The following is a 72,089-nucleotide window of genomic DNA, read 5'->3' on the forward strand; positions in this document are numbered from 1 at the left end:
TTTTCCTTCCTCTGGTGAATTGACTTAGATGCCAGGCTTGGCACTAAGAGGAGGATGTGACACTGAATAGGGCCAGGTTCTTTCTAGAGGTTGAGATGGTCAAATACAGAGTAGAACCCTCAACCACCAGGACGAGCTATTGGCATGCATCACAGAAAACATACAGGGTGATGGGGAGAGTTGAAAGGGCGCAGGTGGCAGGATGGGGAGAAGGGAAATCTGTGTTTTCAAGTGCTCATGGGGGTCCTGTACTGGAGTTAGAGATGGGGTTCTCCCAGGGCAGACAGAACCCAGGCATGGCTTCATGAGCAGACGGCGCCTTTGGCAAAGAAAACGACTCTCCTTTCCCTGGATGGGTGGAGCTCCACGCAGTGCGAGGGTCTTGGCCAGCAGAAGAGGGCTCAGCCATGCAGCACCCGCAGCGAGCTGCCCAGGCAGCCCTATGCAGAGGCCTCTGGTGACACTCCTGGAAAAATGCCACTGGAGGAGAGACTTGAAGGGTGGTGGCACAGGCTGAATTCTGTCCCTCCCTCATCCCGTATTCATATGTTGAAGCCCTAATCCCAGAACCTTAGAATGTCACTGTGTTTGGAGATAGGGTCTTTAAAGAGGTGATGAAGTTGAAATGATGCTGTTAGGGTGAGCCCTAATCTAATGTGTCTGGTGTTTTTATATAAGAAGAGAACATTTGGACACACAGGGAGATACTGGGGGCCACGCACGCACAGAAGGAAGACCACGTGAGGACATAGCAAGAAGGTGTCCGTCCGCAAGCCAAGGGCAGAGACCTCATCAGAAACCAAGCCTGCTGACACTCTGCTCCTGCATTTCCAGCCTCCAGCACTGGGAGAAGATACATTTCTATCAATCAAGCCACCCGGTCTGTGGTATTTTGGAAGGGGACATCTAAGTTCCAGGCAAAAAGAACTAGGTAGGAAGGCCCTGAAGAAAGGGAGTACTCTGTATGTTGAAAGACCAGAAATATGGCTGGGGCTGGATACTAGTCAGCCAGGCAGAGGTGGGGCCTGAAGTAGGAGAAGGCAGCAGCCTCATGAAAGGCGTGGCAGGCCCAGCACCAGGTGCAACTCAGGAGGCAGAAGCTCACAGCCTGAAGAATCCGAGGCCGTCTTCCTGCGTGGGTCTGGGGCAGGAGGTCTGGGGACCTGGGTGGGGAGGCTGGTGTGGGGCCCAGCAATGCTGCTTCCCCAGGGAGTGATGTGATGGGCGCCCTTACCTCACAGACCTCATTTTATAGACCCAAAAGCAGGGCCCTGATTGAAAACAGCACACACCCTGGACATCTTTCTGCATGCAGAATTTTTTATTCTTTCTCTGGATTTATTCCTTAAAATAAGTCCCAAGAGGAAGATTCCAAGGGTTGGAGCCTTTCGTTTCTGTGCGTCTTTCAGAATCAGTGTGACCGCATTGCACTCTCTTACTTAAACGTCACTCTTTCTCAGTAGCCCCTCAGCAGATGTGAGGGCCCTCTTTGCTCCCGTCTGTTGGAAGTGAGGGGCAGCATCCTGGAGCTAGAACCAAAGTCTCCTCACGTCCATTCAGAATTGTCACCTTGTTCCAGAGCCTCCGGCAGGGCTCACACATGTGGCTGCCAAATGTGAACTCCCCCCACCACACCCCAGAAGCAGAAGCTGGGAGGGTGTGCAGCTTCCTGCATCTTCCATGAGCCCTCGGGCCTCTGCTCTCTTCTACCCTCTTCAGCCCTAAGAGGGAAGGCACCAACACTGCCTGCCCAGTGTCTTTCAACTGTCCAGACCCTAGAGGGCGAGATAATGAAGAAGAACAGCAAAGACTGTTGCCTGGAGGCCTGGGTCTGAGTCCTGGCTCCCCCTACGCCGTTTCTGGCCTTGGCCCTAGTACCCGGGTTTTCCAGAGAAGGATCCCGATGACCTCTTTCTCCTAGGTTCATTGTGAGGATGGGGTGAGGTAGAAGTGTAGCCTTGATCCATCAAGGAGCTCTTGCTGCAGTAACAGAAATTCTCCTCATGGAGCTAAAGAAAGGGGAATGAGGTGGGTGGGAATTATTATAAGGCTACAGGGCTCTGGAGGCATCTATAAATAAGAACTAGTTTATAGGGGCTAGGAAAGCCCTGAGGGCCGGGGGCAGTTGCTCACGCCTGTAATCCCAGGACTTTGGAAGGCCAAGGCTGGAGGATCCCTTGAGCCCGGGAGTTTGAGACCAGCCTGGGCAACATAATGAGACCCCATCTCTAAAAATAAAATACAAAAAAATCAGCCAGGTATAGTGGTGCATACCTGTAGTTTCAGCTACTCAGGAGGCTGAGGTGGGATGATCACTTGAGCCTAGGAGTCAGAGGCTGCAGCGAGCTATGATCGTGCCACTGCATTCCAGCCTGGGCAACTGAGTGACACTGTCTCAAAAAAAAAAAAAAAAGAGGCCAGGCGCTATGACTTACACCTGTAATCCCAGCACTTTGGGAGGCCGAGGTGGGCAGCTCACCTGAGGTCAGGTGTTCAAGACCAGCCTTGCCAACATGGTGAAACCCTGTCTCTACTAAAATTACAAAAACAATTAGCCAGGTGTAGTGGCAGGAGCCTGTAATCCTAGCTACTCGGGAGGCTGAGGCAGGAGAATAGCTTGAACCTGGGAGGTGGAGGTGGCCATGAGGCAAGATCACGCCACTGCACTCCAGCCTGGGTGACAAGAGCGAGACTCCGTCGAAAGAAGAAGAAGAAGAAGAAGGAGGAGGAGGAGGAGGAGGAGGAGGAAGGAGGAAGGAGGAAGGAGGAGGAGGAAGGAAGAAGGAAGAAGGAAGAAGAAGAACAAGAAGAAGCCAGGCACAGTGGCTCACGCCTATAATCCCAGCATTTTGGGAGGCTGAGGTGGGCACATCACAAGGTCAGGAGTTTGAGACCAGCCTGGCCAATCTGGTGAAACCTGGTCTCTACTAAAAATAAAAAAATTAGCCAGATATGGTGGCACATGCCTGTAGTCCCAGCTATTTGGGAGGCTGAGGCAGGGGAATCGCTTGAACCTGGGAGGTGGAGGTTGCGGTAAGCCGAGATCGTGCCACTGCACTCCAGCCTGGGTGACAGAGTGAGACTCCATCTCAAAGACAAAAAGGAAAAGGAAAGAAAAGAAAAGGAAAGAAAATAAAAGAAAAGAAAAAAAGAAAAGAAAAGAAAAGAAAAAGAAAAAATAGAAAAGTCCTAAAATGGGTATATCTCTCGGGGTGCAGAGACTTGGGGAGAGAGCCTCCTTTTAGGCAATCTCTGCCCCGCTCGCCTCCCTCTGGCTCTCTTTTGAGTGGCTTCTCCCATCACACCCCAGCCTAGGCAGGGCCCAAGATGGCCACATTCTCTAACAACTAGCTGGCTCTTTCTCTTTGCCAGCCTTTCTGCTTCAAGCCCCATGGTCCTCTGCTGAATTCCCTCCTGATTCTCAGTGTCTCCTAATTCAAGTTCCTAGGAGAGAGGCGACTCTGCCCAACTCAGCACATCAGTGATAGCCACCCTCCAGCCAGGTGCCCAATCTGAGGCTGTCACTGGTCACTGAGGGGGCTGAGGGAGGCTGGAGACTGGGTGAGGTGGCCTATGTTGGCTTCTGAGAAGGAGGGGATTACTATAAAATGCTATATGCAGGCTATTTTGTTTTGTTTATTGTAGTTTTCTAACCCTGTGATCCTTTTCTCTGAAATAGGCTATCGTCTACTGACCATGAGTTGGTCTTTCTCTCTCATGCCACAAAATTCTTGAGGTGGTGACCAAGCTTTAGACATCATCACTACTCGCCCCAAGGACCCTCCTGTTCACTCTCTGAAGAGCTCTACCTCCCTGACATCCCCCTTTTTGTTGCTTAAAAATGGTGAATTGCTTTGCGTTTCCACCTCTGGCCTCTGAGGAGTAAGACACCCCAGTTCCCACCATTGTCCCACTCAACAAGGCTCTTCTTCCTGTGTGGCCCTGCCTGGAGCTAGAACCAGGATTACTAGAGAAGCCTTCGGCCCACCTCCCCTCTGCTCTGATCCTCACCTCTCTCTGTCTGGAGACCTGTTGTATGTGATCAGTTGGCCCAAACCCAACCCGCTGGACATAAGAACAACCAGACATCCAGTGTTCAGCTGCCGACTTTCCAGCCTCATCACTGGGAGAAAACATGTTCTTGTTTGACGTCATTGAATTCCAATTTATCTGCTGTGATGGCTTTGTAAGGGGTCAGTTTCTCCAGGCTGAATGAACTACATTTCCCAGAATACACTTCCCTATAGATTTCAGGTGAGGGTAGGCCAGAAAGGAGCATCTCGTGGGAGACATGGAGGTCAGAGGGGAGGTAGCAGCCCCTTTTGTGGCTGCCACATGCCTTCATGGATCTGCTGACTCACCTCGTATCTGCTGACTCACCTCATTGGTGTGAGGCTACAACTGAGCCTGCAAGGCCCCACCTCCCCCTGGTTCCTCTTCCAGCCTCTTGGACTTTGATGAAGGGTCCTCTCTCCTGTAGGACACCCACAACCCCGAGATCAGAGACAACAGGAGTTGACAGGGGTTTCAGTCTGTCCTTCTGGGCTCCAGCTCACACCGTGCATCTGACTTCCTCCTGCTCTTCCCACTTTACTTCCATCTTCCCTTCCCAACTACTGCCTTGTGGACTTCAAGTCCCAGCATCAGGCATGAGGAGCAGGGCCTGACAGAGCCCACCTAACCAGCTCTCTTTTGTGTGAGGTCACACTGATGTAGCAGACACAAATGTCCTGGTGGGTTCTGCTTCCCTGATTAAACTTGACTAATATATCTGCCAGCGTCACTATTCACAATAGCAAAGACTTGGAACCAACCCAAATGTCCATCAATGATAGACTGGATTAAGAAAATGTGGCACATATACACCATGGAATACTATGCATCCATAAAAAAGGATGAGTTCATGTCGTTTGTAGGGACATGGATGAAGCTGGAAACCATCATTCTCAGCAAACTATCGCAAGCACAAAAAACCAAACACCGCATGTTCTCACTCATAGGTGGGAATTGAACAATGAGAACACTTGGACACAGGAAAGGGAACATCACACACTGGGGCCTGTTGTGGGGTTGGGGGAGGGTGAAAGGGATAGCATTAGGAGATATACCTAACGTAAATGATGAGCTAATGGGTGAAGCACACCAACATGGCACATGTATACATATGTAACACACCTGCATGTTGTGCACATGTACCCTAGAACTTAAAGTATAATAAAACAATTAAAAATACATATATATATATATATATATATTTATATCTGCCGGCATCTATCTCCTCCTGCACCTGACCCAGGGGCTGAACTTTACTGAAATTATCCGGTTTCCCTTCATTCCATCAACTGGGTGGGTTTGCTTTAAATTTAGAGGAATTTTAACTTCAGCAAAATGGCTCCTTTCAAAGCCATTGATAAATATACTACCTAAAATTATCAGCTCAACATGTCTGTGGAAATGCAGAAAAGCAGCAAAAAAAAATCTGCTATGAGCTGACAGTGTGGGAGAAGCATTACAAATTTGCAATGTATTTAGAAAATGTGCATGCACCAATAAGTGTATCCCTTTTGAGAGAATGCTAAAAGTAAGTGGCTACCCCAGGTGGCAATGAGTGATAATATCTTATGCGTGCTTTCATGCAAAGGCCTCGCTGCCCGGCAGAGAGAAAAGCAGGGCAAGGAATCGCCTCCTCATTTTACAGCCGAGGAAACTGAGGCTTGGAGAGACTTGGTGATGTGCCTAGCTTGTAAGTCAGAGGTTGCAAGCTCAGGGGCTTGAGAAGTCAACAGAGGCCTCAGTTCTGTCTGATTTGGCACACGCTATTTTTTACTTGTTTTTGCTTTTTATTTGCTTCCAACATTTAAAAATCAGCAAAACTGACCCCCAGTCCCCCAATTCCCCCACAAAAAAAAGTCACATTTGTTATTTGGCAGCAAATATTGGAAGTGAGTAGAGGCTGCCCCCTTTAGATAGAATAAGGGATCCCCAGTCTCTATGGTCTAATCCCCCTTTTGTGGATTCTAAAAATATTCCTACTGGCTCCTGTTTCCATCTGTGTCTGAGCTCCTTTAACATCCGTAGACTTGAGACTCAACACCAGATTCCTCTGCTCCCATTCTGTGGCTCTTCCAGTGGGTCATGACATAGTCTTGCAGACATCAAACATAAATGTTTTCAGTCATTTGACAAATATTTACTGAGTACCCTTTGTGTATAGCTTGAAGGGAGAAGTGAAGAATAAGCCAGATGTGTGTATAGATTAACAAAATAGGTATTTGAGTGCGTGTGCATGCCTGTGTACATGTGTGCATGAACACATAGGAACAGTCTCATCGGGTGGAGTGAGCAGCCACTGAGATACATGCATGAGCTAGCGATAAGCTGCAGAATGCCATGTGGGACAGGCACGTGTCCATCTACATATTTCTGAAAGTTTATTGCATTTTCTGTTCACTCCTCTTTGAAAGGGTAGCTCATGTCCGTTATTGGGAAAATAACTGCTTCGATTCAAGACTTGGCTGCCTGGTTTCTTGCTCTCCAGCAGCAACGAGGCATGGAAGCAAACCACTCAGGCTCCAGGAATGATGAACTCTGAGGACAACAGCCAGGCAGCAGGCTGGCTAGGAGGTGGGACCAACTCTCCCGGTTTTCCCAGGACTGAAGTGGGACTTTCAATATTAAAACTTAGAATGTCCAAGGGAAGCTAGAACGAGTTGGTCACCTTACCTGGAAAGCGTCTCTTGACAAAGGAGAAACCGAGATCAGAGGCTGCAGGGTGAAATGGGAGCTGAAAAGTTCTGCTGTTGGTTTCGAAGTTTTTTAATGGGGCAAAAGGAACAAATCTGATGACCTCCCTCATCCACAGCACCACCGTCACGAAAGAGCCCTGTCAGCCATCCGAGTCCCCACCCTACCATGAACTGGCTGGGTGGCCTGGAGTAAGACTTCTCCTTCCCTTGCCTCCCTTTGCCTCAGCTTTCCCCTCTGTAAAGGGGGGACTTTGGATTTGGAGATCACAGAGCTCCCCTCCAACTGTAACGATCTGTGCAAACCACACAATGTTAAACCTTCTTTTAGGGCAATTTTGCTTTGTTCATAACCACATGTTACTTACCTCACAGTGTGCTAACAGCTAATATTTACTATGTATTCCACCCATGCTGGGCATGCTATTTTAGGTATTTTAAATGCATCGACTCATTTAATCCTCACAACAATCCCGATTTACAGACGAGGAAACTGAGGCACGGGAAGGTAAAATAGCTTGTCCAGAGTCACAGAGCTGGTAAGTGTTGAAGCTGGGATTTAGACCCAAGCAGTCCAGCTGTCTGTCTGTGCTCTTAGCCACCTCTCTTAAAGTCAGTCTCCTTTGCCTGTTCAGGACTTTGTACGCTCATAGTTGAGGTACTGACACACAGCATGTTGTAGCACAATGTCGTGATGAAGGGTTCAGGCTCTGGAGTCAAAGACCTGGAATTATACGGGGTCTGCTACTTTCTATCTGGGAATATCACTAAACTTAACCCTCTCATCTGTAAAATTAGGCTAATTGTCCCAGCTCATGGGGTCAGTGAGAGATTACTTGCAAGACTCTTAGCACATCCCTCCTCATTGTACACCCAACAAGAATGTATCCATGTGCCTAACTGAAGAACATGTACTGGAATGTTTGTGCTCGTAGGGGCACCGTTTGTAACAGCACAAAACTGGAATTTGCCTACATGCCCATCAACAGCGAACAGATAAATAGCCTGTGGTCCATTCACACAATGGGATCCTATCCAGTCATGAGGGTGAAAGAAATGCAACCATACACAGCCACCTGGATGAAGCTCGCCAGCTTTATGCTGAGTGAAAGAAGCCAAATGTGGAGGAGAACAGCCTGTGTGATTCCACTGACACCAAGCTCAAAACTAATCTGAGCTGTTAGAAGTCAGGAGAGCGGTTCCTCTGAAGGGTTGAAGTAGTAACTGCAAAGAGGCAAGTGTGGCTTGGTGGGTGCTTTGAAGATCTGTTTCTGTTTCATTATAAGAAACAGTTACAAAGGTTGCATAGATGTGCTCATCTTGTGAAAATTCATTGAGCTGCACCCTAATGATGTGTGTTTTTTGTTTTATTTTGTTTTTTCGAGATAGTCTGACCCTGTCACCCAGGCTGGAGTGCAGTAGCATGATCACAGCTCACTGCAGCCTCAAACTCCTGGGCTTAAATGATTCCCCACATCATCCTCACGAGTAGTTGAGACTACAGGCATGCTCCACTATTCCCGGCTAATTTTTGTATTTTTTGTAGAGGCGGGGTTTTGCCACGTTGCCCAGGTTGGTCTTGAACCCTTGACTTCAAGCAGTCCACCCATCTTGGCCTCCCACAGTGCTGGGATTACAGGCATGAGCCACTGCTCCTGGCTTGATATGTGATGTTGATATGCTATGTGGAGTATGTTATACTCCAATAAAAACTGTTTAAGCAGATGCCCAATAATTATTGTTGCTATTAACAAATGACCAAGAATTCTGAAGGAGTAGGAACTTGCTGTGAAAAGAGGATGGTCTTTGGGACCAGCTAGTCCAAGACCCTGCCCCGTTCTATTTTTTCCTGGCTGTGTGTCCTTGAACATGTTGCTTAACCTCTCTGAGCTTCCACCTTATCATCTGTAAGAATACTATGCACTTCCTGAGGGTGCTCTGAGGACAAAATAACAAAATACATACAAATGCAGCATAATATCTGGAACATGATGTACCTCCAATAAGAGCCCATTCCCTTCTCCTTTCCTTGCCTTTCAGAGTACCTGACACAGTGCAGGGTATACAGTAGGTACATAATATTTGCTTGATGAATAACTGAGTAAATCTTAATAGTCACTTGGCTGCTCTCTGAGCGGCTGAGCCTTGTAAATCAATACATAAACAAATGAGTAAATAAGTAAAATTCCCCTTTTCACTCAGATGTGGATGATGCTGACTACTCAGAGGTCAGGATGTGGCTCTCATGGGTCCTGGGGCTCACTCTCATTGAAAGCCTGGGGTTATCTCTAAGAATATATTTCCTGATGGACACAGTGGCTCATGCCTATAACCCCAGCACTTTGGGAAGCCGAGGTAGGCGGATCACTTGAGGTCAGAAGTTTGAGACCAGCCTGGCCAACATGGCAAAACCCTATCTCTGCTAAAAATACAAAAATTAGCTGGGTGTGGTGGCTCATTCCTGTAATTCCAGCTACTCAGGAGGCTGAGGCAGGAGAATCGCTTTAACCCAGGAGGCAGAGGTTGCAGTGAGCTGAGATCATGTTACTGTACTCCAGCCTGGGTGACAGAGCGAGACTCCATCTCCCCCTACCCCCGCCAAAAATGTATTATATGTATTTCCTCTATCAGTTTACAGGCTTGATTGTTTCTGGCAATCAGACCTGGAGAGATTGTCTGTGGCTGTACAAAAGTGAATATATTCCACCCAATCCCCTTCCTCTCCTGGTCAGATAAGCCTGGCTTTTCCCCTGCAGTCTGGACAACCATCCACCATTATTCTGTGGGTAGAGGCCCAGCCTGTGGGATGGGCGGCAGCTGGAAGGACGCTCCCTCCGGAAAGTAATCTGGTGACATGCAGAGCTCTGGTGGAAGAGGGTGAAGTGTCTGAGTCCTGGTCAAACAGTGACAGCCCTTCCCCCACAGGGGCATTGGTCCTTCCCAAGTAACCCCACCTGTTAGCATCTTTGCCTCTTCCTGGTGGAATTAAGTAGCTACCATACTTCCATTTCACAGTGGGAGAAACTGAGACTAAGTGTCTATGACACCCAGTCACTGGTCGGAGTGCTGATGATAGAGACCCTGCACCTGTCCTCTTGGAGCTGGTAGTTCATGGGTGTATTTTAGTTCCTACATTAGCTCAGGTGCATTCACAGAAAATAAGTAATGGTGCTTTAGCAAGACAGGTTTATTTCTTTCTCACTGACAGCCTACGTTGGTTGGCTATCTGAGGGGCAGATGACTTTGTTCCACAAGTCATCCAGGGGCTCAGGTTTCTTACACCCTGCTCTGCCAGGTCCCAGCATCCTGTCAACCACATAACCAAAGCTGAAAATACGACAGTGTAGGGCAGGCAGTATACTTCAAGAGCTTGACCCGAGGGCTGCACACAAGTCAATTCTGCTCACATCCCATTGGTCTGATCTTAGTCACATGGTCACATTTAGTTGCAAGGGAACCTGGGAAATGTAGGCTTTAGCTGGGTGGCTGTCTGTGCAGATAAAACTTGGGGGTTTTATTACTAACAGGGAGACAGAAAGGATGGATCTAGAGGGGCACTTTTTCCCACATGGGGAGAGACAACAATAAATACAATTTTTTTTTTTTTTTGAGACAGAGTTTCATTCTTGTTGCCCAGGCTGGAGTGCAATGGCACCATCTCATCTGATTGCAACCTCCGCCTCCTGGGTTCAAGTGATTCTCCTGCCTCAGCCTCCCAAGTAGCTGGGATTACAGGCATGCGCCACCACGCCCTGCTAATTTTGTATTTTTAGTAGAGGCAAGGTTTCTCCATTTTGGTCAGGTTGGTCTTGAACTTCCAACCTCAGGTGATCTGCCCGCCTTGGCCTTCCAAAGTGCTGGGATTACAGACATGAACCACTGTGCCCTGTCCATACTTTTACACCATAAGTCAGGTGGGCAGGGAGTCCTCTTAAGATGACATTTGAGCAGAGAGCAAATGCATTAAGGTAGATCTTCCCTTGCTGCCTAAGGAAAGAGGGTTCTGGGCAGAGGGAGCAGCAAATGAGAGGCCCTGGATGGGTGGGAGGAATGAGCTTGGTGCGTTTGAGCAAAGCAACTTAGAGAACAATTACGAAGAGCCTGGCAAATCACAGGAAGGAGGTTGTATTAGACCATTTTCATGCTGCTGATAGACATACTTGAGACTGGGTAATTTATAAGGAAAAAGAGGTTTAATAGACTCACAGTTCCACGTGACTGGAGAGACCTCACAATCATGGCAGAAGGCAAAAGGTGTGTTTTACATGGCAGCAGACAGGAGAGAAATGGTGTAGGGAAACTCCCCCTTATAAAACCAGCAGATCTCATGAGACTTATTTACTACCATGAGAACAACACAGGGAAGACCCGCCCCCATGATTCAATTACCTCTCTCCTGGTCCCTCCCATGACACGTGGGAATTGTGGGAACTACAGTTCAAGATGAGATTTGGGCAGGGACAGAGCCAAACCACATCGGGGGTTCTACAAGGCTGTTCATGCTTTCCTCTTGGGCATTCCAGGGTCCTTACCATGGACTCTCCTTTGCAAGGTGAATTGTGTGTGGGTTGGGGGTGGGGCAGATATTAGGTGCAGAAGCCAGGTAGGAGGCTGCACACTTGTCCAGGTGAGAGATGAGGCCTTTGTCTAGGATGAAAACACAGAGGGGTGCAAGCAATGAGATGTATCTTATCCATGAAGAGAAGGAATGGTATACATCGTTAGGAAAATAGATTGGGGTCGAAATTTGGGGTAACCTTACATGGCTTGCTAAAAACCAAACCAACCCTCCAGGATTTTACTTTGTAGGCAGCAGGGCGCCTTGGAAGGGTTTGGTGCAGAGGCATGGGCTACCCTTTAGAAGAGCTCATAAACTTATGTGGGGGAGTGATTTTATTAAAGACGAACAAGAAAAGGTTGAGGGGGTATCCTGTCAAGTTGGAAAAGAAGAAGTGCCAAGATCCTGCTTTTAGGGCTGATGGAAAGTCTAGATCTGCTCACAGTCAGGCACCGAGAGTGCAGAGCCTCTGGCCAAGAGGGATAAAGTGGAAAGAGTTCTTAAAGACGTGAGTCCACACACACATTGCTCCCAAAGAGCCCCATATTGCCAGATGCAGCAGCAGGAAGCCATTATGAGAGCTTGCACAATCTACTCTAGCTGAGAATGTTTCCCAATATAATTTACAAAATTTCAGTTGGAAATGCATTAGCAGTTGAGCAGTGAGGAACTTCAACGGGGTAAATAGGAAAACTAAATTAAAACCCCAGCTTCGAACACGATCGAACGGTGTGTGCAGCTCCTGCAGTCTTCTCTAACCTTTTCAAGTCCAAAGAGCCCTTTTGTTTTCCCCAGTTTATGGGTTGGCTTTCATTTGATTTAGTTTCAGAAAGTTTTTATGGAATCCACTCAAGTGACTGCTGATGAGCTTGCATGCAAAACCATCCGTTCACACATTCATCAGAAAAGGATCTCAGAAGGGAAGAGAGGCAGACATCAGAAAACACACAGAGAACATAAAGTAGAGAGCTCCAGGACAAGAGTAAGACAGACAAGGATGGAGACAGAAAGACATACAGAGAGAGAGAGAGAGAGAGAGAGAGAGAGAGAGAGAGAAATTCAGAGGGAAAGACATTGAGGGAGAGAATAAGAATAACACAACACAATTTCTTTCTCTAGGCTGCTTTGAAAAGTAATAGCTTATACCCAAGAGACTGTTCCCTTTAAGTTGCACATGTTCTTTCCTGGTCATATGTCAACTGGCCCATGCATTGGAAAGTTTTACAGGTGTCTGAAAGGCTGATCACCCCTTCTTCTTGGGCATTTGGGGGGCCCTTACCATGGAATCTCCTCTTTCAAACAGTGCCTTCTTAGGCTCCTGTCCCTTCTCCAAAAGACTTTCCTCCTTCCTTTCTAGCAATTCCATGTTTTTCTTTTAGCTCCACCTCCTAGAGCAGCCTTCAAGTTCTGTTTGACATCATAGGGTTAATCATTTCCCTTTAGGAATTGTAAACATAAGTGACACTCTGGACGAAGTCTAGACTGGGTCCTCAGTCCTCTTGGGAGAATGAGATGTGTCTGTTCCATGGGCACCATGACCATGAAGCCTGTGAGAGGGTGCCAGGCCATCCCCAGCTGAAGAATCTGCACTGATTTCCCCTATCCATCCTAGGGCCCTCCGTTTCAGAGGAAGAATCCTGTTGAGAATCATTCGGAGCACCCGTTGTATATTTGTCAGGTGCTAGCGTCTGGGACAAAGTCTGTACCTTCACCGAGAGGACATTCCAGGAGGCAGGTTACAATAAACAAGCATACCAATACATACCACAGTTCCCAGTAGAGATCAATGCTCTGCAAAAAGTAATAATAATAAAGTAGTAAAATGACAGTGCATGGTTGGCGGGAGAGGTGGTTTCTCTAGGCGGGGTGGGCAGGGATTGTCACTCCGAGAAGGAACATTTGAGTAAGGACTAAAATAATGTGAGTGGGCGAGGGCAAGTAGATACGCCAAGATGAGAATAAGCTAGACATTGTCAAGGAAGAGAAAGAAATGCCTTTCTATTCCTTAGTTGATTTGGAGACCTAGAAAATTTGTGGGAAATAGCTAGTTTGGTGTCCTCACTTGCAGCATATGCTGCTACAGAGGACATGAAATGGTTAAAGAGCAACCTCCCTCTACCCCACACCCATGCAAATGTCAGCAGCCAAGGGGGACACTTGATAATGGAGCAGAGAGAGTCCAAGAATCCATGCCCTGAACCACCATCGAGCTTTCCAGCCTAAGTTGCTAGTTCCATCCACAGCCTAAGTGCAGTGAAGCCCTCTTGCCGTCCACCCTTGTAGCTTAGACTAACTCCCAGACACAGCTGAGTCAGGAAAAGGCAGGTCTAGATGTACAGCACCAACCAAACAGCCCAAACTAGGGCTGTAGGCATTCTGTAGGATGCAACGAAGGGAGAGAGAAAACAAACCCTAACTCTTAAGATCTAAAGAAGAGAGATGGATAGAACTTTAAATATGCAGTTGATTATTCTCAATACTTAACTCTGAGCAGTTGCACACAGGAGAACTGAGAATTCTGTGCAACCGGTGTTACATGCAGGTGGACTTCTTCCACCCAGACCGGGCTGTAACACAAAAGCATATTGATGCTGCAGACCTCGGTTTATGAAACAAGAAAGAAATGCACACAGAACAGAGAATTTCTGCAGTCACACATGGATAATTTCCAGGAAAGAGAGATTAACAGTAAACTTCACTGTGTATGTTTGTGTGTGATTTTATGTATAATTTATAGCTATACATATAAAGTTGTCTGTATACAGAAGAGCGCTCTGACAGGGCTCCTTCTCATCTTAGAGTTCCATCCATCATTTATGGGAAGAGGTAAAGCCAAGCAGAAAATAAATGGAAAGAAACAGTGATTTAAAACCTGATCTTCTCTTTGATTACATTAAAATTTTAAACTTCTGTATGGCCAAAAATAAAGACAGAGAGAGAGAGAAAGTCCTAAACAAAGTCAGAAGCCAAGCAGCAATGTGGGAAACAGCATCACATAATAGACAAAGGGCTAATTTTTATTATTTACAAAGAGCTCTTACAAATCAATAAGGAAAAGACAAACAGCCCAATAGATAAATGAGCAAAGTACAGGAACAGGCAGATAGCAGAGAAAAGCAACACATTTGGCCAGTGACACAGGAAAAGAAGTCCAATCTTATCCGCAATGAAAATAATGAAAATTAAAACATTATCTTTTTAAAGCAGATGGGCAAAGTTTTAAAATTTGGTCTAATTTGGAACCCCCAGAAGCAGACCCTGAGATGTTTCAGTAGAAGTGGTTGGTTTAGGAGGAATCCCAGGAAATCCAGGAGCAGGTGGGAAGGGGAGAGGGAAGAGGAAGAAATGAATCAAGTTACTTTTGTCACTAGAGCTTAATTCCACAGAGGAACTGGGGAGGGGAAGGGAACTCTCAGAGTTATGGGATCTGAGGGAGAGACAGCTGAGGTACTTATACACCAGCTCCCATCACACACTCGTCAAAGGCTGCTGGGGGAGGGCTGCTCATTAACTCCCCAGCCCTTTTGGCCTGCAATGAGCCCTGGGCAGCCAGCAAAACTCAAGACAAAGACCTGCAGGTGCTTAAAAGGAAAGTGAGCATTTATTACGTGTGCTTGTGTAAGGCTCAAAGAGAACACTGGTCAGGAATGGGAGTCTGAGAGGCAAGAGGGGGAATTTTGTTTCTCACTCTATACCCTTCTGAATTATTTGAATTTTCTCCCATGTGTTACTTTTATAGTTTAAAGATTCTAGCAAAAATAATAAACCAACCAACAAACAAACTAATTCATTACTATCCTTGGGATATTATTAATAACATCTGGTTTCTTTGGCCCACCCTGACCTGACTCTTCTCCCCACAAGTGTGCCCTTCTCTTAAACGCAGTCAGTCTTCTCCTCCCCTTTTTGTCAGGCTTCTCCTTTACCTGGAATGCCTCTTCTTTGCTCTGTTACCTTTTCAAACTCTACATATCCTGCAAGCCCTATCTCAACTACCACCTCCTCCTAGAAGCCTTCCTGGGCTACTCTGGCTCCCAAGCAGCTCCTTCCTCTCCAAACACTTATATTAACTGTGGTTGTACCAAACACAGTGGTCTAGAATCTCAGTTTTCTTTATTTTCCTTCCTGTCTTCCAGGTTTGTGACTTGTTTTTCCAGGTAGGCAGAAAATACCTTCAGACAGGGGTTGTGACTTACAGGAGAGGTCATGAAACAGACACACAAGTCACAGGGAGGAAGCAACCTTAATTCCTGTTGAAGACCTAGCCATGAGCTTTTGGATACTGTGCCCTGGGAGAGTGAGTAAAAAGAGGGAAGGAAGGGAGAGAGGGAGGGAAAAGGAGGGAGGGAGGGAGGAAGAAAGGCACACACACACACACATATATGTTGGAAATATTTACCTATATCATTAAAGAAGTGATTCTACCTTTTGCAGATATCAAACTGAAGTGAACTAACACCTTATGACAAGGACTTGGAAGTACACGTATGTAGCAGATGGCATCCAGGGGCTGAGGGCAGATATGTTAGAACACTGTCTATTTGGGTGAGGGGCAAAGAGCTCATAATTGCACTTGCCATTTGCCATCCTGAGATCAGCTGGAGTAGGTACCATTTGGAATGCTTTCCCAACCTTGAAACAATTGTACACCTCCTCTGTGTGTACACCCTTCTCTGGTTTTACAACTGGTTCCACAAGTCACAGGTGAGTTCATGGCAGATTCAGCACTAGAACCAGGTCCCCTGGCCTGGTGCACACGCCTTCATTCATTCTTCACCTGAGACCCTCAGTAATGCATGACACAGCAACGAAAAAAGAATTTTTCCAGCTCTGCCTAGTGGGGTTGAGGCGGTGGTACCAAGCCGTGCTTCCATGTGGGAATTCCTTTCCAACATTTCTCGGGAAATTTATGTTTTTCCAACTCCTGAGGATAATTAGTCAAGGAAGTGAGAAAATGAGAAAAAGTATTCTAATTTTCCCGCGAGCATGACAGCTTAGCAATCAATATGCAGGCATTACTTGTTGGAAGCAATCTAGTGATGTCAAGCAGAAAGCCAGAACCAGAGACACTGGCACATGAAGCCTAAGCTGAAGACATTTCCAGGAACCAGGACCAGAGTACACAGGAGTGAATCAGTCATCGCCTACTCAGGCTTGTTTGCAGTTGTGTGTTTGTGGTCCTGTAGGCTGCTAATGTGAGCCATTCTTGCAAAGAAAATAAAATATTAATGTATTTATATGTATAGTATACTTTATTCAAGTCCTGTGGGTGGAGTTCCAAGAAATTATAAGGTTGGAAGCAAAGTAAGTTCTGTGGCAACTTCTTGAATCTGTGTAGTGTTTTCAACCTTGCTAGGAGAACTGAATGTCACATTATTCAAATATTACCCAGTAATGTTCACTGGCACTTTCCAGGATTTAAATATTTGCTAGAGGCAAATATTTTTTAATAAATTCTTTGTAAAGCTCTCAGTAGATTCTATTCAACTTACTATTTCTTATATATCCATCAATGTTTTTAGGTATTCGTGATAATTACTAAAGAAAAGAGTATGAAGAATGTTCAAAGTATTTTAAGCATAACTTATGATTTGAGGAATTCCAAGTTCTTGTCCCCAGATCTCAAAGGTTAATATCTGTTGGGCATTTGGAAACATGAGTGCTGTCAGAGAGGATATTGGTTTCTCAATTACAAGAGCTTTGCTGTTCAATACGTAGATGGTGAGGTCTTCTGAGGCCGCTCATAAGCCCCAGAAATAGCACGTAAACCAGTCATCACACGTGTCCTGTTATTTACCAGCAGGTGAGTGAGTAGCCACCAGGGGCTGGTGACGGGTGCTGCAGCTTATAGAGGATTGCAATGATGGCGATGCCAAGGAGGAGGAGGAGGACGTCTGCGTGCATGCGTGCATGCGTGTGTACGCTTTTGCTAGATCCTCAGTGTTCATTTGAACACGGGCTTCTCTGGGCTGTAAATTTTCCATCTGTAAAATTAAGAAGTTAGAGAAGCCAATGATTTTTTTTTCAAACATTACTTTCAATGAAACCTGACCCTAGGAAAAAAACCCCAAAGTGGGCCATAAAATAACAATAATATTAGCTATGTGCCTACACGGTCCCAACCACTGTATGCTTATTAACTTCACTAAGCTTCACAACAGCCCCATGTCCATGTTACAGATGGGAAAGCTGATGAGACTGCAGAGGGGTTTAAGGAACTTGCCCAGAGCTACACATGAACAGCCTGGTTCTGGAGCCAGGTTCGGGTGGGCAGCAGAGAGTCACACTCTGCCTGTTCAACCTCCATCCCCTTGGTCCCCACAGCACCCATGTGCTCTCCAGAACACGGCTAGAAAAGTCACTGCCCTAAACAATCTCCGAGGTCTTTTTCAGGTTAGGTCTAACCGAAAAACATTTTAAATACCACTGTCCATTTTGAAGTTTCTGGAAATCTGTAAATTTGTGCATTTATAGCACCTCACATCAGCGTCACTTAACCCCTGTACGACAGAAAAGGCATGGATTCTCTTAGCCTGGTATTTACAACAAGAAGCAGAGAGATCAGCCTGGGGTCATACGTTGGTTAAATGGTAGGGACAGTTCTAGAAATCAGGTCTCCTGAGTCCTGGCTCTGGGGTTGTTTTTTTTTTTTTTTTCCCCAAGGCGTATGAAAGCACTTTGTCAAGTGTGAACACTGTACAAATATTCAGTATTACTTTTTCGCACCTCTCTCCCCAGACTTAGACAAAGTAGGTGTTCAAGAAGAATCTGTTGAATTGAATAGCCGATTATGCCTGCTTTATGATTATAGAATGCAAGTCAGAAAAGAACAATGGGGAATCTCATGAAATATGATTCTGTTTACCTTTCCATTGTCGATCCTAATCATTTATTTCTTTCAAGTATGCCCTCTGCTATCCTTAGACTAACACACACACAAAAGGGAGCAGGCATTTTCTGATTACCCTTCAGCTGACCATGAGGGTTAGTGGCCCAGAAGCACAATGCATAATGCAGTAACCAGGCTGGGATTCCAACTATGCCATAGGGCAGCAGAGGAAGCCCTGCACTCATGCACCAATATCATCACCTTATGGTGCCATGCCGTGTCTCTCGAGAGCACCTGGTGCTTCTTGGTTGAGAGCCTTCAAGATCTGCAAATGCTTTGACGCAGAAAGTCCAATTCAAGGAATTTATTCTAACAAGATTTGCAACCCAAAGATTTGGTTACAGAGCTGTTCACTGCAACATTGTTTACAAAAGCAAAAGATTGGGACCAGCCTAAACATTTGCAACAGGGAGCTGTCTCAGTATTTTATGTTAATTCTAGTCCATGGACTACTATTTAGCATTTGGAAACAAGAGTGCTGTCAGAGAGGATGTTGAATTTAGAAAAATTACATTGGAATTTTTCATGTGTAGAAAATCCTAAAATTGCATGAGATAACATTCACAATATACTTTTAAGACAAAAAAAAGCAGGTAATATAATAACAAGTGCTACATGGGCTCAGATGTATTATGTATACATTTGTATCTATTTTATGTATAAAACTTTATATATTGTGATACACACACACACACACATATATATATTTCCAACCTCATTATATGTCTGTTTTATATGTAAACATGCAATGGGGTTGGAAATATATATATTAAAATTTAATAGTCGTGGCAGGGCATGGTGGCTCATGCCTGTAATTGCTGCACTTTGGAAGGCCAAGGTGGGACGATCGCTTGAGCCCATGAGTTCGACACCAGCCTGGGCAACATAGTGAGACCCCCGTCTCTATATAAAAATTTGAAAATTAGCCTGGACTAGTGACATGCACCTGTAGTCTCAGCTACTCAGCGGGCTGAAGTGGGAGGATGGCTTGAGCCCAGGAAGTCAAGAGCCATGATGATATCACTGTTCCTCTAGCCTGGTTGACAGAGTGAGACTGTATCTCAAAGAAAAAATAATTAACAGTAGTTATTTCTCCATCAGTGAGATTATGGATGGTTTATTGTTTATCATTTTGGTTATCCCTAGTTTTATAAGTAAGTATATTTGCTTGCATAATGAAAAACAATAAAATTGTGCTAAAGTGATGCTATGCAAGGATACTTAATAGCACTAAGGAATGTTTATGTTATGGTGTTAATAATAATACTAAAAAGTATAAATAGTATTTATTGAGTGCTATTACATGCAGCCACTCTGCTAAGTCCTTTACCAACTGGTTTCACTCAGCAATCACAAAAATCATGTAAGAAAGGCATTATTACTTGCCCTATTTTATAGGTAGGAAATCTGAGGTTAAGAAGGGGTGAAATTGAAATCACTGCATGTCATATTTTCTCTTGTTAAATGCAGTAGCAGGTAACCACACACACACACACACACACCTGTGCTTGTGCGCACATAGCCAGTTGTTTTCTTCCGTGTATGGTGAGATAATGAATTGTTTTTATTTCTTCATTTTAACTATCTCTATTTCTTTTTTTATTTTGCTTTAAGTTCTGGGATACATGTGCAGAGCATGCAAGTTTGTTACATAGGTATACATGTGCCATGGTGGTTTGCTGCACCTGTCAACCCGTCATCTAGTTTTTAAGCCCCACATGCATTAGGTATTTGTCCTAATGCTCTCCCTCCCCTCATGCCACTCACCGATAGGCCCCAGTGTGTGATGTTCCCCTCCCTGTGTCCATGTGTTCTCATTATTCAACTCCCACTTATGAGTGAGAATATTCAGCATTTGGTTTTCTGTTCCTGTGTTAGTTTGCTGAGAATGATGGCTTCCAGCTTCATCCATGTCCCTGCAAAGGACATGAACTCATTCTTTTTTTATGACTGTCTTCTTTTTCCTTCCTTTTTGAGGCAGGGTCTCACTCTGTCACCAAGGCTGGAGTGCAGTAGTACAATCTTGGGTCACTGCTGCCTTGACCTCCCAGGCTCAAATGACCCTCCCACCTCAACCCACCGAGTAGACTATAGGTGGGTGCCTCCATGCTTGGCCTACTTATCTGTATTTCTTATTTTATTTTTTTCCTTCAGAGACAGGGTTTCATTCTGTCACCCAGGCTGAACTGCAGTGGTGCAATAATAGTTCACTGCAGTCTCAAACTCCCAAGCTCAAGCAATCCTCCCACCTCAGCCTCCTGAGTAGCTGGGACTACAGGTGAGCAACAGTATGCCCAGCTAATTACACAAAAAAGTTTTTTTAGAAATGGGGTCTCACTATGTTGCCCAGGCTAATCACAAACTCCTGGCCACAAGCGATCCTCCCTCCTAAAGCGTTGGTATTACAGGAGTGAGCTACTGCAACCAGCCTATATTTCTTATTTTTCTAAAATTAGGTGATACATTTACTTTTTATGAGAAAAAGGCAAAGATATTTTTTCAGCCTGGAAAAGAAAGCTTACCACAGGGAATCTATACCCTATGTATACCTACTGAAAAAAAAGGGTGAGTGTATTCCAGACAGAGAAACTCAAAAGGAGCTAGAATGCTGTGTCCTAAAACAGATTCTTTCTCATTCCCCTCGGACTCCCTCTCCCAGAGCAGTGCTCTGCTTCCAGGAGGGCACGTTTCTTCAGGGCGGAATTAAGCTGGGGGAGCCCTGGCTGCCCTCTGGAAGTGACTGGCCTGAGCGAGAAACCTCACCCAGGGTACCTCTTATTGTTTCTTATCAGTGCTTGAAGATTCTCTTTAGCCCAGTGGGCCTTCAAAGCCTTCAAAGTAGACAGACTTGTGTGCAAATCCCAATTCTGCCAATGGTGAGATGATGTGACAGAAAGACAAACGTAAAGACTTTGGTATTGGGGAAAAGGACCAGGGCTTGGGAAGGTCCTGCTAGAGGCTGAACAAGAAGAGGTGCAAAAAATAATAATAATAGCAACAACAATAATAATATCATCTAAGACTCTTTTTGAACCTTAGATTATGGAAGTGCCAAATGTGGTGAGGTTATGGGTATCATCAGAGGCTGGATTATGGGGGCAACTTCAAGGATTTTTGTAATATTACTTGTGAGACCACAGCCAAGTCACTTCACATCTCCAAGTCCCCTTTTGCCTATCTGTAAAATGTACCCTATATTCTTACCCTATGTCATAGGATCTGGAGCTAGTATAACTAAGTAATGCATGTAAGGAGCCCAGCATGGTGCCCTGCACATAGTAGGTGCTCAATAAAACGTAGGCATTTATACTATTATGACCGTGATTCATTATCACTATCATTATGACATTATGATATATTCATGATAATATTATTATTGTTATTATTTTCTGCACCTCCCCTCTTCCAGTCCTGACTCTAGCTTGACCTTCCCAAGCCCTGGTCTTTTTCCTATCCTAATACCAAAGTCTTCTCTTTTTCCTTTTTCCCCCAGGAAAACCTTCCAGACAATAATCAGATTCTCATAGCCAAATTCAACCAATGACATTAACTACTATGAATATAGTGACTCAATAGTGGTTCCACACTCACTTTGAACAGAAATCTTCAACACCTTAACCTAAAAAAGCACAAGTTTAGGCTTCATAATTTGCTAATTTTACAGACTGATGGGAACCCAGTTTCCGAGAGAGGGAGGGTCCCAGAAGGGAGTGGAAACCGCCAGTCTCACTCACATTTCCTGGCCTTTAGCCCCACCCAACCCTTCCCTTTAAGGCTCTAGATTTGTAAAGCTCATTATCATGTTTTATGAACTTTTACTGGCAGTGCGTTATGACAGATGCATGTGGAAATCCTTGAAGTTGCCCCAATAACCCAGCCTCTGATGATGCCTCTAACCCCACTATGGATGGCATTTCCATAGTCTAAGGATCAAAAAGAGCTGTTTGTTTTTGCTGAACAAACACCCGCCCAGCTGTACAACTGAGCCAAGGCATCAATAAGGCCAAGAATGTATTTAAGGAAGGTGTGGTAATACCATATACCTAGAAGATTATGGATTAAATGGTTGAAAAAACAGAGCAGAAAATAGGCTATTCGTAGTTATGACTGCAAATGTGGAGCCATATGCCATAAATACATTGTTAGCCCATCAAAGTGACTAACTGGGATATGAAAACCAGGAGATATTCAGTTTTCACCTCACTGGTCTCACTGCTGGAACACAATCCTCTGATGGCTATATTTACAACTTCATCTCTCCAGATTTGCCTTTATTCCAAATAAATCATCACCAATCTCACTGACCCAGATCCCATTTCTTCCTAAATATCTTCATTCTCTCTCTCTTGAGCCTAAATGCAAGTGCAGTAAAAAATATTATGAATCCTTTAGGGTACTTTTCACCAATTAAAAGCGGCATATTAAATTTCTGAAAACCTTTGTAATCTGCAGTATAAAATCCCATTTTATGGTAGCAGATAATTTAGAACCCATAAGCTAATTAAATGAAGTGAATGACAACTGTATTCTCTAGATAAATGATATATCAATCACAGATAATGTACAAATTTAAGAGACTGGAACCTTTGGAAAGAGAGGGGAAAAAAATGAAAAAATTTGAGTCACAAATGTTGGGTTTTATACATAAATCTGACTAATTGTATTAACTGCATAATGGAATTAATTAACGGAGTCTTTTTGCCTCCAAATCTCCATGGAGCTATGGAAATATCTTTCTGCTGTTAAGTGAGCCACCATCTCACAATACTGAGCTATGCTGTTGACATCCCTGAATCTGGAGATAGGATACAAGGCCCCTATCCCTGCCCCATGTCTCTGGATAAAGGGATCACAAATACTAATGAAAAGGGAGAACATTGCCAAATCAATATTCAAAATCTACATCTAATGAAAATGTCTATTTCTTGGCCCAGAAGTCTTAGCATCATGTAATGTTAAGGCTTAGGAGAAACTTCAAGATCATCTAGCCTGGTGTGGAGAAGGATTCTGAGGCTGTGTTTAGGCTCAGCAACAAAGAGCATAGAGATCAGCTAGAAATGTGTGGGATGAGTGAGACATAAATAATGTCAAACCTGATCAAGCTCAAATCACTCCTTTAAGAAATGAGGTGTCGTGGCCGGGCGCGGTGGCTCAAGCCTGTAATCCCAGCACTTTGGGAGGCTGCGATGGGCGGATCACGAGGTCAGGAGATCGAGACCATCCTGGTCAACATGGTGAAACCCCGTCTCTACTAAAAAATAAAAAAAAAAAAACTAGCCGGGCAAGGTGGCGGACGCCTGTAGTCCCAGCTACTCAGGAGGCTGAGGCAGGAGAATGGCGTGAACCCGGGAGGCGGAGCTTGCAGTGAGCTGAGATCCGGCCACTGCACTCCAGCCTGGGTGACAGAGCGAGACTCCGTCTCAAAAAAAAAAAAAAAAAAAAAGAAATGAGGTGTCAAACCCAAAGAAGGCTATTGCCCAAAATCAGAAGGTGGCAAGTGGTCAGAAATGGGAAGAGAATAGAAGAGCCTGAGATTTTCCCACCATACCATCCCTCAGAGTTCCAGCAGCTCCTAAGGCAATTCTGACCATCCTAAAAGAAAAGAGAGCAGCATAGTTTATGTCTGTATGACACTAGCAGAGAAAGAGTGTATTCTCCCCATACTCAGACAGTTCCATAAAGAAGCAGATCCCAAGTTCCTCCAGGCTGAAACCAGCCCTCTTGGGGTCATAACTGAAGATCCACTGACCTCAATTAATCAGAGTGATTTTTTAACAATATCGATTGAGCACCCAGACCTACAGAAAAAAAAATCCAACTGTATTAGGAGAGCTAAGGCAGAAATGGCTAACCCTTATACAGTAGAAAAAGATCTGAAGTTCAGAGTAAAGAAGCTGACAGAGCTCTAAAAATAAAAGAGAGGGAGAGAAAAACAAAAACAAAAACAAAAACAAAAACAAAAACAAAACAAAAAAAATCATAAATGAGATTCTCCGGAAGCATGGTTTCTCTTGTCTCCTGAGTCCTTGGCTCCATAGCTCAAAGGGAGAATTTTGAGAGGAGGGATGGAGGCTTACTCTCTGTGTGTCAGGTCCAAACATAGTACTGAGCACAGAACAGGTAGGTTTTGGACACTGTATCGTGTTGTGTGGTCTCTTGCTTAGACTCAAGCCGTCAACTCCTGGCATGACAAACGTGACAGTAGAAAGAATTCTAATTGGACAGAAGTCCACTGCAGACTCACTTAAACAAAAAAGGTTGATGTATGGAACTAACATGCCAAAGTTAGATATAAACTCAGGCATGATTAGCTCGGAAAGTTGGTTATTGGATCTTGGACTTCCCCTCTGTGTTTTGGTTCTTTGCTCCTCTTGTTGGCTCTACTTTCTGGCAGATCCCCCATATGGTAGTGCCTGGCAGCTGTGGGCTTATATCCTCCCAACGGCAAGTCTATCAAAGAACAGGAGAGATCCCTTTTGCAATAATTGTTGCAGATATCCAGGTCTGAGTGTTTGGTGTTTTTTTGTTGTTGTTTCTTTTGAGACAAGGTCTTACTCTGTTGCTCAGGCTGGAGTGCAGTGGCGTGATCATAGCTCATTGCAGCCTTAATCTCCTGGGCTGTTGATCCTCCTGCCTCCACCTCCTGAGTAGTACACCACAGGTGTGTACCACCATACCTGGCTAATTTTTTTTTATGTTTTTGTAAATATGAGATCTTACTATGTTGACCAAGCTAGATTCAAACTCCTGAGCTCAAGCAATCCTCCCACCTCAGCCTCCCAAAGTGCTGGGATTACAGGTATGAGCCACTGCTTCCCACCCAGGTCTGAGTCATATTGAGACTTGGGTGACACAAGCTCATCCCAGAAGCTCATCCCAGAAGTTCATCTCATTACTCTGGCCCAGGGCAATGGAGTCCTCTGATTGGCCCAGCTGGGTTCCACACGAGGCACCATATACTCCTACTAAGATTTACTAAGCCACCAGTAAGTTTTAAGAAAGGTATATCATTCAAGGTATAGCTTTGGAAAGACAGGAAAGGCCAGTCCCTTCATACTACATGGGCACAGTGGGAGGAGATGGTTCCCCAAAAGAAAACCACCACTCTGCTACCAACACTGTAGGATTACCAGCGGAAGTAAGATAGAACTTGGGGCTTTTTCTGGATAGTACCTTAGAGGTGGTTAAAAGCTTGGCAACTGGACCTGGGAGGAAGGGGTGGATAGAACAGGCTCCGGCGAAGCTCCTGCCAAGTCAGTGGTCAATGAATGTTTCCACATACAGCGAAGAAAAAGCTGGTGCTGATGAGGTTAAAGTTTCTTGATCCATGGAGGAGACAGAGGCAGATGCAAAATCCTGAACCCATGGAGGGGGCTGAATGGTGGCTCCTGGAGACATCCAGTCCTAATTCATGGTGCCTGTGCCTGTTCTTTTCTTTTGTTTCTTTGAGATAGCATTTTATTCTGTTGTCCAGGCTGGAGTGCAGTGGGGCAGTCTCAGCTCACTGCAGCCTCAGACTGCTGGGCTTAAGCAATCCTCTCATTTCAGCCTCCTGAGTAGCTGGGACTACAGGTGCACAGCACCATGCTTGGATAACTTATTATAGAGATGGTGTCTAGATATGTTGCCCAGGCTAATCTCAAACTCTTGGCCTCAAGCAATCCTCCCACTTTGGCCACCCAAAGTGCTGGGATTGCAGTTGTAAACCACCACACCTGTCCACATGTTATCTTCTATGGTAACCATGTTGCAAATGTGATTAAGTTAAAGATCTGGAGAGGGGGAGATAATTTTTGGTTATCCAGGTGTACCCTAAATGCCATCACAACGGTCTTTGTAAGAGAGAGGCAGAGAGAAATTGGACACAGAGAAAGAGGAGAAGGCAGTGTGACAGTGGAAGCAGAGATCGTAGTGATGCCGCTAAAAGCCAAGAAATTCCTGCAGCCACCAGTAACCAGAAGAGGCGAGGAGCAGATTCTCCCTTAGAGCCCCTGCAGGGAGTGTGGCCCTGCTCATATCTTGACCTGGGCCAGTGGCACTGATTTCAGACTCCTGGCCTCCAAAACTGTGAAAGAACCAGCTTCATTTGTTTTAAGCCACCACGTTTGTGGTGATTTGTTATACAGGCCACAAGAAATGAATGCAGACAGTATGAGGGAAGTGTGTACAACAGCAGAAAGGGTGAGGTCAGGACTGAAGGGAGAACAAGAACAGTGCTGGGATGGAGGTAGTGTAGCCACGGCAAGGCTGATGTGTAGGACACGTGGTCACACCGTCAGCAAAACTTTCACCAACACCCAAAGATTCCCATGGAGGGATGAAGTCATCTCTCGACCCGCAGTGGTGGTCAGGGCCCAGGACTTCCTTCAAGACGGATGCTGCATGTGTCATGTTGCCGGTTCACACACTTGGAATAATGGAGCCTGTTACTCACTGAGAAAAGGGGCTTGGGACAAGGAGACAAAACAATGTCCTCTGCTTTCCTGAGGGCCACTGGAGTGCGGAGTGTCCTATGGGGGGGAGCATGGCTTGCCCTCTGGCTAGCATGCCTGGCTGGCCCTGGGCTGGGCAGGAAACAAGTCTCGGTTATCTCACCCTGTCCTGTGGCTGCCCTCGAAGGATGTCTCACTGGCACGCAGTGTCCAGCAGGTCCCACTCTCTACAGTGTTCTCCTGGCCCCAAAGGGAGAAATATTTTGAGTCATCCTGATATGTTTAATCCTCTTAATGGGTTACCTTTCTTTCATCATCCTGCGGCGGGGAGAGATTCCACTACCAAGAATCACAGTATTAATAACGGCAGCTGGTGGTTACTGGGCACACACCATGCAAGGTGCTTCACAGCAACTTTATGCGGTTTACACCATGGGCAGATGAGGAAACTGAGGCACAGAGCAGGTAAGCACCTGGCCTAACTCCACATGGCTGGTAGAGCCATGCTCCAAACCCAGGCTCTCTGGCCTCTAAGCCCATGCTGTCAGCACCACGCCACGGCTCAAGGTCAGATAGCCTGGCAGTCAGGACCCTGCTGGTCTCTCTGTGCCTGTCGCTTCTGCTCCCTCCTAGGGGCCTCACACCCAGGGAGCCTCCAGAGACTGCTTTCTGTCGGCTTCTCATTCTTCAGGCTGCTACTTTTTAGCCGTGTTACTGATGAGAAAACAGCTTAGTAAAATCAATGGTTTTAAATTATACCTTTATGTACCAAGGATACAAAACAAGCTACAAAACAGAAATACTTTCCCGTGACAAAAAATCAATCTTGCTGATGCTACTGTTCCTGGAGCTTGCCTCCCCCCACCCCACCCCCACTTCCCCCTCTTACTTAAGACACTCTCTGCTCTTGCATCTGCCGGCTTTGTGTAGACTTTCTTCAGGTTTCTTGCTTGGGAGACTCGTTTTATCTAAAAGGTCAATTCTTTCAGCAGGGCACCAAGCAGAATTGAATATAATTATCCCAATCTCTACCGTGTAGAATTCATGCTTGAATTCATTCAAAAAATAGCATGCAGTATAATTAACTCAGAGCCCAACCAAATCTATTGAGAAAGCCTCAGGTATCATACAGTTCCACTTACAATAGAACATTTTCATTTAAGGACATTGTACGTATTAACCCAAGTCAGCATCCAATTACTCTGAATAAGTGAATTCTCTGTTCCAGGAATGTAATTTGAAAATGTTGTCATGCAATCTGAGGCAAAAGGTCCTTTTTCATTAATCTAACTCTCATTAAAGTGGAAGCCTGCAGGTTATTTCAAATCCATTAGTTTTAAATACAGGTGATTACAATTCTATTGCACATAAGACAACAGAAGTGTCTATCAAGAAATATTGGGACGTTTCAAGGGATGGGACCAGTTGGTGGTTTTGCTGTCACAACGAGGATGAGATTTACCAGCTGATGGAGTGGGAGACTCTTTTCTGAATCCCCGAGGGCATACACAGTCAACTGGATAAACTCACAGGGGGATCTGCGTGCTGGAGGGAGCTCACACTTGCTCAGTTCTCCAGAATTATCTGTTGTGTGTATTTTCAATGCACTTAGCTTTGGAAGCTTGGTGAAATTAAGACTTATCAGTTTTAATTCTGTGAGAGGCGGACAGTCCTGGAACACATGGTCTCATCTGCCGAGGTCCCCTCCCTACCCCTGTCTCCATCTTCTCATGCTTCTGGTCTCTGACGCAAGGCCCCTCTCCCAGGTGGCCTCCCCTGACCATCCCAGCGGGAAGTGACAAGCTTCTGCTTCAAACAACTTCAGTCCTGAGCATCTGATCACTTTGGTATTGGCATCTGCTCCCTCAACATGTTTATTCACCTTTCTTATTTGATTTAATTCAGTAAGTATTTCTTTTCTTTTTCTTTTTCTTTTGTTTTGTTTTGTTTTTTGAGAAGGAGTCTCACTCTGCTGCCCTGGCTGGAGTGCAGTGGTGTAATCTCAGCTCACTGCAGCAGCCTCTGCCTCCTGGGTTCGAGCAATTCTGCTGTCTCAGCCACTGGAGTAGCTGGGACTATAGGCATGCTCCACCACGCCTGGCTAATTTTTGTATTTTTAGTAGATAACAGGGTTTCACCATGTTGGCTAGGCTGATCTTGAACTCCTAACCTCAAGTGATCTGTCCACCTCGGCCTCCCAAAGTGCTGGGATTACAGGCGTGAGCCACCGCTCCTGGCCAACAGGATTTCTTGAGCGCTTAGCAAAGTCAGGCACTGGACTGGATGCCTACATGAGATTCTATGATGAAAGAGTCACAAACCCTGTCCTCAGGAAGCTCACATTCTAGTCCAGTGGGCATGAGACGGGCAGGCAAGTAACCAGTCAGTGACACTAAGTGTCCCGTGAGTGCTATGACAGGGCATGGTAGATGTCCAAGGGAGAAATTTCCAACCGGAACTTCAAATCACTTCTTTACCTAAACCCTCTCATCAGATACAGACCAGAATCCAAACCCCTAACAAGGCCTCCAAGGTTGTGGATCTGGCCCTCCCTTCTCCCCTCTCACCTTCATAGCTTCACATTCATCTCTGCCTTTGGCCACAATGGCCTCTCTGAATTTCCTAAACATCCTAAACCCTGTTGCCTCTGTGCCTTTGCACTTGCTGTTCTCTATGCTTCTCTTTCCCAAGGTCTTCCACTAACATTTTCCTCCTTATCCTTTAGCTCTCAGCTCAAATGACACCATCTCATGGAAGTCTCCTTAACTACCTTCTAAGGTAGCCTCCAAATCTGAGTTACTCCCAGTGGATTTTTTCCAAAACCCTCAGCCATCTGAAACATAAAGTATTTGTTCAGTTTGGTTTTCGCTCTCTCTCTTTGGAGTATCAATTCCAGGAAGGCAAGAACTTGGTCGATTATACCTATCACAAAACCTATTGCACCTAGTCCAGAACCTGACATATAGGAGGCACTCAATAAATATTTGTTGAGTATAAGAAAAAAAGGTAAGAGTGAATGACTTGGGGGTTCTTGAAATTGAGACTTATTTAGCAATTACCAGGCAAAAAAATGTGGAAGAGAAAGAATGTTGTCTTATTTTCAAATTGGATCACAGTTTTGGATAAGTTTCTTCATTTTTGACTTCCCAGAATCACTCTTTCTGTATAAATGATAATTAATATATTCTGTTGTCATGATTTACCCCATTTGTCAGTCACCAGGTAAATCCAAGAGATGAGCAGAAATGTTGGTATTTGGTTTAGACTAAATTTAACAGAAGGAGCTCTAGGGTCTGGCCTCTCTGCTGGCTGAACACAACATCACAACGGAACACAAGATGGAACACCCACTCCCAAACCCTCTTAGCTTCATTCACTATCTCAAGCATCCCCATCTGCAGGCCAACTGGTAAGACATTTAAAAAAAATATATGACCAGGCGCCGTGGCACATGCCTGCAATCCCAACACTACGGGAGGCCAAGGCGACAGATCACTTGATCCCAGGAGTTCAAGACCAACCTGGGCAACATGGAGAAACCCAGTCTCTATAAAAAAGTACAAAAGAAAATTAGTCAAATTTTGTAGTGTATGCCTGCAGTCCCAGCTACTTGGGAGGCTGAGGTGGGAGGATCATTTGAGCTCAGGAAGTGGAGGCTGCAGTGAGCCAAGATCACACCACTGCCCTTCAGCCTGGGCAGCAGAGTGAGACCTCGGCTCAAATAAATAAACAAAATAAAAAATTAAAAAATTGAAAATAAGTTACATTCACTAAATATCCATCCATAAGATATTTGTGTGGCTGCTGGGTGCAAATCTCAAAGCTGGGTGTCTGAGGAACAGTAAAACTTCACTCACTATCTCAACTCTGGAGAGAATTACATTCACTTTGAAGAAATAAATCTTTCACAGAGCAATGAATGCTTTTAGGATTTTAAAGTTCATTTTCACTCGTTAGCACTTTTCATACCTCAGAGAAACTTCCCAAAGTTGAAACACATTTACAGGGGAACTGAATGGACTTCAGACAATGGAGGGACTTGGTGAAAGTCCTGTGTCTTAGAAGAAACAAAACTCAAACCTGAATCCACATCTTTGATGCCACAAGATAATGTCACCAGGCTTGACCACCCTTCATGAAACCATGGTATAGATCAGAGGAAATCAGTCCTCTTGGGAATTGTTCCAGAATCCCCTGGAACAAGCAAGGTCAGGTGGGCATGGCTATGCTTGTCCGCAGACCATCATGGAAGTGGCCCAAGGCTCTCCTTGACCATTGCCCTTGGAGAAAGTCAATCAACAACAGTTTTCCGTTATTTCACACTTCCCATTCCAACCAGTTCCCACTTTTGAGAAACCTCAAGGACCACACTTTCTTAAAGCTTTCTTTGAATATTCTAGTTCTTATTCCCTGTACAGTGGCACCAAACAATCCTGCAATTAATCAGATACCATCTTGTGTGTTCTCTAATTATTTCACAGGTTGTCTTATCATCCCGGCCACAATGAAAACAATGTGGGCAGGAACAATGCCTAATAATACTAACTGTATGACGATAATGCTTTTTATGTTTCTATACTTTCAAGTTTACAAAGCACATTAAAATCCTCACCAAATCCTCACCATAGCCCAGCAAGGTTGGCAGGACCAGGACTATGATAATCCACTTGTGACAGATGAGGAAACTGAGGTAGGAGAATTTTAAATGATTTGAGTGGGATGCTATGAACCAAACTGTGACATAAAGCCTCTTCCTCTAATTGCAAGATTCTGTCACCACACCACCTGAGATCATCTTTCCATCCAGCATGAACCCAAACCTGACTTTGTTCCTTCTTTCTTTGGCCAAAATCTTTGAGACTTTCAACTTCCCATCATTCCTTCCAACTAGTCCTGACACGTGGCTACCCTGAGCACTGAGCCCCTTGGGCTTTCAAGTCAAGTAGGATGGCGTGCACCAAAGAGTAATATTCTAATAGATGTTGCTGCTTGAAAAAGCAGTACAGAAATAAATGGAAAATGAAAGCCCCGTTTCTATGATAGCTGCTTGTTTTGGGTTCCCACAGTTGGGCTTGTCAAAAATTGATGGGCATTGTATTAGTCCATTTTCTCACTGCTGTAAAGAACTACTGAGACTGGGTAATTTATGGAGAGAACGTTTGATTGACTCACAGTTCTGCAGGCTTAAAAGGAAGCATGACTGGGAGGCCTCAGGAAACTTACAATCGTGATGAACTGTGAAGGGTAAGCAAGCATGTCGTACCATGCCAGAGCAGGAGAGAGAGGGAGAGAAAAGAGGGGGAAGTGCCACATACTTTCAAGCAACCAGATTTCATAAGAACCCACTCACTATCATGAGAACAGCAAGGGAGAAGTCTATCCCCATGATTCAATCACCTCCCACCACTCCTCTCCCCTGACATGCAGGGATTACAGCTCGAGATGAGATTTGGGTGGGGACACAGAGCCAAACCATGTCATTATGCCCCTAGCCCCTCCCAAATCTCATGTCCTTCTCAAATTTTAAAACGCAGTCACGCCTTCCCAACAGTCCTCCAAAGTCTTCACTTACTTCAGCATTAACTCAAAAGTCCAAGTCCAAAATCTCATCTGAGATAAAGCAAATCCTTTCCACCTATGAGCCTCTAAAATCAAGATACAATGGAGGTACAAGCATTGGGTAAATGCTCCTATTCCAAAAAAGAGAAATTGGCTAAAACCAAGGGGCTACAGGCTGCATGCAAGTCCAAAACCCAGCAGGGCTGTCATTAAATCTTTTTGTTTGTTTGTTTGTTTTTGAGACAGAGTCTCACTCTGTCGCCAGGCTGGAGTGCAATGGCACAATCTCAGCTCACTGCAACCTCTGCCTCCTGGGTTCAAGTGATTCTTCTGCCTCAGCTTCCTGAGTAGCTGGGATTATAGGCACATGCCACCATGCCCAGCTTATTTTTGTACTTTTAGTAGAGATGGGGTTTCACCATGTAAGCCAGGATGGTCTTGATCTCTTGACCTCATGATCTGCTCACCTCAGTCTCCCAAAGTGCTGGGATTACAGATGTGAGCCACTGTACCTCACCCATTAAATCATAAAGCTTCAAAATAATCTCCTTTGACTTCATGTCTCACATCCGGGGCACACTGATGCAGGGGGTGGGCTCCTAAGGCCTTGGACAGCCCCATCCCTGTGGCTCTGCAGGGTACAACCCCCCCTGGCTGCTTTTATGGTCTGGTGTTGAGTGCCTGCAGCTTTTCCAGGCATGTGGTGCAAGCTGTGAGTAGATCTACCATTCTGGGTTCTGGAGGACAGTGGCCCTCTTCTCACAGCTCTACTCGGCAGTGCCCCAGTGAGGACTCTGTGTGGGGCTCCAACCCCACATTTCCCCTCAGCACTGTCCTAGTAGAGGTTCTTCATGATGTTTCCATTCCTACAGTGGGCTTCTGCCTGGACATCCAGGCATTTCCGCACATCCTCTGAAATCTAGGCAGAGATTCTTAAGTTGCAACTCTTGTCTCCTGTTCATCTGCAGGCCCAACGCCACATGCAAGTCACCAAGGCTTAGGGTTTGCACCCTCTAAAGCAATGGCTTGAGCTGTACCTTGGCCCCTTTTAGCCATGGCTAGAACTGGAATGGCTGAGATGCAGGGCACCATGTCCTGAGGCTGCATAGAGCAGTGGGGTCCTGGGCCTGGCCTGGGAAACCATTTGTCCTTCTAGACCTCTGGGATTCTGATGGGAGGGTCTGCCACAAAGGTCTCTGACATGCCTGGAGACATTTTCCCCATTGTCTTGGCTGTTAACATTTGGCTCCTCTTTACTTATGCAAACTTCTGCAGTCAGCTTGAATTTATCCCCAGAAAATGGGTTTTTCTTTTCTACCACTTTGTCAGGCTGCAAACTTTTATGCTCTGCTTCCCTTTTAAACATAAGTTGCAATTTCAGACCATTTCCCTGTGAATGCATATTACCATATGCTATTAGGAGCAGCCAGGCTATATCTTGAATGCTTTGCTACTTAGAAATTTATTCCACCAGACATTGTAAATCATCTCCCTCAAGTTCAAAATTCCACAGATCTCTACAGCAGGGGTACAATGTCACTAGTCTCTTTGCTAAAGCATAGTAAAAGTAACCTTTACTCCGGTTCCCAATAAGTTCCTTCCAGTTCCCAGTAAGTTCCTCTTCTCCATCTGAGACCTCATCAGCCTAGCTATCTTTGTCCATATCACTATCAGCATTTTAGTCTAAATCATTCAACAAGTCTCTTGGAAGTTCCAAACCTTCCCTCATCTTCCTGTCTTCTTCTGAGCTCTCCAAAATGTTCTAACCTCTGCCCATTTCCCAATTCCCAGTCACTTTCACATTTTCAGATATCTTTATAGCAACGTCCCACTCTCCTGGTACCAATTTTCTGTGTTAGTCCATTTTCACACTGCTATAAAGAACTACTTCAGACTGGGTAATTTATGAAGGAAAGTGGTTTAATTGACTTACAATTACATAGGCTTAACAGGAAGCATGACTAGGGGCCCTCAGGAAACTTATACTCACGGCAGAAGATATAAGGGAATCAAGCATCTCTTACCATGGCACAGCAGGAGAGAGAGAGAGAGAGAGAAGAAGGGGAAGTGCCATACACTTTCAAACAACCAGATCTTGTGAGAACTCATTCACTATCACAAGAACAGCAAGGGGGAAGTCTGCCCCCATGATTCAATCATCTCCCACCAGGCTCCTTCCCCGACACATGAAGATTACAATTTGAGGTGAGATTTGGGGTGGGAACACAGAGCCAAATCATATCAGGCATCAAAGACTTCTGCGAGCTCCAAGTCTGGATTTTCCTGTCCTTATATGTAACCAAGAACTAGATCTTGCACTGACTTGAGCATTTAGACATCGGCTGGCCTGATAGGAGTTTGGGATGGGCTTGGGTTGCTGAGCTACCCAAAGAGGAGAAGACACCAAAGAAGGAACTTGCCTACTAGACTCCAGACAGTTTAAGTGTCTCTAGTCCTTTCCCACCTCATCCTTCTTCAGAAAGGAGGGGAAGCTTGTTTCCCAGAATGTCTTGCCAGATTTTTGCCAAGGAAAACTAGTGTAGACTGCTCTGAGCTGAGTGTCCTCTTGGAAAGGGAATGTAATGAGAAAAAGGCACCAGAGACATGCCACAAAGCTCCTTTTTGTAATACGGATATCCAGGAGACATTTAGGGTTCCCAGCCTGTTGCTTGAAACATATATGGCAGACAGCATCCATGAACTTGTGAGTGATTTTTCACGAGTAACATATGACCTTAGATGACCTTGACTTTCCCTATGAGGCATGGCCACCTCACCACTCCAGGGAGTGCCCAGCATGTAAATGAGTGGCATTTAAATATGCATAGTTTGGAATAGTTCTAAAGTGTAAGAATTATTAGCAGATGATAACATTTTAATTATTAAGTTTTTTTTAATCCCTAATTGTCTTACACTTCCAACTGATTACCACATAAAGCATGTCATGACCCAGGCATGATTATTGCCACATAAAATATGACATGCTTATAATCCTAACTAGCACTTTGGGAAGCTCAGACAAGAGGATCACTTGAGGCCAGGAGTTCAAGATCAGTCTGGGCAACATGATGAGACTCCATCTCTACAAAAAACCTTCAAAAATTGCCCAGCATGGCAGTGTGCACCTGTACTTCCAGCTACTCAAGAGACTTAGGTGGGAAGATCAATGGAGCCCAGAAGTTAAAGGCTGCAGTGAGCCAAGATTGCACCACTGGACTCCAGCCTGGGTGACAGAGCAAGACTCTGTCTTAAAAAATAATAATAAAAATAATATGTCATGATACTGGGCTGCTAAGATTGTTATCCACCATTTCCTTCCTCCTTTCCCCACTGTCCTAATGATGATGATGATGCTTAGCATTTTAAAGCACTTTTTTTTTTCATTCCAGACCCTATACTAAGGGTGTTGTACCTGATTTAGTCTTCTGATATGAAAATTAGCCTTTCTACAATCAATAGAGCTTCATGTCACACATTAGAAAAATGGAAACACTTAACCAACATATAATATCTTTACAATTTCACCTCTTTGAACAACCCTGAGGACCCTGTAGGGTCTTCTTCCCCTTTGTTCTTCTGAACTAAGCAAAGGATTCTTCTTTTTTTTTAAAGGGACATTTGAATGTCTTTTCAAATGTGTATTTGATCTCATTTACTGTGACTCCCTTTATTTTCAAAATATATGTTTGAATGTCTTTTCAAATCCTTTTGAAGTTTGTTTACTTGTGAATACAAGATTCTTTTTTCCCTAGGGATTCTAAAGCATTTTCTGGAAGGGGTGTGAGGGGTGGGGGTGGAGCATATTATATTTACGGATTGTATTTTTCTGAAAGGGGTGTGTGGGGCGGAGGTGGAGGATATCATATTTATGAATTGTATTTATGTCTAAAATTGCTTGTGTTTGTGTATAAATACATGTATAATGGATTATTATATACTTAATCCATTATATTAAGGTATTATCTATAAATGCAAAGGTTGCATTTAAACATAGAAGAAAACTGGTAAGATGTATATGTTAAGAACTAAGGTGGGAAAGCGCCCAGCTCAACCTGGGAGCCCTTATTTCTTTCTGCATGCAGACTTCAAGTAAAATGTTAAAAACCATACTTCAAGCCTGGTCTTTTCCTCACAATATCTCATAACTTTTTTTGAGAAATGTACTATAAATATTCTTATTTACAACTGAGATTCAGAGAGATTAAAAAATTCACCCAATATCATACAGCTAGCAAATGAAGAAAGCAAGGTTTACACAAAAGTCTGACTCTTTCAAATTGTCTATGAAATATTGATTTTAAAAAGGTTTTGTTGTTGTTTTGGCTTTCATGTGTGAATCGCATACCTGTTTGGGGCTCAGTCTTAGCTTAGGAAACTGTTTGCCAGTTTCACCCATCCTCTGCTGTGGATGCTAGGAGGACTGATTTCTGCAGGCTGCATCGCAGATTTCCACGTCACTTGGTTTCCAGTTGGGTTCAGCCAATGGGAGATCCTAGTGGAAGCGGGAAAGCAGTAGGAATCAAAGGAGCCAGTGCACTTCTTCTTCCCTTCTGCCTTAGGAGAGGTCCCAGGCAGGGATTCACTGCCCTCCCTAATTCCAGATTCTGGAATTAGAATCTGACAGCCCACTGTGACTCCAGCTTCCATCTTGGACTCTAGCGATCCACCTCCTCCCTTTGACCTAGAGGCAGAAGTGGCTTCCTGCAATTTCTAATCTGATTTTCACACTGTCCCCTGCTTAGCTTCTCCCTCTTCTATCACCTGTGTAAACAACCCCTACATTAAATTCATTTCGTTATTGTATTTAGGCTGGATTCTGCTTTCCTGGCCTGAGCCTCACTAATCCAGAGATGAACACACATGAACCATTTGTGAAAAACACAAGAGAGTTCAATTACAATGGTGTGGAGCAGATCACATTTGTTGATCCCTTTTCCTGTATTTCAAAGCAAAACTTTACCAAGTATGAATGCAGACAGGGAGAAAATACTACCTGTGTAGGCAGATATGAAGATAAAAATCTTTCAGTGTAGTTTAGCAAGCAGCATTTTCCAGTTCCTTGAAGGGTAAGATGGTGACAGAGCTCCCTTGGGCTTCACTGGCTAACTTACCCATTTTTTACTTGCCTACAAAGGGGAGTAAGACTTGGAAGGAAGTTGTTAATGACTATTAGATAAATGTAGTGTCTCTAAATCTGAACACACAAGTCCATCTTTGCCTATTAGCCTTCCACTTTTGCTTTACTTTACCTTCTCCATGTGTCTGGTTCTGGTTAGTCTGGTAGGTGGCCTAAACAGGCAGAATTTGAGTCATTACTGGGAAGCAGACGTTTCAGCTGAAACTATTGCAAAGACATACTACACTACCCATTGATTTCTCCTCATCACCTTCAAGAAAACAGCTTCTTCCTTTCTCACCAAGGAAGCCCCTGCAGACATCTGTGTCTGAATATGGCATAAATGAGTAATAGCAACAAATATTAGGTGGAAACATTAGATCTAATTTGGTTTCCAAATTGCCATATTGCAGTGAAAAATCTCAATACAGGCCATAGGGGGTATATCAGAATTCTTTAGAGAAGCAGAACCAATAGGTAATATATGAATATAGATATAAATGTAAAAACAGTTTGTTATAAGGAATTAGTTCACATGATTATGGAAGCTGGAAAGTCCAAAATGTGCAGAGCTGATGTTCCAGTCCAAGGACTGGAAGCTTCTATAGAACCAGGAAGGTCTGGTGCTCTACTCTGAAGGCTGTCAGACCAGAGAATTTTCTCTTACTCAGCAGAGGGTCAGACTTTTGTTCTATTCAGGCCTTCAACTGATTGGATGAGGCCCACCCATATTACAGAGGGCAATCTGCTTGATTCAGTCTGCAGGTTTAAATGTTAATCTCATCTAAAAACAGCCTCTCAGAAACACCCAGAATAATGTTTGATCAGATAGCTGGGCATCACATGACTCAGTCAGTATATAAAATTAACTATCATTGTAGATAAGGTGTTTTACAAAACAGAGGTTAAAACCACAAGGATTATCCCACTTATATGAGGTTCCTAGAGTAGTCAAATTCATAGAGACAGAAAGTAGAATGCTGGATGCTAGGGACTGGGGAAGGAAGAATGGGGAGTTTGTATTAATCGGTACAGAGTTTCGATTTGGGATGCTAAGAAAGTTCTGAGACAGAGAATGGTGATGATTCCACAACAATGTGATTGTACTTGATGCCACTGAATTACACACATAAGACTTGTTAAAATTGTAAATTTCATGCTATGTGAGTTTTACCAAAATAAAATATTTTTAAGAAATTGAAAAACATGAATAAAAATTCTACTTATGTAAGGGAGTTATCGATTGTTTTTATATGAATTAATGCATTTTTTGATAGCTTCTCAGTTGAAAACAAAACCAAGTATTGTTTCATCCATAGTAACTTAGAGTGTAATTGGATTGTTTGTCACTCAAAGAAGAAATGCTTCAGGGGATGAATACCCCATTCTCCATGATGTGCGTATTTCACATTGCAGGCCTTTATCAAAACATTTTGTGTACCCCAGAAGTACATACATCTACTATGTATCCACAAAAAATTAATGGGAAAAAATAGTATTGCTTCAGTTTCTATTGTTTGCCTAACAAATCATGAAATCTAGTAGCTTAAAGCACCAGCCAGTTATTATGGTTACCATTCTACTCTTCTTGTTTGGGATCTCTCAGACAGATGCAGCCATCGTCTAAGATGACTTTTCTCCTATGCCCGGCACACGGGCAGAGATGGCTAGCAGGCTGGGCCTTCCCTCTCTCCATGCAGTCTCTCCATGAGGCCAGCTCTGACTTCCTGGCAGGTGGTTGGGCCCACCACCATGAGTGTGGTGTTACAGACTGTGTGTTACAATACGGCCAAGGTGGAAATCGCCAGCCCTCTTAAATCTAGGCCTGGCATTCTGTCACTTCCATCATAGTCTAGGGTTACAGCAGTCAGAGGCAGCCCATTTTCAAAGGGGCAGAAAAATAAACTCCACCTCTCAGGGGTAAAAGTGACAAGAATCTGTGGCCACCACGAATCCACCACAAGGTGACTGAGCCATAACAGAAAACACACAAAGCGAGCGTACTCTTCCTTAACTTTCATTTCTAGCCATCAGTGATTAGTGGAGATGAGTATTTTGGCCAGTCAAATCCTTGCTTGAATAGTTTCCAAGTGTACCATCACACACAAACAGCCAGTTCTCCAAGGCTCAGTTTATATAACATTTATTCAAAGCTAAAACTCCGCAGAAATTCATTTCAACTTTCTAAGATGACTCAGAAGCCTGCCACATCCTGGGAAAGCCTGGGGTCACCACCAATAGCATCCATTATCATTTCCGTGGTCCTGCACCCCAGGGCTGGTTGACAGAATGCCAAAGAGATAAACCACTTTTACTGTAATTCACACTCTGAAAAAAAGAGATTTACTAAGCAAATTAAGAGGGTGAAGAAACTTGCAGGGGGTGACATTTAGCCTATCAAGACTCCAAACTTTTCAAGCACTTTAGAAGCCCAATTTACATACAATTACAGGAAGGCTTCATTTTTCCACCCCTGTCAGAGGAGGAGCAGTTTCATGTAAGCGAATTTTTTCAGATAATACTTGCTTCCCCCTAGAGGCACCAAGTCATTTTAACCAGACTGGATGGAAATCTTTGCCAAACATGTCGTAAGCCTTGAGCCTTCAAATGAGCACACAGCAAATGGTTCCACCTTGCTTTGATGAGCCCAAGTTCTCATCTTGCAGGGCCCTAAAATGACAAAAGCCCTGAAATGACCTGAACACAATGTGGCTGTCTTTACTCATTCAAAACACACTTATTGGCCAGGCACAGTGGCTTATGCTTATAATCCCAGCACTTTGGGAACCCGAGGCAGGCGGATAACCTGAGGTTGGGAGTTCAAGAACAGCCTGGCTCATGGCAAAACACTGTCTCTACTAAAAACACAAAAATTAACCTGGTGTGGTGGCGCACGCCTGTAATCCCAGCTACTGGGGAGGCTGAGGCAGGAGAATTGCTTGAACCTGGGAGGTGGAGGTTGCAGAGAGCCAAGCCAGTGTACTACAGCTGGGCAACAGAGAGAGACCTCCTTTAAAAAACAAAACAGAACAAAACAAAACAAAAACCACACTTATTGACCTCCCACCTTTCTGCCTGGTGCTGTGTGTGTGTTTAATCATTTTCTTACCATTTTATGTTTTTCGAACTTCAGGTGCAAAGATTTGAGACAGCCACTCCTAGGTAAGTGGTCCACCAATTTTTTTTTTCTTTTTTTGTGACGGGGTTTCACTCTGTTGCCCAAGCTGGAGTGCAGTGGTGCAATCTCTGTTCACTGCATCCTCAACCTCCTGGGCTCAAGCAATCCTCCCATCTCAGTCTCCCAAGTAGCTGGAACCACAGGCATGAGCCACCACACCTGATTAATTTTTGTATTTTTTGTAGAGAAGGGGTTTTGCCATGTTGTCCAGGCGGGTCTCAAACTCCTGAGCTCAAGCAATCCACCTGCCTTGGCCTCCCATAGTGCTGGCATTATAGATGTGAGCCAATGTGCCCAGTGCACTATTTTCATCATTCTATTTTGTTTTATTTTCTTTTAAATCTCTGATCCCCTGAATCTTCCCTCGCCTCTTCTTAGGCACCCTAGTCATATGTTTGATATATATTCTCTCGAATATGTTTCCTAGTAAAATGCAGAGTGTTTTCTGTGTCTATGTCCTACATTAATATAAATGATGGAGCTGTAGAACTCTTTGTTTCTGACTTTCCACTAAACTCCATGTCGTTAAGATGGACCTATTCTACTTCTAAATGCACATCTCCACAGAATTTTCCTCTTTGAGCTGCTCTAGGGATGGACAACCAGATCACCCCCAGCTCCCTGCCTCAGAAACTGCTGCAGTGAGTATCCTGGTATATATATATGTGTGTGTGTATAAATATATATGTGTGTGTGTGTATATATGTGTGTGTGTGAGTATATATATATATATATATAGAGAGAGAGAGAGAGAGAGAGAGAGAGAGTCTCACTCTGTCACCCAGGCTGGAGTGCAGTGGTGCTATTTTAGCTCACTGCAACCTCCACCTCCTGGATTCAAGCGATTCTTCTGCCTCAGTCTCCCGAGTAGCTGGGATTACAGGCGTGTGCCACCACGCCTGGCTAATTTTTGTATTTTTAGTAGAGTAGGGGTTTCACTATGTTGGCCAGGCTTGTCTCAAACTCCTGACCTCAGTTGATCCACCCGCCTCAGCCTCCCGAAGTGCTAGATTATAGGCATGAGCCACAGCAGCTGGCCTCTGGTATATCTAGAACAGTTTGCCTGGGGGTGAGGTCAGAGCCGAGATGAAAAGATTTCAAGGTCTACATATATTCAGTTTCATACTTGAAACCAGATTACTGTCCAGGGTGGCCATGTCAATTCATAGGCCACCAGTAGTCCATGACTGGTCCTGTAATGTGTCCACATCATTACCAACATTTGATATTATTCAACTTTTCTAGTTTTTTGGTTTTTTTTTTTTTTTTTTTTTGAGACGGAGTCTGGCTCTGTCGCCCAGGCTGGAGTGCGGTGGCCGGATCTCAGCTCACTGCAAGCTCCGCCTCCCAGGTTCACGCCATTCTCCTGCCTCCGCCTCCCAAATAGCTGGGACTACAGGCGCCCGCCTCGTCGCCCGGCTAGTTTTTTGTATTCTTTAGTAGAGACGGGGTTTCACCGTATTAGCCAGGATGGTCTCGATCTCCTGACCTTGTGATCCGCCCGTCTTGGCCTCCCAAAGTGCTGGGATTACAGGCTTGAGCCACCGCGCCCGGCCTTTTTTTTTTTTTTTTTGTCAATCTTATGGGAGTCAAATAAAACCCACCTGTTTTTCTGTCTATTTTGCTGATTATCAGGTTGAGCATCTCCCCCGGGCCCGTTGGCCCCTGTGCATTGCCTAGGCCTTTGCTCTCCCAGGCTGTCAACCTCAGCTGATTGTCCATAATGTCTTTGAACAAATCAAATGCTTACTTTTGATGTAGTAACTGCACTTCTTCCTGGGGTTTATAGTCCTTTTTTCTCCCCAGCTAATCTCACCTGCCACTTTTAATCCCTTTCCATATTTTTTCTTCCCAATCCCCCAAACACAGTTCCACACCTAAGCTTTACTCAGGCTTTCTCTGTCTGCCTGCCCTTTTCCCAAGCAAATTCCTATCAGGCCCTAAAGCCAGATTCAAGTCTTCCCAAAAGTCCCAAGTAAAACTTATCTTTTACTCCAAGTTTGCACATCACCAGGTTTGTCTTTCTATTTATTTCATTCCATTACATCCCTTTTCAAGTTAGTCCTTGTGATATTCGTCTCCCCCATAAGATGAAAAGCCCCTTGAAGGGCTCTACCTACTTTTCCTTTCCTGGGATGAGCAGCACAGTGGCAGGCAGGTAACAAGTAATCAATAGACTCCTATCAAGCAAAAAAGTTTACAGGCTGAAGGTGAGCCATCTGTGGCCAGCCTTCATGCAACCCAACCAAATACACTGACACTGATGATAACTTTAATATCCAGCTCAGCCAGACTCTTTCCCTTTGAAACAAGCAAAGACATAGAAGAAATGTATTCATCGAGTCCAACGCTCTAGACTGAACTGATCCCTATGGGACAGATCTTTCAGATGTGAGAGGAGAAAATGAAGAAGAGGGAAATCTTAGATCTTCCTCCGGAAGGTGAAGATGTTGGATCATCCCATCTCACCATGGTGTACTTGCTAATGTTCTGGCTGTCTCTTTCTGCTTAACAAACCACCACAAAATGCTCCTTAAAGCAATGACAATGACTTATTATTCTCTCTCAATGCACCTAGGGGTTGACTGGGCTCAACTGGATAGTTCTTGCATGGGAGGTGGGTGGGTGGGCAAGGGTTGCAACCAGACTGGTTGGAGCTGGAATTATCCTGCTGCCTTCCACACTCACTTGCCTGGTGCATGGGCTCAGCTAGTTGGAGCTGGGAAAGCCGGGGCTGCTGGAGCCTCTCGATCCCTAGCTGGTCTCTGCAGCATGGTGGCTTAACGGTAACCAGACTTTGTACACGTCAGCTCAGAGCTTTAAAGGCACAATATCCAAAGAGACAGAGAAAAAGAGCAAGTGAGCCAGGAAGAAGTCATAGCCCCTTTTCTGACTTAGCCACAGAAGTCATGCGTCACTCACACCACTTTCTATTCACCGAGGCAGTCAAAAGTCCTGCCCATGTTCAAGGGGAGAGAAATAGCCTCCATATTTTGACAGTGAGTGACAAAATGTGGAAAGACCATATTAGACCTGAACTGTTACTATTGCCATTTTTGTAAAATACAATTGGTCACACTTTGTGTCTTCATATAAGCCAAAAACCAGGCTCAAGGTATGACAACACTGATCTCTCAAAGTATCAGATATCTGCTCTGTACAGGGAGCAGGTTGGGTCAGAGCAATGGTTTTCAAATTAATGTATAGCAACTATATCTATCAAAATCCTTTTCCGAAATTTAAAATGTAAAGCAGGTGGCTGGGCGCGGTGGCTCATGCCTATAATCCCAGCACTTTGGGAGGCTGAGGTAGGCGGATCAGGAGGTCAAGAGATAGAGGCAGACCATCCTAGTCAAAATGGTGAAACCCCATCTCTCCTAAAAATACAAAAATTAGCTGGGTGTGGCAGCACACGCCTGCTCGGGAGGCTGAGGCAGGAGAATCGCTTGAACCTGGGAGGCAGAGGTTGCAATGATCTGAGATCACGCCACTGCACTCCAGTCTGGGTGATAGAGTGAGACTCTGTCTCAAAAAAAACAATAAATAAATAAATGAAAAAGTAAAACAGATAACAATGAAGCTGTTATCTTGAAATAAAAACAATCCAAAGTCACATCCACTCAGCCTCTCCTTTCCACCCTACCCTCTAAGCTCCCTTCCAACCGGAACCTTCTCAACCTTCTCTGCTTTGACAATTGCATACCCTCAAAGGAGAACCAGAGTCCCAGGACTGGGCTTCCTTCTTGGCTCCCCAGCTTGTGCCTAAAGACCAAGGAAACCTCCTTTTCTCTCCATTCCCATTACCCAGCCTGGGAGCGGATTGATTTAACCTAACAGAGATACATTGGCAAAATCACCCTCGCAGTGGGTGCTGAAGAGTAATGGTACCCAGGAGGGCCAGGTAAGCAAAAAGAGAACAAACCCGGCAATTTTCAGACATCTGCACTGTCCATTACTTCATTCACTTAAATAAACAAATAACCCCCAGGCAATCTGCAGCCAGAACCTCTGGAGCTGCAGGAATGATTTCCTTTCATTAGACACAAAGACTCATCAATGCCCTTTATCCACACCACCACATGCCCAAACAGCACAAGCAGATCCCCAGCCAGCCCCTACTTCTGGACATCTACTCGACACAGGATGGAAATCCCCCCTTTCCACCCTGCTGAAGTATGGAAGTGCAATAACTGAGCGAGGACATTGGCCCACTTCACTTGGCTGGGGTTCTCTGCCGGTAGAGGTAGCAGATACAGCCCAGTGTGCCTGAGACGTTGGTAAAGACGAAGTGGCTCCTGGGAGGTGGACACCATGAGAATGCTCCGTCTCCACTGCTCAGCTGCCTGGGCCATCAGCATGGTTGACGAAGAAGTACCAGGTCCACTCAGAAACAGCCCCTGCATCAACCTCTGTAGTCCACTCTGATGCTTGAATGTGTCCAGGAGTATTGTTAGCAGGGCCCTGGGCACATGCCTCATTTCCCCAGTCAGAGGATCACATTGAGTCACACTGCTACAGGAACCACACTGACCTCAGGCCAAATGACCAGGCAGTGACCTATCACAAGTGGCCAGAAACCACATATTGGCTGTGCTCCCAACTACAACTCCCTTCCCCATGGGCCCATCCTGAAGTTAGTCTTGAAGTTAGTCAGTCTTTAGGGGTCACACATTCCCAGGGCTACTCTAACCTTGACTTATGGGACATTGTTGTCATCTCTGATTATGAATTCAGTGAGCACCTCAGCATCAGAGTCAGTGGCCACTCCAGGGAAGAAAGCCCCACAGAGGGTTCCCTTATCTGCCACAGCAGGAGAACACTAGGTTCTAATTTAATTCCGTAAATCACAAATTCCTGTCATTTTCTTCGTACCATCATGATTTTGGCCATATTCCACAATATATTTAATATTTTAAATGAACTGACTCACTTTTGTAGAAAAAGAAAATATTTATTTTAAAGAAAACTTTTTATTGCTGCCCAAACTGGAAGATGAATATTGCACCTCATCAGTAGACAATAACCATAAAAATAAGCCCAAGGGAAGTTCACTGTGGATTAGCCACAAACGCTTTACTCTACGCATTCCCAAAACCTCAAAAAATGACAGTTAAGAAATAAAAAACAAAAAGGCATAAATTCACAGTGCCAAAAAGAACAGAATAGGAGCAGAGAGCAAATGGTAGATATCAATAAAATTTTGGAGGCTAGTGAGAAAACGGATTAAGATAAACTGACATGTAGGCCTGGGAAAAAAGAAGCAAAGAATTGAGCTGTTCTGATGCATGATACCCTGGAAAGGCTTCTGGAGAGGTGAGAGTTAAGGTAGGGCTAAAGTTAGGTGGATTGACAGAAAGTCTGAATTAGAGTCGGAGTCCCTCTCCCACCATCTCCAGCCAGGGACCACTCCTCTTGCTTCCCAGAAGATGGAATATTTATTATTTGGGGAGGTTGACAATGAAATCAGTCCTTCCACCATCAAAATAATTTTATAACCCTGTAAAAGTTGAAAATGCAACTAACAACAATGACCAATTCTTGGTGTTTTATTATCCGGGTGTCACACTCTCCTTAGGTGATGAGATGTGCGCACTAAAATGGTAAGACCCCCAAAAGGACATTGGTGGGCAGCTTCTGTTATAACTCAGATAAGAAAAGATATTCCATCCATGAAATAGAAACACAAAACTATAAAAAGGAACCCCCAGAAATTAAGAAAACAAGGCCAAAAATGATGGAGGAAAGCAGAGAAAGGATAAGAAAATTAGTGGATTCATTTAGGTTTGCCATCTGAAAAATAGCTATTCCAGTCCAGAGACCAAAAAGAAAAAAGAAAAGAAAAGAAAGAAAGCTACAGAGGAGAGAAAATTATTAAAGAAATAGTGCAAGAAAACTTCCCAGAAAGTACAGACTTTGGTGTTCTGACTGAAAGGGTTCACCGAGTGCCTAACAGAACAAATGAGCAACCAACCACCAAGGAGTATCCCAATGAAATTTCAGAGCACCAGGAATAGAGCAAAAAGCCCAAAATCTTCCAAAGAGAAAACAAAAATCAAAATTAAACAGCAACAACAACAACAGCAAAAACCCAGGTCACATATATAAGAAACTGAGAATCAGTGAGGCAATGGAGTTTTCCTCAGCAACACTGGAAGCCACTAGAATAGTGGCTATAAAATTTGGAGAGAAAATTACCTTGACTCTTGAATTTTATACACAGCCAAACTATCAATCCAATATAATCTATTAATAATTCTTATTTTTAGGTATGTAACATATTGAAAATTTCCCTCCAAAACACCCTTTATGGGGAATATATCAGAGGATATGCTCCACCAAAACAAAGGAGTAAATCAAGAAAACTGAAGACATGGGTCCCGATTGTAGGGCTCCTGCACAGAACAACAGCAGAGGGAAGTCCTTGATGACAGCTGTGTTGTAGGCCTGGGGAGCATTGAGATCGGATGGGGTCATAGGATGAACAACTCCAGGAGGGATGTCTCCAGGAAAAAATGGAGCTGACAGCTTAACTGACAGGGGTGGCCGGGTGTAAAATTGGATTGAAGGCCTTTGTACAGAGCTCCTGGAGGGTGTGGGAAGAGTCACCCAGACAGTCAAAGAAAGCCCAGCAAAAGGAGGCAGGGACTAGGAAAGAATGACATCCTAAAACACTACTCAACTAAGCTGGGAATAGTCTCTGCCCATTCATCATAATAAAACACTAAATCTGGATTTAATAATAAAATAAAATGCAATAAACTTTTGGTGGGGAGTTGGAAAGAGGGGACATACATATGAGAAAGACACAACCACTCATTCATATTGGGAAATTAATAATATCTACCTGTGATGTCTGGAAAATCCCAAGAGAGTAGCATCAGCATATAATTTAAAAGTACAGAGGGAAAAAATACAGAAGGAACAGTTATAAAAATTGACAGTGGTTGTTTCAGGGAACTAACATTCTGGAGTTGAGTGGGTCAACCCCAGGGGCCTGCTGTTTATGATAAGCCTCATTCACTATGAGCCTTGCACTATTCAGCTATATATGAAACAACAATTGTGTACCATTTTGACATCATACTTGCAATGAATTAAAAATAATTCAATTAACACAAAACAATTTGTTTTAATTTTCACTGGATATTGTTGCCTGTTCAAAGCTCTGAGTCTGGGACCTGATATTTATTTAAAAAGGAGATTGGAAAACACAAGAGAGGCATCAAAGACAAGCTAGCATTCACCCAGGCAGGTGATCAGAAAGACAGAAAGAGTCAAAATCTGGCTCCCCAAATATTATCAGATGGTGAGGTGTGGCTGGATTCTCAGGGCCAGGCTCAGTGTGGGGGCTTGGGTTCTTAAGGATGATGAAAGAGAAATAATCGACCAACGTTAGTTAATGCCACCTCCCTGTATCATCTCTACCCAGGATACCTCGGCCTACCTTTTGGGGTAAAATGAGAAGTATAGCAAACTGAGTGTTACTATCTGAGAGTGCTAATTACACTCTGATAATGATGAGACCTCAGATTTGAGGACCTGAACCTCGGTGACCTTTGTCTTCCTTCAGTGATTCAGAAACTGAGAGAGAGAGGCCCAGGCTCAGGATAGGGGAGCTCTGCAGTTCTCTTACAGAGGTGAAGAGGAGCCTGCAGTCAAGGCCAGTTCCTGGCCCATCCCGTGTCAGTTGGGATGCAGAAGACGTGCAAGGCACTCACTGTTAGTTTTTTTTTTGTTTGTTTGTTTGTTTGAGATGGAGTCTTGCTCTGTTGCCCAGACTGGAGTGTAGTGGCACAATCTCAACTCACTGGAACCTCTGCCTCCCGGGTTCAAGCAATTCTCCTGCCTCAGGCTCCCTAGTAGCTGGGATTACAGGTGCGGGCCACCATGCCCAGCTAATTTTTGTATTTTTAGTAGATAAGGGCTTTCACCATGTTGGCCAGGCTGGTGTCGAACTCCTGACTTCAAATGATCCACCAATCTCAGCCTCCCAAGGTGCTGGAATCACAGGTGTGAGCCACCATGCCCGGCCTGTTTTTTGGAGGAGAGTGCATTTCTAGTTCCCAATATCTTAGGAATCTGAGGCATTTCATCTTCATTCTTTATATAGACACATTTTTTAATTTACTAAAAGATTTTTAATAATGCACAATGGAAGGCACCAGCTGCATTTGCTGCCTGCATTTAACGTATCCTAGGATGTTCCCCTTACTTTACTTGGCCCAGCCCACGGGAAAAATAGGGACGCCAGGCCTGCCAGGGTTCTGTTGCATCACCTGATTTGATTTGGGGTCTGTGTTCCGACATCCACTGTTCCCTGAAGGCTGCCAGTCCACTGCATGTACACACGCTATCGAAGTCCTCCCTCCCCTGGAGAGAGAGTGCTGAGTGATAGTCTTTCTTCCACACATAAAGTTTGTTTTTCCGCCAGGCACGATGGCTCACGCCTGTAATCCCAGCCCTTTGGGAGGTTGAGGAGGGAGCATTGCTTGAGCCCAGGAGATTGAGACCAGCCCAGGCAACATAGCGAGACCCCATTGTGAAGAAGTAAAAAATAGAAAATAAGTTTATTTTTAAATGAGAACAGAACTAAACTGGATTATTTATTTTCAGAAACAATCTGTGAGCAAAAATCTTCCACCTGTTTTTGTTGAGGCAAACCCCCTTCCTGCTTGGAGGCAGCAGCCTCCGAGGGGCCCTCCTGCTGGGGCCGTCTTTGCTTTTACTTTCCCAGATCATCTACATCTGGATAAGGACACAAGCCTGGGGGATTCATAGACCAACTCTAAAAACCAGTGTGGCAGGGGCCTTCTCAAAAAAAGCCACGGCCTTAGCTTCACCACCACGATCGTGGGCAGGCAAGTGGCTTTTTCTCAAAGAAGCAGCAAGACCAGGCACTCAGGTTGCCTGCAGCCCTGGGCTGAAGTTTCTATCAGATTCCAGACTCAGAGGCTAACGGGAGATGTTTTTAAAGTTAAATCCACTCACAAAGGCCTGGGGGAGGGGGTCTATGGCAGCTCTCCGATGCCATCAGCAATAGCTGAAATAAAAACAACAAAAACAAACCCAAAATGCAAACCCAAAAAATCTCAATTGATTTAATTTTTTAAAGCTTTGATTTCAAAGCATAGTCAGGTTTAGTTTTGAAAGCTGGACTTGGGGGTAGAACCAAAGGCTAGCTTTGGGCAGCCTGTTTCTCCTGCCTCTCCTGGAAGGCCCGGCAGGGCGGTGGTGACTCGCTTACCTCCCCCAGCCCCACCCCTCCCTGCCCATTCCACCCGGCCCGAGACCCAGAACTAGACAGGGGATTTGTTACCGCTGATGTGTGGCCCGTCCGAATGAAGGGGGCTTTTCATTAACAAAGTAGCGGGCGGTGTCATCTTCCCCTGAGTCGGAATCATTCACTATTAGCACAATGTGTTATTATTGTATTTTTAATTGAAATGTAAATTCTGGGAACACTCTGACCCAATTTACTCCCAGGGAAAAAAGGGCAAAATTCTCATTTTCAAGGCTCTAGAAATGCAAGTTAGTGTTATTAATGATTAAGCTCTTTTTCCTTCCCCCCCTGCTGAGGGGTGGGGGCCGGGATGGGGATCTTCTTATCCAAGCACAATAGTCTTGTTACCCCATCCTCAGAGCGCATTTGATCGCGAGGTAGATGACTGAGTGGGAAGCTCGAATATTTCCCGCAGCCGTTCCTGGGGTTCACACCTGGGCCGGGAAATGGTCAGAGTGTATAGATGCAGTTTCAGGTTTTAAATAACTACGATGATTGACGCATGATTAAACGATTGATTTGGAGAGGCGATTACTGTCCCGTCTATTTCAAAGAAACTCTCTTTTGTAAAAACAGAACCGAATGGAGACAGGATGATTCAGGGTTGATTCAGACTTTGCCCACATTGTACACTCACACCCTTTTGGCTGATGTTTCTAGAACTTACACTAGAATTCAAAGGGCAATGAGTATCAGCAGCACTCACTTCCTCGCATAGAAAAGAGACAGCATTCACCCCACCTACAAACATTTACTGAACACCTACTAAGTGCCAGGTACTAGGAAATGGATAAATAGCAAAGGTGAATATTTTATAAGCACCTCTGCTTCCTAAGTTTTAGCAACAGCCCACATGACACCTTCCAAGAGAGGTGACCCGTATAACCACCTAGTCTGAGACGGCCGCAGCCTAATCACTCTCTATCCTTGGCCCTTTAAACATTTTTTTCATGGGGCTAATTATTGCTAGAAATTATCTTGCTTATTTATTCATTGCATATCTCCTGCCACCACCCTATCCCTACTGGACTTTAAGAAAGTTCCACAAGGTCCTTGTCCTTGACTGTCACATTCTGTAGTGTGCCCTCAGAACAGAGGTACCAGGCACCTACCAGTGATTAACAAATATTTATTAATAAAAGGATGAATATGGTGCAAGAAGTACAAAAAGTTCATCTGATCCAGACACCTACTGTCTCTCACCAGTGTCATTAATTCCAGGGGCTTACTCTGTGCCACAGAAATGAATAATCACAGTCTGGGCCCAGAGTTGCTGCAAGAGACAAATAATAAGTACAGCCTGATTCAATAATGTTATAGACCATGATTTTCAACCAGGGGTGATTTTGCAGTCTCCCTGCCCAGGGGACATTCAGCAATGTCTGGAGATGTCACAACTAGGGAGAGCTGCTACTGGCATCTGGTGGATAGAGGCCAGGGATGCTACTAAACATCTTGCAATACATAGGGCAGCCTCCACAACAAGGAATTAAGAACTATCTGGTTCAAAATATAGTGTCAAGGTTGAGAAACTCTCTTACAGACAGAGAATTGTATAGGCACAGGTAGGGGTGAGGGAGTGGCCTGCAGCTAATAGTCTGGTTAGACTTTGCAGAAGAGGTGGGCTGGGAGCAGAGCAAGATCACGACTTCCATGGAACCTCAGAGCATTGCTCCTGGAGCCACCTCTAAATTAAGCCAGAAGAAAGAGGGCTCTAGAAGTTGCCAATCTTCTCTTGCTTGTCAGTTTCGATATGTAAACTCTTCCAATAGGAACCCCTGATCTAGTCCATTATTTTATAGAAGGGAAGGTGGAAGCCCTGATAAGGGAACTGTGAGATGACCTTGTAACCCTTTGATTAATTTGATTAATGAAGAAGGTTAAAGTCCTGGGTTAGAAAGGAGCAGACAGTCTAGGCTCATGGGACCCTGGAGCTCACCTTCCCCACGAGTAAAGGAACAGAGCTCTTCCATGCGACCTGATGGGGTCACACTTGCAAGTCAGAAAGGACCAAGACCAACATCCTTCTTACTCCAGATTTGTCTCTTTGCTGAAGCAGAAGCTAGGGAAGGGAAGGGAGCCTCTTTGCTCAGTTTTTCATGTTACCTTTAAACAAGTTATTTGTGGCTTCCTGTGAGCAAAATGAAAATAAATACAGGTTAAGAGAAATGGTTAGCGAAACCGCGTAAATAGGGACTCCAGGTCTTCAAGACTTTAGGCAGGCAACATGCCCCAGCCCAACACAAGCGAGCAGAGCATTATTGTCTGTTATTGGACGATCCCCAGGTCAAATCTTTGGTGTTGGCAGTGAGCAGGGGAGGGAGGATTCTTTTTAAAGAAACTTGGCATTTCATTATATCTACTTATAGTCCATAGATCAAATACAGAAGGCAGAAATGTGGGGTGAGAGGAGTCAAGAATGATGTATGGAAGGTCAGGGTAAGAAAGGGCGGGATAAAGCCATAAAATGAAGCAGCTCTTACATGGTCTTCACCTTCTCAGAAACTGGGACTCTACAACTGTGTGTTTACAAACCAGGAGTCAGGGCTGAGCTACAAATGCATCTGCCTCCGAGAGCTCCCTGGGGAGGGCTTGGGGACCTCCATGCCATCAGCTACCATGTTAACAATGCTGGTCCTGTGAACTCAGGGCTCTCATTCCTGGTCAGATGTTCCCTTCCACATGGATTAAGGGCAAATTCTCTATATTTGTAGATGCAGAAGACAAAGCAGAAAGCCTCAGAGTTTTCTCTGTGGGCAGAATTCACCCATCAGTAAGTTAATTGGCAGCTGACAGATCCCAGCCTTGCGCTAGGGTTGGAGGAATGTGAGAGAAAAGGAGTCGTTCCCCCACCCAGGAGTTTATAATCTAGTGGAGGCAAGTCACAGGAGTATCAAACATGCCCATGGGTAACACCTGCAAAATGGCCCCTAAAGAAGCAGCCACGTGGTAAGAGCCCAAGGGAGAGAGAGAGAGCTCTGAGCTGGTAAATGATCAGAGAAGCTTCTTGCAGGAGGTGGCCGTGGGTTCCTTAAAGGGTCTTCTTATAGGATAGACCCAGCCCTGAGGAACATTCTCTGGAAGGTACAAAAGAAGAACAAATTGTGCCCCAGGCCAGGAGGAATTTTCAATCCTTTAGGGAGGAGGAGGTTCTCAGGAGTCCAGATCTGTCTTCAGGCAGCATTCCAGAGGAGCCGTTAGGTGCCTCAAACCCAACACCTCCCAGTCGGAACTCTTCATGTTGCTCCCTAGACTGTGCCTTTTTCCATAATAACTGTCCCAGGGAGTGACCAGAAATGAGGAAGTCACCCTAGATGCCTCCATCTGCCTCATCCATTTCTCACCACTGACGGCCACTTTGACCCCTTAACATCTCCATTGCTTCATGTCTCCTCCTTAGTAACTGGTATGATTTAGCTATGTCCCCACCCAAATCCCGTCTTGAATTGTAGTTTCCATAATCTCCACATGTGCTGGGAGAGACCTGGTGGGAGGTAATTGAATCACAGGAGCAGTTACCCCCATGCTTTTCTTATGATAGTGAGTGAGTTCTTACGAGATCTGATGGTTGTATAACGGGCTTCCCCGCTTTGCTCCACACTTCTTTTTCCTGCCACCCTGTGAAGAAGGTGCCTTTCTTCTCCTCTGCCTTGTGCCATGACTGTAAGTTTCCTGAGGCCTCTCCAGCTATGCAGAACTGGGATTGAATTAAACCTCTTTTCATCATAAATTACCAAGTCTGGGAGAGTTCTTCCCAGCAGTGTGAGAACAGACTAATACAGAATCTCCATTTGCTGCCGATGCCTTCACTCGGGCTCCTGCCATTTCATGCCTGTTTGTCCTATTGGGATCCTAATTTATCTCCCCACTTCCAGCCTGGATTTCTTCTAATATATCCTTTCCAGTACAACATTTCTTTTTTTTTTTTTTTTTTTTTTTTTTGAGGCGGAGTCTCGCTCTGTCGCCCGGACTGGAGTGCAGTGGCGCAATCTCGGCTCACTGCAAGCTCCGCCTCCCGGGTTCACGCCATTCTCCTGCCTCAGCCTCCCGAGTAGCTGGGACTACAGGCGCCCGCCACCTCGCCCGGCTAGTTTTTTGTATTTTTAGTAGAGACGGGGTTTCACCGTGTTAGCCAGGATGGTCTCGATCTCCTGACCTCGTGATCCGCCCGTCTCGGCCTCCCAAAGTGCTGGGATTACAGGCTTGAGCCACCGCGCCCGGCCACAACATTTCTAAAATGCAAATCTGCTCATGGAAGCAGCTGCTGTTTATTTAACCCTTACTATGTTTCCAGCGCTGGTACTAAGTCACCTTCTCTATCTCCTCTAGTGTTTGCAGCTACCCTCTGAGATGCCTTTGTTACTTGACAAATAAGGACTGGAGGCTTAGTGAGATGTGACACACACTAACTAACTCAAGGTGACACAGCTCTTGAGTGAGTCCAGCCTTGAACCTCCATGGCTGAAGCCATATGCTCAGCTATGAGCTGTATGCTTTCTCTCACTCACTGCCATGCCCACAATTCTTCCATGGATCTCTGGATTGGATGGAATTCTAATGCACTTAACCTGCCAGTCTTGTTTCCTAGAGCTCCCCACTCCCTCCTTCTTTACCCAGCCTCCCACTATATCTTGCCACTGTGCACCAGCTAATATTTCTTTTAGAAACAGACCTCTGTCACCCAGGCTGGAGTGTAGTGGCACAATCATAGCTCACTATGGCCTCAAACTCCTGGACTCAAGCAATTCTCCCACCTCAGCCTTCTGAGTATCTAGGATTACAAGTGCATGCCAGCATGCTCAGCTAGTTTTTTAATCTTTTGTAAGGATGGGGTATTGCTGTGTTGCCCAGGCTGGTCTTGAACCCCTAGGGTCAAGAAATCATCTGGCCGGCTGGGCGCGGTAGCTCACGCCGATAATCCCAGCACTTTGAGAGGCACAGGAGGGCAGATCATGAGGTCAGGAGATCGAGACCATCCTGGCTAACACAGTGAAACCCCGTTTCTACTAAAAATACAAAAAATTAGCCGGGCATGGTGGCGGGTGCCTGTAGTCCCAGCTACTCAGAAGGCTGAGGCAGGAGAATGGCATGAATCCGGGAGGTGGAGCTTGCAGTGAGCCAAGATCGCGCCACTGCACTCCAGCCTAGGTGACAGAGCGAGACTCCATCTAAACAAACAAACAAAAGAAATCATCTGGCCTTGGCCTCCCAAAGCATTGGGATTACAGGTGTGAGCCAGTCACTGTACCCAGCCCCCATTCTAAACTTCTTAAAGGAACTAACCATGCTTCCAAATAAACCAATTGTCCTTGAATGCAAACCTTTCTCCATCTGCCTATTGCCACCCGCTCTTCAAGACTTACTGCGAACACTACTTCCCCCAGGAGGACTTCTCCATGTGGCCCAGATGAAGCCTGCTGTCTCAGTGCCACCACAGCACCCCAGGTCTCTGCCACAGGACCTACATTCTATCGCAACTGTTTTTACACGTTCGCCTAAACTAGACTGTGATTTCCTGGGAGCAGGAACCATGTCTTTCTTTTTCCTAGCACAGTGTCAGCATGGGGTAGGTGCTTGGTAAATTGTTGTTCAGTGAATATACGAGACAGGTCTTTAAAACATTGAGAGTAAGAAGGTGTGCTACCAGACTCAGTTGCAGAGAGAGAGAAGGAGACAGAAAGTGGGTGGATCGGATGGGGAGAGAAGGTAGAAATACACATGGTGCAATTAAGTGTTGGCAATGAACTCAATGTTTGTGTATCCCAAAAATTCCTGTGTTGTAATCTTACACCCCAAGGTGATGGTGTTAGGAGGTGGGGCCTTTGGGAGGTGTTAAGTCATGAGAATGGGGTCCTTATGAATGGGATTAGTGCCCTTATAAATGAGACCCCAGAGAGTCCCCTCACTCCTTCTACCCTGTGAGAACACAGACAGAAGGCACCATCTGTGCACCAGGAATTAGGCTGTCACCAGACGCTGAACCTTTCAGTCCCTTGAACTTGGATTTTCCAACCTCCAGAACTGTGAGAAATAAATTTCTGTTGTTAAGCCACCCAGGCTATGGTACTTTATGGCAGCCTGAACAGACTAAAACAAGTGTTCCTACAATATTATTAATTAAGGCATTCACCAGGAATCAGGGCTTCTTGGGAATTCTGTATTCCAAAGGCTGCAAACAGACAGAGAGGCTGCATGTAGTGGCTGACTCCTGTAATTCCAGTACTTTGGGAGGCCGAGGCAGGGGATCACTTAAGCCCAGGAGTTTGAGATGAGCCTAAACAACATGGTGAAACCCCATCTCTACAAAACAAATAATAATAATAATAAAAGTTAACTGCGCTTAGTGGCTTGTCCCTGTAGTCCCAGTTACTTGGGAGGCTAAGGTGAGAGGATCACCTGAGCCCGGGGAGGTGGAGGCTTCAGTGACCTGTGATTGTACCAATGCACCACTCCAGCCTGGGCATAGAGTGAGACCACGCCTGAAAAAAAAAAAATGAGAGGGAGAGAGAGAGAGAAACCTCAGGGATAAAGGAGACTTAACTGCCATATTATGAAACCTGGCATCTTGATCAGATCTCATCACAAGGCTTGTAGCCATCACACATAGCAGTCAGTAGTGTAGGTGAATTTTATTGTCTTCGTGCAGTGATGAATCCCTCAGTATGTGCAGCCGTTTAGCACGGTAGCTATTCTAGTTCCACCACGAGCTAGCTGTGTGACCTCAGGAATGTTCCTTGACCTCTTTACCTCAGTATCCTCATTTCCAAATAGAGATAATAAAAATATCAGCCTTTTTGGTTTTCTGTGACTATAAAATCAAATAAAACATGTAAAACAAAGACTTCAAAAATACTAGCTAATATTATCATAACACACATAATAGCATTGCAAATAGTGACAAATTTAGAGAATTTTTTTTTTATCTAAGAATCTCATAACATCCTTTCTGATTAGCAGACACCTTCTTAGAAATTTCAAAGGCAGGCTGGGCACGGTGGCTCAAGCCTGTAATCCCGGCACTTTGGGAGGCCGAGACGGGCGGATCACAAGGTCAGGAGATCGAGACCATCCTGGCTAACACGGTGAAACCCCGTCTCTACTAAAAAATACAAAAGAAAACTAGCCGGGCGAGGTGGCGGGTGCCTGTAGTCCCAGCTACTCCGGAGGCTGAGGCAGGAGAATGGCATAAACCCTCCAGCCTGGGTGACAGAGCAAGACTCCATCTCAAAAAAAAAAAAAAAAAAAAGAAATTTCAAAGGTAAAGTGGGAAGTCATGGAATTACATGTGCAAGAAGCTGTGTCTGCTGACAAATCCATATCCCAGGAACTAAACCCAATCATCCAATATCAAGAAGAGCCATTTGGCATCTTGCTTTTTGCTGTAAGCTGAGGAATCACCCGAGACTGGCTATCTTGGGGAGAAAGTAAGCCCAACACTAAGTAACTCGGGATTAAAAGACCATCGATAGCTTGTGACAGGCACTTCCTGAGAAATGCATCCTGGTCAAATAGCAGCAATCATTAAATATATGAGGATCAGTCAATTTAATCTGTGCTTTTCATATGGATTGATTGGGTTAGCAAAGTAACAGAGCCAGGAGACAATTGACATTTCCACATCCTTTTCAGACATGCTGGGAGGGAAGAGAAGTGGGCAGGGAGACTTGCAAAGGGAACCTGCCCCCACCCCTCACCTCATGCGGTTTCCACCTGTGCCTTGCTTTAAACAATCTAGAAGCTCAGAGGGCCACGATCAGGGGGAGGTTCAAAGGCACAGACAATGAAGCTGGTGCACAAGTAGCTCCTCCTTGAGTCCTGACCGTGGCCTTTTATCAATTTCCTCTCCTTTCCTTCCACTCCCCACCAAGACCAACTTGCTCAAATCCCAAATCACAAGTGGAAAGAGGCCACTGAGCCCTAAAGTCAATAGTCCTAAAGAGCCCTCTCCACCTAGGTATATAGCAAAGGAAATAAGAAATCAATGTTAGCTTGAAATAGACAGTGGAGTCCTGGCTGGCCAAAGAAAGGTTTCTCCAACTGGAACATGTCCCCAGAAGATGAAGGGTGAGACAGCTTCCTTGAGAAAGGCCTGGTGGGGTGTGGAGAGAGGTCAGAGTACTCTAAGGCAAGACTCCGTCCATTCCATCAACCACCTTCCTTCACCACCATTAGGGATAAGATACAAAACTTTGCTGCCAGGCACAGCGGTGCATGCCTATAAACCCAGCACTTTGGGAGGCCAAGGTGGATGGATCACCTGAGGTCAGCAGTTTGAGACCAGCCTGGCCAACATGGTGAAACCCCATCTCTACTAAAAATACAAATATTAGCCTGGTGTGGTGGTGGGTGCCTGCAATCCCAGTTACTTGGGAGGCGGAGGCAGAAGAATTGCTTGAACCTGGGAGGCGGAGGTTGTGGTGAGCTGAGATCACGCCATTACACTCCAAACTGGGTGACAGAGCGAGACTCTGTCTTCAAAAAAGAAAAAAAAAAAAAAGAAGTTTGCTTCTTGGGTTGCAACTTACCTTTGACTTCCATAGCCCCCGAATTTGTCACAGTTGGAGAGGGAGGCAATGATTTTTGTGCTCTGAGCCATGTCGCCTTGGCCCACCTGATTTCAGCACTGGGGTGGTAGACAGTTCCGCATCCAATGCCAGTGTGCCTGTGGTATCTCTCCACACCCAAGGCCACCCTCCACCAATGGGCATGGGAGTGTGCATATAATCTTAGTTTCATTCTGTGGGCAGGATAGTACTTAGGTGAATTCTGTGTTATTCTTCAAACTTACGCAGTCACCAAATCACTTTTTCTTTCCCCTCCTTCCCTTTTCTCTTCTCCCTTCTCCTTCATTCCTGCTTCCTGGGATCATTGCTCAACAAAATGCCTGCACCTCAGCCCCTGTCTTAGGTTCTGCTTTGGGAGAACCCAAACTAGGACCTATGGAAGACAAAAGACCAGGAGTCCCTCCAAGGGCATGCACTTCAGAGTTGACAGATACATGGTTGGCTCTAAATCAAGCTTGGATTGTGCTGTACCCTCGAGATGCCCCACACATCACAAGAAGACTTCACTTCCCAGAAGGTGTTGCTCTGGGACTGTGCCCTGTTTCCTTCCTGTGGTGGGGGAAATGATCCAGAAATTTCTGGAGACAGCTCATTGGTATAAGCACAGCCCTTGGACATATGACATTCTAATTTAAGCCTCATGACCATCCCAGGGTGCAGGGCAGGGGACTACCCTCATTCCCAGAGGAGCAAAACTGAAAGTGTTCTTGTAAAGAGTTTCTTAAAATAGGTTTGACTGATTATTTAATAAAGTTTTCAACAAATATATGCCAGTTTGGCATTTTCTCATTCTTTTACATCAGTAAATCCTTGCAATATCCTATTTTTGGGGCATGTGGTAATAACACATTTTATTTCATCTCTTCTAGTCCAGTATTTTTTAAAGCATGATATATTTTAGATGATACTAGGGGACATTACTTAATAACTGAATTACACAGATTGTTTTCTTCCAATCGTATAAAAACAAGCAGAAAGCCTCAATTTGGTGCTAATATATCTTTAGTACCTCTCCAAAATTTGATGATCTTTCTGTTTAAAAAGGAGAGAGTAGGCCTCAGGTGAGCAATCATATCTGGCTAGAATTTTAGGATGACGTTCATGGAGTTAATTTTCAGGTTTGCATCTTTGTATAGCAACAGAAGGTCAACTTTCGTTTATGGAAGTGATATAAGCGTTTTCTTTTAAATAATGCATTAAAGCAAAAAAAAATGGAGTCAGTAAAAATATCAAGTCATTGATCATGGTAAAATTTATATGTGCTGATTGAGAATGCGTGAAGTCTAGAAAACATTGTTGTAAGCCATTCATTCCTCCAGTTAGGCTAACCCTCCTCTGCTTACGTAGTTAGTTCCCTTATTTGATCATTCACATAGAAAACCTTCTACTAAAAGGACGAAATCATCTGGAAAAGGATCCCAGAGATCTGTTGTAATCTTGACAAGGTCCTTCCCCTTCCTGGAACTCAGCTTCTCCATTTTTAAAATGGGTGGTGGTAGGATGGGTAAGACAATTTCTAATAACCCTTGAAACTCTGATGTTCTAGGTTTCAAATGTGGCTAACTCTGAAGTTCTGACTTTTAGCCCTGACTTCTCCTGCAATGGAGATGTTGGTATCAAAATTCCAGTAGCTGGATCTGAAGGAAAAAATTAATCACATTGGGACAACATGCAAGCCCTTTACTGTGGTCTGCGAGATCTGCCACTATCTGGCTTCTGTTTGCGATTTCTCTATTGATATCTGTTACCTGGCTCATTTCTCCTCATCCTTTAAGATTCATCTCAGGTATCACCTCTTCCAGGAAGCTTTCTATGATCAATTTACCCATCACCAGTCTGAGATAGGCATAGCTTTTTTCTGAGCTCTGGCATCACCTGTCTTTGGCTTGCATCCTGTGGCATCATAGATAAGTGTCCATGTCCCCCACCGGACTGCCAGCTTCTTTGTGTGCTAAGTGTCCAGCACAGAGACTGGCATAGAGTAGGTGTTCAATAATATAGGATCCAACCTGGGCAACATAGGGAGACCCCATCTACACAGAAACTAAAATAAATTAGCCAGGTGTGGTAGTGGTGCCTGTGGCCCCAGCTATAGAGAAGGATGGCTTGAGCCTGGGAGTTCAAGGGTGCAGTGAGCCATGACTGCACCACTGCACTCCAACCCAGGTGACAGAGCAAGACCCCATCTCTAAAAAAACAAATAAAAATATGATCAATGCATGAATGATTCCTTTTCCAATTTAGCTCATAACTCTGTAAGTCTACCACTTTGTTTACAGAATTCTTTCAGTTCACTCCGTGGTCTTCCTCTTCATGTCTTGACATTTTTTCACCTGCTGCCTGATGAGGACAAGGTTACTGTGTCATCTACATCAATCCAGTTCCTTCCAGGAGGCTCGAAGCTTCTGCAGGACAGAGATTGCCTCCCACTTCCCCACTCCCCACTTGCTGGGAAAACCGTAGGAACTCATGAGTAACTATAATTATCCAGAGAGACACAAACTCTTCATTAACACAAATGGAATGTCCTCCAGGCCCCTGCCACTCCCCCACTTCTATTTTGTATCTTTCTAAGTCCGGCCCATTCTGCTGCTCCTAAGTCATAGCTTCTGTGAGGTATAGGATGCCGGAGCACCAGATACAATTATATATGGGGGAAAGAAATTTCTATTTTGTTCTCAAGAAAATGATGTGATTTTGCTTAAGTTCAATTTTAAAACATGGAATATGACTGAACTTAATGTTAGTACTTAAGAAAAATGTTCAAGGTAATTACAGATGAAGATACATATCTACAATTTATTTCAAATTTAGTAATACAAAAAAATTCTGGATCCTAACATAACTATTTATAACTTGGCCAGGAGAACTCTAAGGATCCCAGTTATTTCACCAGAATAGGTTATTCTTCATGTATCTTATTTAAGCAATAATGCATGACAGAGCATGAATTATGGGATATTAATTCTCACCTAGTGTGCTATTAGGCTAACGTTGATGGCCGAGAGCTGTCAGTGCAACTAGGCATGAATTAATATCTAATAATTCCCCTGCTGAAATGTCTTATTGAGATTACAGCATTTTATTAGTAAAGGTTATTCCTTTAAAAATGTTTTGTATGCTAATTGGGAAAAGGGGGCTCAGGACAGGAAAAGCTTCTCGGCTTTCTCCAGCAGCTATTTCCGAAACTTCTCTTTGAGGTCCCCAACACTTCACCCTTGTTGACACACAAATATCATCTTTTGGAAGTTTTCTTAGACACTTTGCACAAAGGAGCCCCTCAGCCGTTGGGAATCTGGATGTAATAACTTGCTTTGGCCAGAGATTTCATTCGATGAAATTCAAGTGGGCCTTGCAAATGTGAGTCCAGCCCCGGGAGGTGCTAAGGGAGAAGGCAGGATGCTGAAGATTCTTCCACCATCAGCAGGGAGGCCACCGGTGAATACAGCGAGGACCATGCAAGGTTGGAATTTGAGACAGAGGGTTCGAATCCTGGCTGTAGTACTTGCTAGCTGCAACCCTTGGGCAAAGTCCTTTAACCTTCTCTGGCTCACAGTTTCCTTCTAATATAGTGGGCATTCTCCCCCACCTCCTGAGCCTGATGGAATACACAGGTGTCCACCGCTGCAGCCCCTCTCTTTACCTACTTATTCCTATATTGAAGCCAAAGTGATCTGTGTTACAGGCTCATCATTTGAAACTCAGCATGTGCTGCCATCTCCTGCAGTGTCTCCTGTCTCCCTCACACCTCTCAGAGCCCAGACCAGAGTGTGGCCCCTGGAGTCCTAATGATAAAGGTCATGTGCACATTGAAGGGCCAGAGCCCAGTGCAGGGTGCCATCCACTTTGGGCAGAAGGAAAATGGACCATTTTTGGTGTCAGAATGCATTACAGGATTGACTGAATGCCAGCACAGATTTCGTGTTCATCAGTTTGGAGATAATACACCAGGCTGTACCAGGGCAGGTCCTTACTTTAATCCTTTAAACAAAAACCACAGTGGGCCAAGGATCAAGAGAGGCAGGTTGGAGACTTGGGTAATGTGACTGCTGGCAAAGATGGGGTCGCCAATGTATCTGTTGAAGATTCTCTGGTCTCACTCTCAGGACACTATTCCATCACTGCCCACACAATGGTGTCCATGACAAACCAGATGACTTGGGCAAAGGTGAAAATGAAGAAAGTACAAACATGGGAAATGATAGAAGTTGTTTGGCTTGTGGTTTAATTGGGATTGCCCAATAAACATGCTCTTAAATGTGGTCTGAGTTCCATTAACTCATCTATTATTCTGCTTAGCTGTAGAGATGAAATTTGATAAACATTAAACACTGAAACCTTTAAAATGAAATAAAAAACTTATCATGGCTTCTCTCCTGCCCCAGGCATATAGACTAACAGTCTTATGCTGGTTTCTATTTTTAAATTAAAAAAAAAAAATTCCAATTAATTAATTAATTTAGAGACAGGGTCTCACTCTGTTGCCCAGGCTGAAGTACAGTGGCACAATCATGGCTCACTGCAGCTTCAACTTCCTGGACTCAAGAGATCCTCTCTCCTCAGCCTCTTGAGTAGCTGGGACCACAGGTGCACACCACCATGCCCAGCTAATTTTTGTATTTTTTGTAGAAATGGGGTTTTGCCATGTTTCCCAGGCTGGTCTTGAACTCCTGAGCTCAAGCAATCTTTTCACCTTGGCCTCCCAAAATCCTGAGATTACAGGCATGAGCCACCATGCCTGGCCGTTATGCTGGCTGTGCTTTATTGGGATGGGGGCCATTGCAGTCTGGGTTCTGGTTCCTTGGGCTTCCTTCTGCTTTTCCATTAGGCTAAGATTCCCCTGTCCATGGGCTGTCACACAATTCAGATCTCAGCTAAACCAGAGAAGCCTTCTCTAAATCTATGCAATAGGCATTCTGGATCTCCTCCTTCTAGGCGCATGGGGGATTGCCCATTCCCATTCACCTTCAAGTTGGGTATGGCCATGCAACTTCAACTGGGGATGAAATGTGGACAGAAGTGATGTGTGTTGCCTATAGGAAGAAACATGCTTTTATTTCTCCTGTGACTGTGGAAGCAGGGTTGAGATTAAGCCCCTCTCAGGCTGTTTCTGAGTGAATGTAAGAAGCAGAATGTCCCTTCTGACCTACCTGAGAGAGAAATAAACAGCTCCTGTTAACCCCATGAGGAATGAGGGCTATTTGTTACACAGCAAAGCCTAACCTAACCTGCCTAATACACCCACCCTGCCCTAATGGGTCCATCCTCTCCTCGTGCTTGGCCAAGTCCTTACGTAACACCTTGGAGTCTGTCTCTACATTATTTATCATGACTATAAATAGTTTTGTGTAATTCTTTTCTTAGTGTCTATTAGCTCCACCAGTGTTTCATAGTTCAACAGATTCAAATTTCTGATGCATAGGTCAAAGATGACTCCTACCCACTGAGCAATACACTCTGTCTCAAATTTGCTGTGTGATCTTGAGCAAGAGTCTTCTCCTCTCTGGGCCTCAGCTTCATCATTTGTTAAGTGAAGGCAATCTTTTCTGGTACCTTCCATACCTGGGGTTAGGATATAATAATAAAGTATGTATTTCTGTATTAATAAGTTGCACAAATACATCCCGTTGAGCAGGAAATTAGAAAATAATACTACCCCCAGCCACACTGGGGTGAAGATTCAGTACCCAAGTCCTGAAAGTCGCATGGCAGTTGGCATGGCAATTCCCACTTAGAAACCTCTTTGCGGCGCCCTTAGGCAATGTCGACCCTAGGACGACCCCCACTGAGGACAAGAATAAAAACACGTTTTCTTAGAGAAGCTGGTGAGCATCCTTTCCGATTTGAAATATATGGGGGTTGTTTTGTACTACACAAAAATGAGACTGGGAAACATAATAATTTTGTATCCATAGGCTACTGGTAAGAGAGAGGCTTATCCGGTCTTTGGAGCTCAAGAAACCTTCTCACTCCCTCCCTCCCAAACAAAAGAGTCTATGAGAATGGAACCAGTGAAGTTGCTCACATATTACAAAATCAACGCCCATCAGTGCCGAGCTGCTTGGCTGGCCCACCTGTGAACAAATGTGCCAAAGCAGACGCCGCCCAACATCCATATAAGCACTGCTTCACTCTCTGCACAGTTTTTACAGCCATAATTAGGTTTTCAAGGGATCCAGGAGAGCCCTTCACAAGGGAACAACCAAGCTAAAAGGCCAAGGAGAAATCATATCCTGAGCCCTGTTAGTGGGACACCCTGTCTCTCAAATGGCAATTTTTCCATGGAGGCATGGCCTCATGGGAAGGGTGGCCAAAAAGACAATGAGGTCTCCAATAAATCCTTGAGAGCCTAGCATTTCAAGACTCTCCACTATAGCTTGGGATTCTCATGTGACTTCCGATTTGACTCTGAAGCTGCTTGTGTCTATGTGTACTCCTAAATACAGAAAGAATCCAAATTTTCTTGCTGCAAGTCTAGGGGCAGACAGGAATCTGAGCTTCACTCTCTTTCCTTTCTGACCCCTTGCGGAAAGCTGGCTTCTAGTCTAAGAGAAGGCTGAAGGCTACAAGTGATGCTTCCAAATGTTCTTTTAACCCTCAGTGGGCCCCAGGTCACCACATGTCAGATAGGATTTGCTTCAGTTTCAATCTTTGTCCAAAGTCCCTATTTCTGTCTCTGCCAGGAGATAGCCTCAGAGATCAGCCCAGAGTTCATAAACAAGCTGCAGGCATCATTTGCAAAAGAAACCAGAGGCCAAGAATCACTGCATGGCAAAGGTGGTCACTTCTTGATGACCTCATCTACCCTCTGTACAAGATATGTAATGTTATCTCCTTAGGAAGAAAGCCACTTGTTACCTAGAACTGTGCCCTGCCCACGTGTACTTACCTGCTCAGAGGCTGAGTTCTGAGAACCATGTGATTGAGAAGAGACTGAAGAGCAAGAATCCATTGTAGAGACAGGATTACTGAGTCAAGTGGAGCAACTCACTGTGATCAAAGGGAATCAAGGCCTCTCAGTTTTCTCTGTGGGTTACCCCCTAAACCAAAACATATGCATCAGAACCTTAAGGTGCTTGTTAAAATGCATATTCCTAGGCCCTATGCCAAGATCCACCACAACAGAAGCTCTGGAGCTGGGGCTCTGGAATCTGCAGTTGTAGCAATTTGGAAATCAGGAGCCTAGATTCATGCTTTCTCACACTCCCTCAGCCAACATGATACTGATGAGCCATGAAATCCAAGAATCTATACAGTAAAACTTAATTCCTCCCATCTCTCTTTAAAGTTACCTTAAAAGGAGGCAGATTTGAAAGTTGATAAAGACAGCATGTTAGCAAGAGCTAGTTAAACTGGCCCAATGGACAAATGCAAGTTTCTAAAAGTCCCTTTCTTCTGCATAGTATTTTTCTGTTGGTTGTGGTTTCTGTTATTAAAAATCCCTTCTCTACGCACTTGTGCATAATCCAGCCTATTTCTGAAGCCTTCCAAAGGAATCTGAACCAGGTATCACCAATTTTGGACCAGCGTTAGAGGAAGGTATTGTGGAGACAATGTTAGGTCTCCAGTCCCAGGACTGTACCTTGTCTCCAGGCCATGAATTTCAATTTCTTCCTCCTCTCCTTCTGGAGGTGAAGTTCTTCCCTGCCCTCGCCTCCTCGGAGGTACACTTCCCCTCTCAGTAAGCAGCTGCGCCCTTCTTGGCAGCTGCTGCAGATTAGTAAATTACAAGTTCGAGATTAAAAAAGAAATGACTAAAGAATAAAACCTTTAGTCTGGCAATTTGAAGTCAGACTGCCACAATGAACACCTGTTGAGAAAGACCATTATTAGAAGCTGGAGGCTCTGGGTGAAAAGATCACTGTGAATTAATTTTGATTGCCTCATGAAACTCTGCATAACAAATGATCTCCAAAGGGGGTGTCAAGGGACTTGCATTTGAAGGGGGTGGGGGGAGATTTTGTTTCCAGCAAGGTAATACAAGCTCTACCATGACATTAAAATCCACCATGGTTGCACTTGTCTGTATCCCTCTGTTGAAACAGATTGTGCATGCTAAGGTTACCATGTATTATGCTTCTGGGGAAAAAAGAGGAACAATTGATATCAAAATCTTTTGAAAAGATTAGTTGAGAAAGCATGAGGTCAAGGACTCATGACTCCAAATTGTTAAATCTTTTATTTATGTCTGTGTCTATGTAAATGGAGATTTGGATGTGCTCTCAGTGATTTAACAACCCTTGTTTTATTTTTCTAACTATATATACATACACACACACACACACACACACACACACACACATACCTGCACACCTCTATAACTTTTTTTTGTAAGGGAAGAATAGAGTGAAAGATATTTTAAGAAATGGATTTGCTTGCAGTTAGATGACCTTTGTACTTTGTAATGTCATCAGAAATGAGAAAAAGGCGTGAGAGATCATGAGGTACTGTGGAATAGTGGGGCTGGGTGGGTGATGGGGGGAGGATACACTGAATATTAAGTAGTTTCATTCTTTCCTGAAAAGAAAGAGACTCCAACTAAAATATGCCGGCGTCCTACCTGTCTGTCAGCCCCTGATTAAATCTAAAAGCAGGCATCCCATCTGTTTGCCCAAATGAAAAGTGTAATATTCTACTAACTACTTTCTATTATTACTCAACTTCAGAGTTTCCTGCAAAATGATCCTCAGTTCATCTGAAGTTTATCTGGCTCACAAAAAGAAGCTCCAGAAAGCTTTGTGCTTTTAAGCTAATAAGCAGTGTACCCAGCTGACTCTGTGGCTGAATTTTCAACACTTGGCCATTAATATCACATGAATTTTCATAGCCGTGGACTTCCATTTGTCATGAGACATAAAACCTGGAAGCACTCGGAGAGCCATGGATAACTATGAATATAAGCAAAATCTCAATCCTCTGCCCCAGTTAGGCTCTTCCTAATAGTGAGAGTGTGGAAATTATACAACTGTGTTGGGTTATGTCACAATATTTCCCTGACCAAGCATATCATTTTTTTACATGAATCATAATTTGTTCTTTCAATGTGTTGGGACTTAGCCCCAACAGCTGAGCAGAACATGTGCATGGACCCCCCATCCCCAAACCTCCAAGGGGCATCAATTCTCACAAAGTTCGAAGATGCTTCTGGTGCCTGCTTTTGTTTCTAGGTCATCAGAAAGATTTGGGAAACCTTGCTGTGCGCGGAGCCTACTTGGGTTGCCTACAAATGCTCTCTCCCAACGAGCAAACGCTCTTAAAAAGAATTCCAATTTCTGCACGATTTGGAAAGTCTTTGGGGGGTTCCTTGGAGATATTAGATAATTGAATATAGCTTTCTCCCATCGGAAAACAAAACAAAACAAAAAAATCTCACATCCAACAACATCCCCCGAACCCCCAACGTCCCTTAGCACACCAGTCAATTTTATGACAAAATTAATCTGCAGCGTGACTTGTGGAGCCCCAGAGGGAGGTCATGGAGGCCGGTAAATATGTAAACGTGGGTTTTTCGGTTTCCGTTTCGCATGAATACAAAATAAACTGCGGCCCTGCGCACGCTGGAAAGTTCTTCCTTAAAGTTAATAAAATCTGTCAACTTCCATAAAGGCCGAGAGAAAGGGGGTGCACAGGTGCAGACGTTCGGGCTGCTGCTCGAGAAGTCGAGGCAACTAATAAAAAGCCCTGGGCACCGCGCGCCTCCTTCCCCATCAATTCCCATCAAGCGTTATTAGAGTCATCTGCCGTCTCCGAGGTGCGTCCCCCGCGCTCGCCCTGCAGAAGCGACAATGACATTTGGCCGCGCTGCAGGTGCGGCTGTGTGTGGCCGCGCGGCCGGAGTGGGGCCGCCTTTGTGGCGCTCGGGTCCTTTGATCTGGGCCACAAAGGGCCGCGAAGCTGCAGCCCCCGGCTTTCTGCGGACGACTTCTCCCGGGCCAGGGAGGGGGCAGGATGGGGGTGGGGGCGAGGAGGGAGGAGAGCCGGGAGAGGGAAGGGGGCCTCAGGAGGGGGTGATCCATAATATTTATTTCAACAATAGCTTCAAATCTTTTTAAACATCATAAGAACACGGCTCATTAAGCCCACAACAGCCTTGAAATTGTGTTATAAAACCGCAAAACAGAAATCAATACATTTGCTAGAAAGGAGGTAATGAAATATATTGAGTTGCCTGAGAAGTGGTTTGTATGAATCATAATATTATTATGTGCGCATCAATTCCATTTCCAATACTTAAAGTTAACCAGCTAGCGAAGAGCACCCTGAACCCTTTGCTAGACCGGCGCATCCTATAAATATCCCGGGGCGGGGGCCCAATCAATGCGGCCCACCCTAGAGCTTCAGCTGCTGCAGCCCTACTGCCTCCCGGCCTGATCAATACAGGCTCACAATGGCCAGAAGAAAGCCAGGGGCAGGCCCTGAGCTCCAGGCTGGAGCCTCCCGCCCAGAGCAACAGCATGGCCAGTTTCTACAAAGGCGCCTTGGGCCAGCTGCTCCTCCCCTCCCAACCAGAGACTGCGGCTTCCCTCCCCATCCCTCTAGTGAGGAGGTTCGGATTCCTACTGCTTCCCCGACTCTAGGGTGTGTGAATATGAGCAACCAGGTCCCTGCAATCAGCACCCTAGTAACCACCCAACGCAATGGGCCAGCTGCAATTTATTTTCTCATTATTTTGTGATGATGTTGTATTCTTTATGCTGCACTGTCAGTGAATTAAAAGTGGATGTGTTTCTCATTCTCCTTGATACATTTCGAGTAGGACCCAATTCTATAATGTACAGGAAGCTGAAAATCAGGGAGAGATTCTGGTTTTCTGGGGTCTGTGGCTTATGCAATTTGGAGGAGAGGCGCTCTTCAAGAAAAATGATCATACTTTTGCAAAATTCATAAAAATATATGAACACATTGCCAAGATCCTTCCCGGGTCTTAAGAGGGCGTTTGGTTGGCAGGGACCCCAAACCTGGAGCTTCATAGCTTCTGCAGGAGTCTAAGCCAGAGGAAGGCCATGCTCCCTGAAATTACCCATACATTTCCATGCTGCCTCCACTTTCTGGAATGTATGTCCCCTAAGGGGTGCAACTTTGTTTGGTTTTCTTCCCTCTGTGTCCTGAGAACTAGTGACCATCACCTAATAAGTATTGGGTGAGTAGGTGGATCTGGGAGCGATTTGCTCTGTAGGGTCAGCCTGGAAGCCACAGGCTCTTGTCTCAGCCACAGCAATTTCTCTGAGGACTTGAGATGGGCAGCCTGTTTGTATAGCCTCTGACTCCACCTGTGGCCTTTGTACCCATGCATTTGGACTGACTTAAAACAAGAGCTGGTTGACTCCTGGAACATTCTCGGGTAGTCAGTAGAACACGGACAGCCACATGTAAACCCTCACATGTGAACATGGGCACACACACCATGCCAGGTCAAGGAAGGTGTGACTCCCCAGGTAATCCAAGTGCTGGCAAGGCTCTTTCTGGTTTTGGGTTGCCACTACCTGGAAGGCAGGGAGGAGGTAGAAGGGGTGCGATGGGTGTTTAGTGGGTAGAGGCCAGGGATGCTGCTAAGTATTTTACAAGGCACAGACCAGCCTCCAAAACAAAGAATGTCCAACCCCAAACAATAATGGTGCTGAGTTTGAGGGACCTTGGGCTGAGGCTGCACCAACTTTTTTCTTTCCAGAATTTACAGTGCTGCTGTCACTGCGTCAACCACAGTGCCTTTGACCTTCTCTCTAAAAGGGGTTTAGGGAATGCTGAAACACCCTATTCCTCTTCCACTATAATATCATGGCTGGGGAACAGGATTTTTATTCCAGCCTTCCACTTGCTTACCACGGACAGCCATTGTCCCCAGTGTGCTGCTGCTGTTCCTGCTGCTGTTGCTGCTGCTACAGCTCCAGGCCCTTGCTCTGGTGCCACGGGAGCACAGTCTCTCCCCAAGACCCCGGGTGAAGGGTGCTGCTCCAAAACAACAACCAGTCACCGGCTTGCTGAGGGTTGCCTGTCATGCTCCTGCTTGGCCCTGGAGGTATCTGACTTGATTCATTTCAGAACCATTGCAGATTCTGCAGTACAAATACAGGAATCAGACACTAAATGTGCCTGTATTTCAGGATCTAAAAGCTGGGTGACAATAATTTTTCCAGCACTAGATTTTTTCCCCTGGTGTTGTTCTTATTTTCCAGCCCCTTTCTCCTTTTTTCCCCTCCCCCACTGCCTGTCGTCTTGCGCTTATCCCAGAATTGATCATCCCTACTGTCCTGGCCGTCTGCAGAGACAGACTTTGCAACAACCCAAGTTTCTGCTGTCACTGGCCAGGAGAGATCAGTGGTCACCTGAAACAGCACAAACGTGATTTTCTTTGTCTGGAGAGGGGACTGCCATTCCTGCGACATAATCCCAATTATGCACAATTAGCTGACTCAGGCCAATGCTGGGCACTTATTGACCAAGCAGATGGTCACCCAGGCTATGATTTTGTCATTGCCGAAGCTGGAAACCAGTTTAATTTGAGCACAGAAAACTGAGAAATAGCCCCATATTTCCACACCTACAGATAATCCCCTGATCATATTAGGAGCCAAACTAGAATCTGTTCTGTGTGTGTGTGTGTGTGTTTAGGGTTTTATTTTAAAGCATTATCCTTAAAATTGTTTTTAGTTCCAGCATGAACCTGAGGAAGGCGACTAAAAGAAAAAATCTATGGGATAAAATTCTCCATATTGTAGACCTCAGAAATGCCTAAGAAAAATTAGCCCTGACGATTTAATTGTAAAACTTTGGAGAAGGACAAAGTTTAGAAAAACAAAAAAACAAAAAACAAAAAACAAAAAATTGCCCAGTTCTGAACATATTAAACTAACTCAAACAAAATAATTCAATCCTCCTTTGAGTAAGAGTTTGTCATAATTTGGTCATGGTTTATAGAACCAATATTGAGTAATAAAGTCAAAATGATTTCTTTCTCTGTAAATTTTTGGGATTTTGTTTATTATCACAGAGATTCCCTCATAAAAAAAAGTGTGTTTTTTTAAAAAACCAAGCACACAAATCGTTAGGAATTCCTCCAAAGTTTTAAGCAATTTATTCTTGTTTACTATGTTTATGCTCTACAGGGTACCCATGAAGTCTGGAAACAGACAAATATTTAATAATGTGGTCAAAGACATCTTCAGTCATAAAAACAACTCATAATAGCTATATTTCTAGACTTTATGGACATCTTTTATTATCACTGTCATGTAGCCAATACAAATGAAAATCTAATTAACATTTCTCATGCTATATGCAAATATGTAGGCGAGTTGAGAGTAAATGTATTTTCTTTTACCTGACAATGTATGTATTACACTTGCATAAATTTTTCGGAGGACAGATCAAAATTTAAACTATTGAAGATGCCTTTGTAAAGTGAAGAATCTTTATAAGAAGTAAATTTACTAGTTCTTTAAATAAAGGTTTTCTTTTTCTTTTTTATTAAGAGACAGGTCCTCACTATGTCATCCAAGGTGGAAAGCAGTGGCTGGATTATAACTTACTGCAGCCTCAAACTCCTAAACTCAAGTTATCCTCCTGCCTCAGCCTCCCATGTAGCTAGGACTGTAGGGGTGTGCAACCTCACCTGGCTAACTTTTTTGTTGTTGATGTTGCTTGTTTTCAGTAGACACAGGTCTCATGATGTTTCCCAGGCTGGTCTCTAGCTCTTGACTTCAAGTGATCCTTCCTCCTCGGCCTATCAGAGTGCTGGGACTTCAGGCATGGACCACCACACCTGGTCTAAAG

The 72,089-nt window shown here is 44.7% G+C and overlaps 1 long non-coding RNA gene across 1 annotated transcript; it reads right to left on the reverse strand.

The window, feature by feature from the left end:
• Window positions 1–1,322: 1,322 nt before the first annotated feature.
• Window positions 1,323–36,746, reverse strand: LOC117088754. The gene is made up of 3 exons (XR_004439300.1): window positions 36,527–36,746; window positions 4,381–4,474; window positions 1,323–2,009 (listed from the first exon to the last, which is right to left on the reverse strand). It is a non-coding gene; the product is annotated as an uncharacterized LOC117088754 (long non-coding RNA).
• Between the last annotated feature and the right edge of the window lie 35,343 nt (window positions 36,747–72,089).

The sequence above is a fragment of the Trachypithecus francoisi genome, unplaced genomic scaffold (genome assembly GCF_009764315.1).
Source record: "Trachypithecus francoisi isolate TF-2019V2 unplaced genomic scaffold, Tfra_2.0 Lachesis_group10, whole genome shotgun sequence".
NCBI classification, from domain to species: domain Eukaryota; kingdom Metazoa; phylum Chordata; class Mammalia; order Primates; family Cercopithecidae; genus Trachypithecus; species Trachypithecus francoisi.